The following is a 68,993-nucleotide window of genomic DNA, read 5'->3' as shown; positions in this document are numbered from 1 at the left end:
CGTATAAGTCATCAGAACCTCCCGGGCCATGCCGGTGGCGGATGCTTTCAGACATCAGCCTCGGCACCAAAATGGATCCTTTGGGGCCAGAAAATCTCTCCTCTCAGAAACCCTAATAACATGTTAGAAACTCTCCAGTCGCCCTCTTGCCTCAGTTTCTCCGGCATTCCCTCCAGCTTATCCTCATTTATCATATTTGCGTACTTCTTGTCTCCCCCAGGAGTAAGCTCCTTGAGGGCAGACAGTGTGCCGCTCCACACTGCAGGGCACCACTAACGGAAATGCGGGGGGCTCTCGTCTCCTCGCCCGAGGTCCTGCAAACCCCACGCCTCTCTCCCGCCGAATGAAGGAAGGAGTGGACACAAGCATGAATCAGCCGCGTGCTCACGTGTACCGGGCGCCGTGCCGAGGCGCTGAGGTGCTGCAGGAGGCCGGGCCCGTCTTCTCGGAGCTCGTGGACCACGGTGGGGGCGCCAGGCAGACAAGTGGTACAAACAAATAAACTGAAAATAAGCGCGGGGGGAGGGGCATCCACATTCCTGGGGACCCGGAGACTTTCTGACTTGGAGACTGCTTTCTCGGTGAGATCTATATTGATCCAGGGACGTTGGGGCATTTCTCTACCTGCACTATCGTCTGCTATAACTTTTTCTTCTGTAAAACGGGAGTGGTGGCGGCTCCCTTTGCTGGGTTGTTGTAAGACTCAGTTGAACTTAGAAGTGGAAAGGCTTCTCCAAACTGTGTTGTTGTCATTTCTGTCTCCACCTGGGAGCCCCTGAGGGAAGAGCAGAGCCTTGGGGCTGATGGTTCCAGGGGCTGCTGCTTCTCAGGGAGTGTGGCCCTCTTAGTAGTTAGGAATTCTGAGTGCGGGGCGGGATTCCAGGAAAGTCCGCGCTCTTTTTACCACTTGTGGGATGAGCACAGAATACAGTAGAGGCAAGGAATCCTCACTCCTTTTTGGTTCCCTGAAGCAAAACCTCAGTCACGTCATACATACACACTGACTCACACACATACACACACTCACACACACACATATACACACTCATACACATACACACTCAAACACACTGACTCACACACATACACACACATACACACACTCACACACACTCATACACATACACACATATACACACTCACACACATATACACACTCAAACACACTGACTCACACACATACACACTGACTCACACACACATATACACACTCACACATACACACACTGACTCACACATATACACACTCACACACATATACACACTCAAACACACTGAATCACACACATATACACACTGACTCACACACATATACACACTCACACATACACACACTGACACACATATACACACTCACACTCATACACATACACACACATATACACACTCACACATATACACACTCAAACACACTGACACACACATACACACTGACACACACACACATATACACACTCACACACACTCATACACATACACACACACTGATTCACACACATAAACACACTGACTCACACACACATATACACACACACACACTCATACACATACACACATATACACACTCACACACATATACACACTCATACACCCTGACACACATATACACACTCACACACACATATATACACTCACACACTCATACATATACACACACATATACACACTCACACACATATACACACTCATACACCCTGACACACATATACACACTCACACACACATATATACACTCACACACTCATACACATACACACACTCACATATACATACACACACTGACTCACACACATACACACTGACTCACACACACATATACACACTCACACACACTCATACACATACACACACACTGATTCACACACATAAACACACTGACTCACACACACATATACACACACACACTCATACACATACACACATATACACACTCACACACATATACACACTCATACACCCTGACACACATATACACACTCACACACACATATATACACTCACACACTCATACATATACACACACATATACACACTCACACACATATACACACTCAAACACACTGACACACACATATACACACTGACTCACACACACATATACACACACACACTCATACACATACACACACATACACACACATATACACACTCACACATATACACACTCATACACACTGATTCACACATACAGACACTCACACACATATATACACTCACACACTCATACACATACACACATATACACACTCAAACACACTGACTCACACACATATACACACACACTCATACACATACACACACATACACACACATATACACACTCACACACATATACACACTCATACACACTGACACACATATACACACTCACACACACATATATACACTCACACACTCATACACATACACACACATATACACACTCACACACATATACACACTCACACACACATATACACACTCACACTCATACACATACACACACATATACACACTCACACACATATACACACTCAAACACACTGACACACATACACACTGACTCACACACACATATACACACACACTCATACACATACACACATATACACACTCACACATATACACACTCATACACACTGATTCACACATATACACACTCACACACACTGACACATATACACACTCACACACACACATATATACACTCACACACTCATACACATACACACACATATACACACTCACACACATATACACACTCACATACACATATACACACTCACACACTCATACACATACACACACATATACACACTCAAACACACTGACACACATACACACTGACTCACACACACATATACACACACACTCATACACATACACACATATACACACTCACACATATACACACTCATACACACTGATTCACACATATACACACTCACACACACATATATACACTCACACACTCATACACATACACACACATATACACACTCACACACACTGACACACACATATACACACTGACTCACACACACATATACACACACACTCATACATACACACATATACACACTCACACATATACACACTCATACACACTGATTCACACATATACACACTCACACACACATATATACACTCACACACTCATACACATACACACACATATACACACTCACACACATATACACACTCAAACACACTGACTCACACACACTCATACACATACACACACATATACACACTCACACACACTGACACACACATATACACACTGACTCACACACACATATACACACACACTCATACATACACACTCATACACACTGATTCACACATATACACACACACATATATACACTCACACACTCACACATACACACACATATACACACTCACACACATATACACACTCAAACACACTGACTCACACACACTCATACACATACACACACATATACACACTCACACACATATACACACTCATACACACTGACTCACACATATACACACTCATACACATACACACACATATACACACTCACACACATATACACACTCACACACATATACACACTCACACACTCATACACATACACACATATACACACACACATATACACACTCAAACACACTGACTCACACACATATACACACTGACTCACACACACATATACACACACACAGTCATACACATACACACACTCACACATATACACACATACACACTGACTCACACATATACACACTCACACATATACACACATACACACTGACTCACACATATACACACTCACACACACATATATACACTCACACACTCATACACATACACACACATATACACACTCACACACATATACACACTCAAACACACTGACACACACATATACACACTGACTCACACACACATATACACACACACTCATACACATACACACACATACACACACATATACACACTCACACATATACACACTCACACACACATATACACACTCACACACTCATACACATACACACATATACACACACATATACACACTCACACACATATACATACTCATACACACTGACTCACATATATACACACTCACACACACATATATACACTCACACACTCATACACATACACACACATACACACTCACACACATATACACACTCACACACATATACACACTCACACACATATACACACTCAAACACACTGACTCACACACACATACACTCACACACTCATACACATACACACACACATATACACACTCACACACATATACACACTCAAACACACTGACTCACACACACATATACACACACACACTCATACACATACACACACATACACACTCACACACATATACACACTCATACACACTGACTCACACATATACACACTCACACACACACATATATACACACACACTCATACACATACACAAACATACACACTCACACACATATACACACACACATATACACACTCAAACACATTGACTCACACACACATACACACACACACTCATACACATACACACACATATACACACTCACACACATATACACACTCATACACACTGACACACATATACCCACTCACACACACATATATACACTCACACACTCATACACATACACACACATATACACACTCACACACATATACACACTCACACACACATATACACACTCACACTCATACACATACACACACATATACACACTCACACACATATACACACTCAAACACACTGACACACATACACACTGACTCACACACACATATACACACACACTCATACACATACACACATATACACACTCACACATATACACACTCACACACATATACACACTCACACACATATACACACTCAAACACACTGACTCACACACATACACACTGACTCACACACATATACACACACACACTCATACACATACACACACATATACACACTCACACACACATATATACACTCACACACTCATACACATACACACACACATATACACACTCACACATATACACACTCACACATATACACACTCAAACACACTGACTCACACACACATATACACACACACACTCAGACACATACACACACATATACACACTCACACACATATACACACTCACACACACTGACTCACACACATACACACTGACTCACACACACATATACACACTCATACACATATACACACTCAAACACACTGACTCACACACATATACACACTGACACACACATATACACACTCACACACACACTCATACACATACACACACATATACACACTCACACACATATACACACTCACACACATATACACACTCAAACACACTGACACACACATACACACTGACACACACACATATACACACTCATACACATACACACACATATACATACTCACACACACTGACTCACACACATACACACTGACTCACACACACATATACACACTCACACACACTCATACACATACACACACACTGATTCACACACATACACACACTGACTCACACACACACATATACACACTCACACACTCATACACATACACACACATATACACACTCACACACATATACACACTCATACACCCTGACACACATATACACACTCACACACACATATATACACTCACACGCTCATTACACATACACACATATATACACACTCACACACATATACACACTCAAACACACTGACACACACATATACACACTGACTCACACACACATATACACACACACACTCATACACATACACACACATATACACACTCACACATATACACACTCATACACACTGATTCACACATACACACACTCACACACACATATATACACTCACACACTCATACACATACACACATATACACACTCACACACATATACACACTCAAACACATATACACACTCAAACACACTGACTCACACACATATACACACACACTCATACACATACACACACACATATACACACTCATACACACTGATTCACACATATACACACACACACACATATATACACTCACACACTCATACACATACACACACATATACACACTCACACACATATACACACTCACACACACATATACACACTCACACACTCATACACATACACACACATATACACACTCACACACATATACACACTCACACACATATACACACATATACACACTCTCACACACACATATACACACACTCATACACATACACACATACACACACATATACACACTCACACATATACACACATACACACTGACTCACACATATACACACTCACACACTCACACACTCATACACATACACACACATATACACACTCACACACATATACACACTCAAACACACTGACACATACACACTGACTCACACACATATACACACACACACTCATACACATACACACATACACACACATATACACACTCACACATATACACACTCACACACACATATATACACTCACACACTCATACACATACACACACATACACACACACACATATACACACTCACACACATATACACACTCATACACACTGACTCACACATATACACACTCACACACACATATATACACTCACACATACACATACACACACATATACACACTCACACACATATACACACTCACACACATATACACACTCACACACATATACACACTCACACATATACACACTCATACACACTCACACATATACACACTCACACACATATATACACTCACACACTCATACACATACACACACACATATACACACACACTCACACATATACACACATATACACATATACACACTCACACACATACACACTCACACACATATACACACTCATACACACTGACTCACACATATACACACTCACACACACATATATACACTCACACACTCATACACATACACACACACATATACACACTCACACACATATACACACTCAAACACACTGACACACACACATATACACACTCAAACACACTGAGTCACACACATACACACTGACTCACACACATACACACACATATACACACTCATACACACATATACACACTCATACAAACTGACACACACACATACACACTCACACACACATATACATACTCACACACACTGACTCACACACATACAAACTGACTCACACACACATATACACACTCACACACACTCATACACATACACACACACTCACACACACATACACACACATATACACACTCACACACACATATACACACTCATACACACTGACTCACACACATATACACACTGACTCACACACACATATACACACACACTCATACACATACACACACATACACACTGACTCACACATATACACACTCACACACACATATATACACTCACACACTCATACACATACACACACATATACACACTCACACACATATACACACTCAAACACACTGACACACACATATACACACTGACTCACACACACATATACACACTCACACACACATATACACACTCACACACACATACACACTGACTCACACACACATACACACACTCATACACACATACACACACTCATACACATACACACACTCACACACTGACTCACACACACATATACACACTCATACACACTGACTCACACACATATACACACTCATACACACACACATATACACACTCACACACACTGACACAGACTCACACACATATACACACTCACACACTCATACACATACACACACTCACACATATACACACTCACACACACATATACACACTGACTCACACACACATACACACACTCATACACACATACACACACTCATACACATACACACATTCACACACTGACTCACACACACATATACACACTCATACACACTGACTCACACACATACACACACATATACACACTCATACACACACTCACACACACATATACACACTCACACACTGACTCACACATATACACACTCACACACATATACACACTCATACACACTGACTCACATAAACACACTCACACACACATATACACACTCACACACTGACACAGACTCACACACATATACACACTCACACACACATATACACACTCATGCACACTGACACACTGACACACATACACACACTCACACTCATACACACTCACACACATACACACATATACACACATACACACACTGACTCACACTCACACATATATACACACTCACACTCATACACACTGACTCACACACATATACACATTCACATACATACACACACTCATAAACACTCACATACATACACACACATACACACTGACACACACATACACACACTCACACACTGACACAGACTCACACACATATACACACTCACACACACATATACACACTCATACACACTGACACACTGACACACACATACACACACTCACACTCATACACACTCACACACATATACACACATACACACACTGACTCACACTCACACATATATACACACTCACACTCATACACACTGACTCACACACATATACACATTCACATACATACACACACTCATAAACACTCACATACATACACACACATACACACTGACACACACATACACACACTCACACACTCACATACATATACACACACACTCAGACACACATATACACACACTCATACACACACACATACACACTCACACACACATGCACTGTGTGTGTGTCTGTGTGTGTATGTGAGTGTGTGTATGAGTGTGTGTGAGTGTGTATATGTGTGTGTATGTGTGTGTGAATGTGTATGAGTGTGTGAATGTGTGTCTGAGTGTGTGTATGAGTGTGAGTGTGTATATGTGTGTATGTGTGTGTCAGTGTGTGTATGTGTGTGAGTCAGTGTGTGTGTATGTGTGTACATGTGTATATGAGTGTGTGTGTGTGAGTGTGTATGTGTGTGTGAGTGTGTATGAGTGTGTGTGTATAGATAAGAGAGAAGAATAAATCACATTACTGGGCGTCCTGCAACCCAAGAGGACAATCTCTTAAGACTGGGCCATCCCCAATGTAAGAACCTTTCCAAGCACATAGTTGCCCAACCTGAGACATTTTCTGCTTAACCTTATTTCTCCAAACTAATCCACAGTGGAAACGCCTGGCCAGTGCCTAAATGTCCTTTCCAGAAAAGCTCAAGCTACAGAAGAGATTAAGAATATTTGCAGAAAGAGTCAGTGAGAGGATAGGTTGAAGGAAGGGGAATGGAGAGGTAATGTGGGGAGAGAAACAAAGATGAGAAGCAATACAAAGACATTTTTTTAAATTACAGTTTTTATTTACAAGATACACGCGTAGGTAACCTCCGGCATTGACAATTGCAAAACCTTTTGTTTCAACTTTCCCCCTCCTTCCCCCCACCCCCTCCCCCAGATGGCAGGTTGACCAATACATATTAAATATGTTAAAGTATAAGTTAAATACAATATATGTACACATGTCCAAACAGTTATTTTGCTGAACAAAAAAAAATCGGACTTTGAATTAGTGCACAATTAGCCTGTGAAGGAAATCAGAAATTCAAGCGGACAAAATTAGAGGGATTGGGAATTCTATGTAGTGGTTCATAGTCATTTCCCAGAGTTCTTTCCCTGGGTGTAACTGGTTCAGTTCATTACTGCTCTATTGGAATTGATTAATACAAAGACATTTTAACAGTAAATTAATGGCATGCAAATGCTTCTCTTATGGCTTATTACAATTGTTTCCTAGTTAATTTCCCTATTTTAAGTTATTAAAATTATAAAAAGTTATTTAAGCTATTTTAAGATGTAATCCATCTTCCACTTAAATATTCAAAATACTCAAATGATCAGTGTGATTCCAGTGAAAGGGATGCTTCCTCTGTGATACAGCCTTGTAGACCATCCACGTCTGCCCGTTCTGTGAGATTCTTATACACGTCTTCTTACAGCCACGGAGGCTGCTGCCAACATTCAGGAACTTTATTCACTTTCTCCTAATGTTTAGAGGACATCAATTTTAGCTTGTTCCCCTCTCATCCTTAACATGTGACTAACCCAACTTCTTTTGTTTCCCTAATAACATCTTGTATATTCTTTACTCCTTTGATATATTTGATTCAATGCTCCAAATTTTCTTCCTTTCTGTGTGAAAATAATTGTTATATTTCAGAGACTGTCTTATATGCATACAACAACAAATAAAATATTAGTATTCAAAAGGTGATCCTTTACCTCTAAAAAAAAAACTTTGGGGTCATAAAGATCTTTATACTCTCCTAAAGACAATACATTTTACTCTTTTCTTTTTGCTTAATTCTGGGCCCAATTTATCAACTATTTGTACTATCTATCCTAGATATACTGATGGGCAAGTTCTACAGATTGTTCAGTCTCCATAGTCTTCTCTTTGGATGGAGTTACCTTGAATTGTTGAGAAGAGCCAAGTCCATCATAGTTGATCATCACAGACTCTTATAAGAAGCTCTTCAGTGATCTGGATTCCGAGGCAGATGGTATAATGTCATCTATAAATAATGATTATTATAATCATAATTATGATAGGTAACATTTAGATAGCATTGTACACTAAGCACTTCACAATTTTCTCATTTAATATTCACAATTCTGGGAAGCAGGTGCTATTATTATCCCTATTTTACAGAAGGGGAAACTGAGACACATAGGAGAATATAGAGCACTTTACCATCCATCAAGAATATTTACTCTTCAAAGAAGCTAGATAGCAATGGATGGAGCATCTGACTAAAGTCAAGAGGACCTGAGTTCAAATTCAGCCTCAGATACTTAACTCTTACTAGCTGTGTGACCCTGGGCAAGTCACTTAAACCCAATTGCTTCGTAAAAAGAAAAAAAGTCTGCACTGTATCTCCTCTTCACTGCACACACATCTTCCTCCTTTGTACCATTCCTCTTGTTTCTGATTAGTAGATCATTAAACAATGTGATCTTTGTTGTTATACCTTTCAAGAAATCTTGAATTGCATTGGCATTTGGATAGAAGTCATCTTGTTGAACCTTTAGGCAGTGTTTGGGACAGTGTTTTACTCTACTGGGGTTCAGATTAAATAGATATTTTCATAATTACCAAATAGTAAGCATAGTGGGATCTTGTAATTTTTACATTTTTTTGTCAACTGTTTGATGGTAAACATGGAACACCCTCATTGAGTATGTCATTAAAACCTGCGTAGATGATTCTTATAAACTAACAAAATAGTCTTCCTAAGTCATAAGTCTGGCCAAATTATTCCTCTGCTCGGGAAATTTTGTTGCTGGAACTATTCAGTTGTATCCCAACTCTTTGTGACCTCATTTAGGCTAATTTTTCATTTCTTTCTCCAACTCATTTTACAGATGAGAAAACTGTGGCAAACAGGGTTGTAAGGATCAAATGAGATAGTAAAGCACTTAGGATAGTACCTAGAATGTAATAAGTGCTATATGAATGCTAGCTATTATTATTATTCAATGAATCTTCCTGGCAACTTCCAGAGAGACATATCTGGCTTGATGCTAAAGTTCTTAATATATTGGGATGATATAGTAAGCCTTAGGTGATAACCCCAACTTCCCCCAGCCCTATCCCTCCATCCATATTCCCATGTTCTAGTTTTATATTTCTTTCTTGGATATAAGTGATAGAATATCCATCCTGAGATGGACATTTCCAGCACTGGAGGCAGTTTTTTTAGTTCAAGAAATGAGCCATTCTGGATTCCTCACTTACAGCTGGCTGAACCGTGTGTGAGGTACACTGCAATAAGAAATGTGCAATAAAAAATGAGGAGCAGAATGCTTTCAGAAAAACGTAGGAAGACTTACATTAATTGATACAAAATTAAGTGAGCAAAACCAGAACAGTAACAGCAATATTGAATAAGCATTAGCTGTGAATGATGGATATTCTCAGCAATAAAATGATCCAAGACAATCCTGAAGGACTTATAATGATAAATATTATCCACCTCCAGAAAAGTACTGATAGTCTGAATATAGATTGAAGCATTTAAAAAATCTTTTCATTATATTTGTTTTATTTGTTTGGATCTGTTTTCTTTTGAACATCAATAATCAATAACATGACAGCACATGAATAATCTATATAAAATTCCTTGCCTTCTCAAGTGGAGGGAAATAATTTAGAATTCAAAAAAATTTAAAGCTAATTTTTTTACATGTAACAGAAAAAAAATCAATGCATGTTAAATTGAATTAAATTGTGCAAATAAGAAATTCTTTGAGGATCAATCCTTAAAGTAGTCTGTCACTGGAAGGTTTGGATCCATCCTCGCTTTCTCAATTCTCTAAGTACTTTGTGATAAAAGAGAATTTCACCTCTAACCTTTGCTCCCAGGGCAGGCAGCTAAAATTGAGTGCCTTCCAAAATTGGTGGATGGAACTTTAGTTCTTCCCAAACAAACCAAAACTCCACCCCCACCCCCAATCCCTTCTTTGTACTTTAACTACTTATCAGTTGGAAACGTCGGACAGGTCCTAGGGTTGGTTTCCTTCTCAAACCTGATGTATGGCCACCATCTCCCCTGCAGCAAAGAATCATGCCAGCTGAACACACGCCCTTTCATGTGGACCTTAGCATTTAAAACTCAAGTCTCCCAGTGGCTGAAGCCCCGAGCCCTAGATTTAAGGTGTTCCTCCCGGAAGACCCCAGAAGACAATGGCCTCCACTCTGATCCTGGGTCTCCTGCTCCTGATTCCAACTGCAGCAAGCACAGAATGGGGTGATAATCAATGTCCAGCACATGGAGTGCGTGGTTCAGATTTTGAGGGGCAACGGGAACTGCTGCTCAACCTGGCAAAGCAAAGTATCCTGGATAAATTGCACTTAACTCAGCGCCCAACATTGATCCACCCTGTGTCCAGAGCCACCCTGAGGACTGCACTCCGGCGCCTTCACAATCACCAAGGAAGGATTCTGTCTGGTACCAGTTTAGGGGGTTCTGAGATTGGAGTTGAGGAACAGGAGTATGAGATCATCAGTTTTGCTGAGACAGGTAAGTATGGGAACTGAGATATATAGCCTTTTATAAAAAGTAGTCCCTCTAACAATTCATCTCTCTCACCTCTTTCCCCAATCTTTTCCCTTTTCCTGCTAGGAACTTCTTATAATGTAACCTACCTGCCACTCCCAAATTTGTCCCCCCCCCAAAAAAATTTTGAGGTCCATACCTAAAATTCTCTTTACTTCATCTGGTCCCTCCTCACTCTGCCCACTCCATGTCCTAGAGAGTCCTTAATCTATTACCTAGGACAATTTGAATCCAAAGAGAACAGAGAACTCAATGAGATCCTCTCAACTACCTGCTGTTGAAGGAGGGTACTGTGATCCCAGACTGATCTTTAGGCTTGAGAATTGAGATCACAGTGAAATAAAAATAACTAGTTTTGGAGTTAAAAGACCTGGGTGGAAATCACAGCTCTGATACGTAGTATCTATTTAGCCTTGGAAAAAGTCACTTAGTTTTTCTGGATCTTAAATTCTAAATTTTTAAAATTAAGGAGTTTGGCTCCATGTTCTTTAAAGTTTTTTACAGTCCTAAATCCTATGAATTCCTGTGGACTAGGTCTGGTAACTAATTCATGGATGGGTTAGCCTACTCTGCAGCTTAATGAGCCACCACCATGCCTCATTATTAAATGGGTAGGTTTTAGAAGACTTTGGAATATTCGAGTGTGGAGAGAGGACAATTAATCCTAAAGAAAAAGGTAGTAGGAGCCAGGGGAAAGAGTTTTGGTTTGGAAAGTCACAAGGATTATTAGCTGAGTCAAAGGACAGTCAATTGTCATATCCTTTCTAGCAGCATTGGTGACTCTGATGTGATTATCATTCCTAGAAAATGAATATAACCACCACCAGGCTGCAAGGCAGGTTGAGCTGTTGATCACCACTGAGCCAAAGGAATTGTCTGGTCTGTCTGGAAAACTCCTCCCCCATCCCTCTGTATGTAAGGCTTACCAGAAAACCTCCCTTTCTGGGGCATGACTTTCCTTTCAAACCCATTGTAGGGGAAGAAAAATTGCTACTCATCTGTTTCTCCCTCATCTTATCTCTGGGACTACAGAATTTACCAGCAGTATCCTCCTAGTGATAGCCTCCTTCCTTTTATTCGAGGCACCCATTAAAACAGTCTAAAAAACAAAATAAATACATCTCTTTTAAATGTGTAGCTCTAAACTCTTAGCCAGTTTGTATTAGCAAATTCCAAATTGAGTTTACAAAAATTTCAATAATTACCATCACTGTTTTAGTACATTTAATGAGAAGCACATTAAAAAAAAATCTAAATTGAAAGTAATAGATAAGGAACAAACTAGTTTAGACAAGTAACTTAGATAACTTAGAGAGTAACTAGAAAAGGGATAAGCAGATTTCTCTAGGAGTAAAAGGGATGACATCCATGCCCAGGATCAATCCTCTCCCCACTATCTATGATCTGGACAGCTTTTCCTTTTAGCCATGGCTTCCCTTCATGCTGATCCGATTCTCCAGCAGTCCTTATGACTTATCTTTTAGTAGCTGCTTCCCATGACTGTTTACTCAAGGGTAGTATGTGAGCACCTTGATCCAACAGGTCAGTTCCTTTCTCTTTGGTTAAGGTTCTATTATCAAGAACAAGAGTTGGAGATGGAGCAAGGAGGAGATGGCAAGATACTTGCACTTTGTAGGCCCAGATCTCCTAGCAGATAATTGTGAGTTTTGGGATCAGTTGAATAGTTTCCACTCACTCAGCATTCAGAATAGATCAGATAGATCAAAATTGAGTAAGATTCCCCTAGGGTGGGAGTAGCATAATGAGGAATCTTGGTGATGGCATTCATCATAAGAATGATATCTGTCCAATAAGGTGTTGGATAAAAGATCAGGTTGTTACAAGGTAATTTCTGTGTTACTTGGTTAAACTAGATAAAATCAAAGATTTTTGGTTTGTTTTGGGGGTCTTATTTTTCTTCAGAAAAGAACTAGGCACTAAATGAGTTCTCTGTCCTCACAGAGAAAAGAATAAGAGACTGAGCCTGTAGCACAAAGACTTGAGTTAGATCTCAGAAGGAAATATCTCATGAGTTTGGATACCCGAGGACAAAAAGGATTTGTAGCATAAATGGAAGGGGAGACTGTGGGAAAAAAGACTGGGAAGAAATGGGCTATTCTGAAATAGTTGACATTTATATAAAGCTTTAGAGTTTATAAAGCTCTTTACTATTATCTTATTTTGTCTTTACCTGGAATAAGTGAAGGAGGAAAGCACACACATACACACACATACACACTCAAATATGGTCAGAAAGGAAGAATCGACTCTTTAATGAGTCAATTGGACAACCCTGATGACTGTTGCTCCTTATGTCTGCAGGCTACTCTATTGCCAACAAGACGGTGTTGGATTTCCGCCTCTCCCCAGATCAAATCAGAACTAGCTTGGAGGTCCTCCAAATCAGGCTGGGTTTCTTCTTGCAGATTCCTCCCAATGGCACATGGAGTATGTATGTAAAGGTCCTGGTACCTGGACTACAGGACACCAACCTCAATGTGACCAACCAGCAACAGCTAGAGGTGGATTCCAGTGGCTGGTACCAGTTCCTCCTGGGGCCTGACGCTCAGGCTGCTTATAGTCAGGGACACTTAACCCTAGAATTGGAGCCCAAAGGCTGGGGAGCCCAGAGCCCAGTTGTCTTAGACAAAGATGCCCACCAGCCCTTTATCATAGCTCGGGTGAGAACTGGAGAAAAGCACCGAATTCATCGTCGAGGGATTGAGTGCCAAAGTGGGTCTCAGATGTGTTGCCGACAAGAGTTCTTTGTAGATTTCCGGGAGATTGGCTGGCATGATTGGATCATTCAGCCTGAAGGTTATGCCATGAACTTCTGTACAGGGCAGTGCCCACTGCATGTGGCAGGGATGCCAGGAATTACTGCCTCTTTCCACACTGCTGTGCTCAACTTGCTCAAGGCTAATAGGGCCCCAGGAACAGCAGGAAGAGGCTCCTGCTGTGTGCCTACTGCCCGCCGCCCTTTGTCCCTTCTCTACTATGACCGTGACAGCAACATTGTCAAGAATGACATCCCAGACATGGTGGTGGAGGCCTGTGGCTGCAGTTAATGTGTATAAGGGAGGAGGACAAAGAGAAGAGATACTCATGTGTATTCCCTTCCCATCTCAGGCAGGTTATTCACAAATTCCTGACACATCCCAAGATGGGGATTCATCTTTCCCAACACAATTCTGGAAATTCACCCGGGTATTTTTATCGAGGCAGTTGGTGGTACAGTGCATAGAGCGCTGAGCCTGAAATCAGGAAGACTGAGTTCAAATCTGGCTTTAGAAATTTGCTATTTGTATGACTGAGCAAATTGCTTCATCTCTGTGATTTCCCCAACTATAATACGGGAATAATAATAGCATCTACCTTGAAGGATTGTTGTGAGGATCAAATGACATAATATTTGTAAAAAGTGTTTAGCATAATACCTGGAACATAGGGGCTTTAAAAATGCTTATTCTGTTCCCTTTCCTGTTCTCCCACATTCTTAGCCCTTGAGAGTCAACCCGTCATCTTCTTCAGAAGACAGCTTAGGGCACCCAGGGTGACCCAAGGAAGTATTGTCTGAGGTTGGATTTGAACTCAGGTCCTCCCGACTTCAGGGCCAGTGCTCTACCTATTGGGCCATCTAGTTGCCCCAACCTGTCTTCAACTCACAGATATTATCTATACCCAGAACTCTCATTTAAAGGACCTTCTTTCCTCATATACCCAACCAAAAAGATCCTTTATATCCATCCGGTGGTTAGGCATATGTATTGGTCTCCCTTACTAGAGAGTTATTCTACTCTTCAGTCTATCCTGAAGCAGGAAACTCTTGCATCCCCACCTCAGAGACTCCCTTTATTCCCCGTTCCAGACAGAGATCATTATCCTTCATAATTCACTGATTGCATAAGTATCTCAATAGATCACCCCCTCCCCCTAAATGAGCTGACCCAGACCCTTCCCTCCTTTTTGAGGGTAGAAAGATAGGTACAGATGGGCCTGGGATCTTGAAAAAAAAGCTTCCTTGGAAATACATACATACAGCTCTATCTACCTATTAGCAATATCTATCTATGCCTACTTTTGATATCTAGATATATCCTATTTCCTAAAAATTCCTCCTAGTTGAGGTTCATCCCTTTTTTCCTTGCCAATCATATCCATAGCTTCCTTCCTTTCCCTTTCTTCTTCTCTACCTCCCTACCAAGTCCTTGACCTGCTTGCTTTCCAACCTCTCTGTGTCTCTTCTGCACCGTATAAATCTTTTCTCTAAGGCAACACTATTTATGCTTTCTGCCATACACTGTACTTGAACAGTCTTCTTGGGTTCTCCCTAATCCATTCAAACATCACTGATCTTGTTGCTGATAAAAACGAAACAATTACCGTTTTGAAGCCCTATACTTGATGTTTCACTTTGTCTTCTGAATTCATGTCCCTACAATGAATTATCTTTCCATTATCTGGAATACCATTGATCTGTGAGGAGTAAAGGTAAGAGGGAGATGAGACCTCCTATCGGAAAGGCCCTAAAATAGAAATATCTAATAGATAGGTACCTGCTGGCTCCCCTTTCCTTTGTGATTTGCCCTAACATATTGAAGTTTGCAGGCCAATCAATTGCTTAGTCAATGGGTGGATGATAACCTATTGTGCATTCACATTCTGTTAGACATGGTGGTTGCCAAGATGTGGGCTGTAGACCCCTGGGGAATCATCCAACTATTGCAAGAGAATCATCTCATTAAATGACTCAGTGTAATAGATAAGCAAAAATACCTTGTGAAAATAGAATAATTTGTCTCTACACATATATATGACTACTTTTCAAATGTATGTAGCTGTTATTATGATTAATAAAATAGAAGTTCATATAAATGTGTTCCTAAATCATAATAGCTTTTGTTAGATATTTTTTCATCAGTAGATATTAATAAATAGTAGCAAAATTCCTACCAGATTGGAGTGGAGGATCTGAGAAATGCTTTTGTATTAAAAAGGGGTCCTCATGATCAGAGACGTTGGGAATCACTGGCCTGCAGCATAAGCTTGGTTAGAAGCAAAGGATCTGAGTTTTATGCTCCCCTCCCTTAGCTACAGAACTGGAGGCCTGCTAAGAGGCCAGGTGAACAGACTCCAGTGGGAAGAGGGAAGGAAAAGGAGGTCTCAAATGAAGCACAAGTTACCGGCCTCTTGGAAACCAAGGACAAACAAGGTGGATCCTTTTATCTGGTGACTCCTCTCTGGACCCTTGCCCTTCTTTCCCCCCTGCCTCCTCCCCCTGGCTGGATAGCTCTGAACTAAGAGGTCGATATAGTCTGGTGCCCAAGGTCGAGTTTGCGCAAAGCTGGATGTGGCCATTTGGGGAATGAATTGTCTGTGTTTGCTTAGCCAACAATCACTTCCTGGGCAACCGGGGGTGGAGGGGAGGAATTGGAGGGAACCCCAGAAGAAATAGAAAGGGGCCTTCAAAGGTGTGGTATGTTTGGGGAAATGAGAACTCCTGCTGGAATATCCAGAAAGTCCAGAGTCTGGCTATCTGAAAGTCCCCCTTGAGTTTTATTTTCTTCTCCCTGCTTTAGAATCTGTGCCTTCCCTTTTTGGCTGGGCTCTTCACTGGGATGTGAACCATGGATTCTCCTTCTCTGCTCTTTACCTTCCTAACCCCAGGCTCCATACCTGCCTCCCCACCATCCAATAGCCTCAATTTCCCTAGTGGCTGGATTATAGTTCTCCTTTCCCCCTTCTCCCCAGCCTAACCCATCCCTGAGTTGATGAAGGGGCAGGCAGCAAGGCAGATGGCTGGGGTATTTATAAACCGGGAGCACTTCTTGGGAAAAGTGACTAAGATGCTGGGAAAGTATTTTTAACTGAGCTCTGACGTAAGTGTCGATGGGGAGGTAGGACCAGACCAGGCACAGGAGAGATGGGGCGGGCAGAGCTGGCAACTGGGGGCACTCACTGGGGGTGGGGAGGGGATATGGGTCAGAGGCTACTTCCAGCTGCTTCTCATTACTCCGTCTGGCCCCTCTCCCAGCTCTGGGAACCAATATGTGCCCCCGGGCACCAACAAAGACAGATGTCGCAGCCTTGTAGCAACATTGTGGCAAAGCTAGGTCCCTGATTCTTTTATCTCTACAAGAGAGCATTATGGGGGAGGAGTTAGGGAGAAAGATTAGTCTCACCCTTTTCTGTGCTCAGGAGGCTGAGCATTTGGATAACTAAGGAGGACCAAAAAAGTCTTCCACAAAACACTTCCTCTTCTGTCTCTTTCCTCAGAGAAACCACTTCCTCAGGGGAAACTGGTCATCTCTGGACCAGCTGTTGTCCAGTGGCCTTGTACTGCCACATGGTGGTGGCCGGGGGTATTGTGCTTAACCACCGTGCACGAGGAGGGTGGAGTAGGATTCTAACCCTCCTGGTTGGTGATAGTAGAATGGTATCCCAGGGAGGGCCTAGGAGAGAGTTAGGCGGGTTTTACGGGGCTTCCAGGTAAAAAACAATCTTTTGCACCAAAAGCCAACCCGAGTAACTGCTCTTCCTATCCTCGCCACCGCCATACCAGGCATGGAGAGCCGGACTCATCAGGATCTCGCTTCTAGCCTTTACTGTAACTCTGGGCAAATCGCTTAACCTTCCTTAGCTTAGGGAGGAGCAGCAGCCCCTCCTTTACATGGCTTGTTCTGAGGTTCGAATCAGATAATATACGGTGTACTTTGCAAGCCTTAAAGCACTGACTAGACAATAGCCATAATAGTTGGGGTATTTTGGTTCATAGAAGCCTCTATTCTGGAAGCCCAAGTGGTTGGGGAGCTAGAGTAGAATGAGGGGAGACGGGGCCAAATTCTTACTTCTCTCTTATTAAGCTGCTCTAATCAAAACTAGCAGGAAAGTAATCGGAGGAACTGGGCTTGGAACCCAGAGTCCCAGTCTCTCTTCCTCATACCACGCCCTAAAAACAGAGAACTCTCAGCAAAATATCAGTACGCTAATAAATCCAGGCCCTTCTATTCACCTCAAAAGAGATTAGATCCAATGGCAGTGCCCACTGGGCACCAGGCTGTCCTCAGTGCCATGCTCTCCTGCCAGTTGTGATGGACTCTGCCCGAGCTCCACAGTTGCATCACCCTCCCCACCCCTACCTTTGGGTTTCCCCATTCATCCCAGTAACACACCTCTCCACATCACCACCAGTTCTCTCCCTCCCCCACAATGTGTTCCTGTCCAATTGGACTCTGGGCAACCAGCACACGTAGGGGACAAGGGGTGACTTTTAGGTACCCCGTGGCACCTGCCACCTAGGCATGGCCTTGGGAGCTCTGTGGCTGCTGTAGCTCTAGCTGCCCTGTTCACTGTTTGGGGGATGGAATCCTGGATTCCCTTTCTGGACTGTCCCCTCAAAGTGGTAGGCACTAAAATCCCAACAGTCTACTCTGTTAAGTCAAACTGCTGTGGAGGAAACTAGAAAAGCTGAAAGTGAGAGATATTGGGGAGAATTGTTTGTAGGGGGACTACATTCCTTTACCTGACTCACGTAGTATTCCCTCCTCCTCCCTTGGACCCTGGGATCGGAGTCTATGAAATCATCCTCTTTCTTGCATCATTCCTGTCCACGTCTCCCCCCCACCCCACCCCCACATACCCCTTCCCCAAGCGTGTCATCACAGCCAAATGGGTGAAACATGAGCTCTGGGAGGGGTGGGGGATCCTTCACTTCCCCCCAACCAGAGGCGTGATTGACAGTAAAACTGGCCAATCCTGGTGTTCAGGAGGTGGGTCTGCCTACTGACCACTAGGTGGGGAGCCCCAAGCTGCTAGCTCAAAAGAGGCCCTGGGTCAGTAAGCTGAGTAGATCGACCAAGCAGACAACTCCGAATACCCCACTTTTCATCGGTCAGTTTTTTGTTTTCATTGTTAGGGATTTGTATTGTTGTTTTCAGAGTATAAGAATAGGAAACACCTGACTCTCCCTTCTGCAGGGGTAGGTGTAATAGCTGTGCTTAGTAGACTCCGTTTTCCCCCTGGCTTGGACCTAAGATAGCCACAGGGAGAATGAGATACCCAGATGTCTGGCTCCTACTAGTACTGCCTTGGGCGCTAGCAGGAGCTCAGAGAGCAGGACCTCGGTGCCCATCATGCGGGCTATCCACACTAGGACCCCAGGAGGAGAGAGCCTTAGTCCTGGAGCTGGCCAAGCAACAGATCCTGGAAGGTCTACAACTGACCAGCCCTCCAAACGTATCTCATCCTCCCCACCCTGCAGTCCTGGCCAGAGCCCTAAGGAGACTGAAGTCTAAGAAGGTGGCGAAGATGAATCAAGTGGAGACCATCAGCTTTGCAGCAGAAACAGGTAGGTGACTGCGAGGATAAGCAGAGCAGGGAAAGACCCAGAGAGAGAGACAGAGACAGGAATATAGTCAAAAAAGGAGTGTGGTGGCAGAGGGATGATGTGGGAGAGTGGGGTTGGGAGTGCTTCTGAAGCCCTTGTCTTTTAAGTTAAGATAGAAAAAAAGGAGACCAGCAGGACTTAAAAATGGGATGGGAGAAGAGTAAAACTTTTCCAACCAAAAGATCCAGGCCTCTTACATTATTCATGAGCTACCATTTTTCCACAGAATCGTCCTCCACTGAAGCCTGTGGATCTGTCCTGAGCTTCCACCTCTCCACTCCCTCGTACCTACCTCCATACCACATCCGTCTTTGGCTACACCTGCATCCCTCCTTAGCTGGTCCCCCCTCCATTCAAATCTTCCAGTGGGGTTTGGAAAGAGAAGCCCGGGGAAATCAAACCCTGCTGGCGGAGCATCGAATGACCACTCCAGGATGGAATGCTCTGACCCTGCCTTCTCATGCACTGGAGGGCACTGACTCTGGCGTTCTGAAATTCAAGCTGGTCTGCCAGCCTCATGTCGGCAACACCACAGCTGCCAGACACTTACTTCTGGATACAGCTGGCCACCACCAGCCCTTCCTAGTGATTAGGACCCAAGCCAGAGCACCTGGGGGGGATCGAGCCAAGAGAAGGACCCCTACATGTGAGCCCGGGAGTCTTCTGTGCTGCAAGCGGGACCACTATGTAGACTTCCAGGAACTGGGCTGGCAAGGCTGGATCCTGCAGCCTGAGGGGTACCAGCTAAATTATTGTAGTGGACAATGCCCGCCCCACCTGGCCGGCAGCCCAGGGATTACTGCCTCATTTCATTCTGCTGTCTTCAACCTTCTCAAAGCGAATAGTCCCTGGCCATCTGGCCCCTCTTGCTGTGTTCCCACAGCCCGTCGGCCACTCTCCCTCCTCTATCTTGACCAAAATGGCAACGTAGTCAAGACCGATGTGCCTGATATGGTGGTGGAAGCCTGTGGCTGCAGCTAGCAAGGGGGTCCAGGGGAGTCAGAGCTAGAGAGAATGTGAATAGTGTTGGTCCACAGAAGAAAGGGGTCAACAGGTCAATGGTTGGGATGTCTAACTCCTGCTATCCCCTCCTCAGGTGACCTGGCAGTCTGGCCTCCTGGGTCGGCCCGTTTGAGTCCCCTGGGACTCTAGTGTCCAGTCAGTTTCAGCCTGGTTGGAGAAGGGGGAGATGGGTAGGGAATGGTTCTTACTAGAAGAGGATTCCTACCCTGATGGCTCCATAGAAGAAGAGATGGTTAAGGGGTGGGGAGGGAGGGGTCAGAAAAGTTGCCCAGTACCTCTAAGAGAGAATTTCCTGGGAAATAGAGGAGAGGGCGGTAACCAGGGCACAGGAGAGGGTGGTATGGGGAAGCTATATAGGAAAAGGAGCTGGTGAAGTGCTTTGTAGGAACAAGAGGGACCTGGGACCAGGAAGGACTGGGAGGGACTCAGAAATAGGAGCTTGAAGAAGTGGATGAGCCCCTTAAAGGATCACCCTCCAGTTTTTTCAGGGGGTGGGGCCCTGCTGGGGAGTCAGAAATATTTATATTTTCCTAATAAAAATGAGAAGAAAAAAGTCACTGGTGTCTTGATAAAGTTTTTGAGGGGAGGGGGAGACTCAAGGACTGGGGTGGGGAGAGGGAGCGTGTCCTGGAGGCAAAATGCTCTGCAGGACAAGGTCATGTGGATGGGTCTGGAAAAGAACCACGTGTGGGGCTCCTTTGTCCCAGGTGACTATCAGCCCGACCAGGTTGATCTATGTCCCTGACCCTCTGGAAGTGGCTGGACATTTGGTCAATGCCAAGTGGGGGAGGGTGTGGAGGATCTTAACCCCGACTCTCTCCGCTAGTTCGCTAGTTATTTAACATCTATAGACAGCCCCAACTTCGCACTGTAGACTGCCTTTGTTCTTCCCAAATAAGTGGTTGATCCAGTGACCTTTTCCTCCCACTCCCCAAGAAATTCCTTGTACCCCAAGGTACAAGGAAGAAAGGGAAATCTGGGGCTTGAAGAAGAGGTGAAAGAAAGAAAATAATCAGAAGGGGCATTCTTCAGGTTCCTGATGGTGACCTGGTTTCCACACCCCACACCCCCTCACTCCATTCTTCTCCCCTCCCCGTTACATATCCGAGCCTGAAATAGCTGACCCTTCCCCTGCATCCTGTCACCATGGCAACAAGAGAGCCAACAGGACACCGAGGGACAAGTCTTCCTTCTAACCCGCAGAGCCTTTACCTGTTTCTGACTGCTTTCCCCAGTCTGTGTACTCATTCATGTCTCCATCTCCCACTCCATCTCCCACTCTCCTGGCTCTCACAACACCGGCGATTGGGAGTACATAGAACTTTCATTGCCCCTCCCTCTCAAGACACCCCCCCCCCCCCTTATAGTCCCATCAATGGCTTCCGACAGGTTCGGGCTTTGAGAAGGCCATGTTCGCCAGGGGCCAGCAGAGGGAGCAGCGCAGAAGGGAGAGCGGAAAGTCTGCAAAGCCCAGGAGTAGGAGAAGCTGGGCGGGAGGGTGGAAGAGGATCACGGTTGCCATCCAGAGTTAAATATACCCAAATGGGCCTTCCGAGCCCACCCAAGCTGCCCCCAAGCTGCCAGCTTCTGTCCCTCTCTCGCTTCCTGCTGTCTCAGCCTCCCCTCCCCACAGTCCCACGGCCTGCCCTCCCCACAATCCCACGGCCTGCCCTCCCCACAATCCCATGGCCTCCCCTCCCCACAGTCCCACGGCCTCTCCTCCCCACAGTCCCATGGCCTCCCCTCCCCACAATCCCACGGCCTCCCCTCCCCATGGCCTCTCCTCCCGACAATCCCACAGCCCCTCCTCCCCACAGTCCCACGGCCTCCCCTCCCCACAATCCCACGGCCTCCCCTCCCCATGGCCTCTCCTCCCCACAGTCCCACAGCCCCTCCTCCCCACAGTCCCACGGCCTCTCCTCCCCACAGTCCCACGGCCTCCCCTCCCCACAATCCCACGGCCTCCCCTCCCCATGGCCTCTCCTCCCCACAGTCCCACAGCCTCCCCTCCCCACAGTTCCCTGCTGTCTCAGCATCCCCTCCCCACAGTCCCACGGCTTGCCCTCCCCACAGTCCCACGGCCTCCACACAGTCCCACAGCCGCCCCTCCACACAGTCCCACGACCTCCCCTCCCACAGTCCCAAGGCCTCCCCTCCACACAGTCCCACGGCCGCCCCTCCACATAGTCCCACGGCCTCCCCTCCCCACAGTCCCACGGCCTCCCCTCCCCATGGCCGCCCCTCCCCACAGTCCCACGGCTTGCCCTCCCCACAGTCCCACGGCTTGCCCTCCCCACAGTCCCACGGCCTCCCCTCCCCACAGCCGCCCCTCCACACAGTCCCACGGCCTCCCCTCCCACAGTCCCAAGGCCTCCCCTCCACACAGTCCCACGGCCTCCCCTCCCACAGTCCCAAGGCCTCCCCTCCACACAGTCCCACGGCCGCCCCTCCACATAGTCCCACGGCCTCCCCTCCCCACAGTCCCACGGCCTCCCCTCCCCATGGCCGCCCCTCCCCACAGTCCCACGGCTTGCCCTCCCCACAGTCCCACGGCCTCCACAGAGTCCCACAGCCGCCCCTCCACACAGTCCCACGGCCTCCCCTCCCACAGTCCCAAGGCCTCCCCTCCACACAGTCCCACGGCCGCCCCTCCACATAGTCCCACGGCCTCCCCTCCCCACAGTCCCACGGCCTCCCCTCCCCATGGCCGCCCCTCCCCACAGTCCCACGGCTTGCCCTCCCCACAGTCCCACGGCTTGCCCTCCCCACAGTCCCACGGCCTCCACACAGTCCCACAGCCGCCCCTCCACACAGTCCCACGGCCTCCCCTCCCACAGTCCCAAGGCCTCCCCTCCACACAGTCCCACGGCCTCCCCTCCCACAGTCCCAAGGCCTCCCCTCCACACAGTCCCACGGCCGCCCCTCCACATAGTCCCACGGCCTCCCCTCCCCACAGTCCCACGGCCTCCCCTCCCCATGGCCGCCCCTCCCCACAGTCCCACGGCTTGCCCTCCCCACAGTCCCACGGCCTCCACAGAGTCCCACAGCCGCCCCTCCACACAGTCCCACGGCCTCCCTCCCACAGTCCCAAGGCCTCCCCTCCACACAGTCCCACGGCCGCCCCTCCACATAGTCCCACGGCCTCCCCTCCCCACAGTCCCACGGCCTCCCCTCCCCATGGCCGCCCCTCCCCACAGTCCCACAGCCTCTTTTTCCACAGCTTTTACACCCCTAAGTCCTCGCCTTGCTTTTTTCCTGTCCCCGGGGTCCTTTATCCCACCCCAGCCTCGGCATGGCCAGGTGAGGCGGGATCCACACGAAAGGGCAGAGAACGCGTCTGGTTCTGCTTACGGCCCCCTCCGCTCTCCCACCCCTCAAATTTCTCCAGTTCCGACTTTCTTGTGGGTCTGGGGCTAACCCTCGGCTCCCTCGCTGACAGCCGATTCCGGACGTCCAGGCCGGGATTTTCCGCTCGCCGAGGGCAGCGTGCTAGGTTGGAGAGCTGGAGTTGAGGTTGAGGAGATAGGGTCCCTCCTAAAAGGGGGAGGACTCCGGGAGTCCAGGGGTGCAACAAGTCTGACAGCCCCCTCTTTCCTTCCTGCAGCCCCCAAGCCTAGTTCACGGGACAGCCCGAGGGAGGGCAATGGGAGGGAAGGGGAGGCGGGAGGGGAACAGCGCGCCAGCAGCGCTAGAAGGAGAAAAAGTTTTTGCAAAAAGGAAAAAAAAAGTTTGCGCGTCTTGCGGGTGGTCCAGGCTCCCGGCCCGGCAGGCGGGGCGGGGGGGCCGGGTTGGGGGGGCGGGGGCGGCACTGAGGCTGCGCCGCTGTGGCCCTGCCCGTCCTCCCTCCTCCCCCCCAGCTCCCCACTGCACACCCCCCAGCCCCGACTCCAGCCCTGGACTGCGCATCCCGCGTCCCGAGTCCCGATGGAGGTGAGAAGGGGGCCAGGTCAGGGACCACCTGGGAGCCGTGGGGGAGGGGGTTGAGGAGGGGGCCGCCGGTTTAGAGGGATTCCCCGACACTCTCACCTCAAACCACCCACGCCGTGATAGAAATCTCGGGAACGGGGCAAAATATGGGGGGGCTGTCCGTGTGGGGAGATGAGAAAGTTTGTAGTTCTTGTAGCTTTCTATCCCTTTCTGTTTCAGTCATCCCTGCTCTTTGTCTCCGGGTCCGCATACATTAGAAAGATTTCACTACTCATTTGATGGGGATGGAAGATCTTAGGTGAAGGTTTAGACGTTGGGAAAGGAGGCTCAGGTGCTCGATACCCGGAATCTGAGGGCAGCGTCTTGGGTAACCCCAGAACCGCCGAGGTTGGAGGATGTGTGGAAAGAGGGGCAGTGTTGTCTGACTTTGTACCCCCATCTCTGTGGGAGGCGCCAGTTCCTCTGCTTGCTTTGGGTTGGGGGTGATGTCTCCTGTATTGGACAGGTAAGAGCGTGGGGTTGTCCCTTTAGCTCCAAATGTCTGGTTTAGGCCCCAGACCTCCGGAGACCTTGTCCCCTCGTTATTCCCAAAGGAACTCCTGGGCTCTAAAGTGCGTGGGGTGGGGAGGGGCCGGAGGAGGGAGGGAGAATCTCCGGGGAGACTTTCCCTCTACCCTCTGACCTCAGGACCACCAGGGCGCTGAAGATAAACCGGGGAGACCCCTGTGGGGCTGGGCTTGGACTTATTTCTCATCCCTTCCGTCCAGTTCCCCGCCCAAAGAGGGCCTGGGGACTAGAAAGCCCCCTCCTTCTGCCCAGACCACCCTGCCTGCCCTGCAGCCTCTTTCAGGTCCCATGACCCCGAAACAATCTTTCAGCACGCAGCTGGCTCTTTGGTCCAGATTAGGGGAGGGGGAAACAGAGGGCCTCGTAGGGGGCTGGAAGGAAGAGAAACCAGGGTTTGGGGGGCAGGAGGACTGGGGGCTCTACCATGGGATGTAGAACATAGTCTCGGGATCAGCACACTAGCTGAAGACGGGGCCGGGGCGATTTTCCCGTGTGGTGGGGAGAGGCGGTGGGTGGCTTTCTATAAAAGGTGGGAATCGGAGCCCCCCACCAACTCTACCTTACTGTCCGGCATCCCCGCCAGGATGCCAAGCCCCGCCCCTTACGTCACTTGGGGGTTCCCGGGGGGGAGGGTTTAACTCTTCGGACACCAAACGGGGATACCGGGGAGTTTGGGATTCCCTGCTCCCCCACATTTGATCCCACTCCTCCAGTTTTTTCCCATCTTGCTTTTCCTAAAACTCTAGAAGTTCCCTGTTCCCTCTTTTTGAGTGTTCCCCGATATCACCCTTTGCAGCTGACGAGATTTCTCACTTGCCACAGGACCCCCGACTTCTATATTTAGACACCCCCGCTGCAAGCAGGGGCTCTGCCGCCTGGTTTCTGGCGGAGGAGAGTTAGGAGGGAGGAATGCGTCCCGCCCCTCAACGCCCTCCCTTTCCTCCTCCCCAACCCCCTCCCAGCCGGCTTGGCTGGGATCTCTGGGAGGGGGAGGCAGGAGGGAGCGGAGCCGTCTGCAGCCAGAGTCGGGCGGCCGCGACTTGGGTGGGCCGAGGAGGGACTGAAGCCCTGGGAAGGCGGGTCCGGGAGAGGGGGCGGTGCTTACTCCCAGGGGTTGAGGGAATGGGAAATTAGGGACATCAAGGGAGTGAGGATCTGAAGTTCAGGAACCAATAAGTGCCCCGACCCTTCTTCGTCCAGGAAAACTTTGCAGAAGTTTAAAAAGTTGGCGAGTTTTCCCCTCCACCCATGTGAAGAGGGAGCAGGGATAGCCACGGGCGAAGGGAAAGCTACCCTCCATCCCCACATGGCTCCCAGGTCCCAGGCAGAGGGCACCGAGAGAGGAGTGACAACAGAATGGATGGGACGCAGTTTTGGCAGGGAGGGCTGCTGTCTACAGTCTGGAGGGATGGGGTGCCGGGGGAGGGAGGAGCTGTGAGACTGCTTCCTTCAGCCGGGTGAGTCACGGAGGGAGGAGCCGGAGAAGAGCCCCCTTCCCCACCCCATCCAGCTGCCAGCCAGCTGTGCCCACCACCCACCTCGCCTGAATGCCAGTGTCAAGTGGGGGGAGGCTTGAGAGCAGAATTGGGGCGGCAAGGGAGGGGTCGTGATCTGTGATGAATGGGGGTGAGGGTTGAGTTGTGGGGCTCCCCGCCTCATCTTCCCCCTCCCTCAGCTAAATCCAACCTCGTAGGATCACCCACCACGACGCCTCTAGCTCCCCTTCCCACCCTACCACACCCCACCCTCACTCCCCGGGAATCTGAGAAACGCGGAACGGACTCCACTGAGCGAATTTGGGGGTGGAGTAGGCGAGGGAATTGGTTCCCAGGACCTCGCTGTTCGTCTCTTCCCCCCTTCTTCCTTCTTCGCCTGGGCGTCTCTCCCTTCTCCCTTTCTCCCGCGGCTGCTCTACCCCCAGTCTCTGTCTATGGCTCCTTTTCCTTCCCCTTCTCTTTTATCTCCCTTATCCCTTCTTCCCCTCTCTTCTTTCCTATCCCGAGACCAAAAGGGTCTTCTCCCATTTCTCCTAGACAGGCAGCACACTACCTAAGTCCCGCGGCCCCGCCCTCCTTTCGCCCCTGCCTCGCGGCGGGGTCTGACTCCCTTGAGATTGTCCCCTCTGCCCCCTCCCCCGCCGCCCCGGAGCCTGGCCGTAGGGAGGGAAAAGGGGGAGCAGCTTCGCCTCCCACTGTGGACCAACAAACAGCCTGTTCTCCTGGACTGTTGAGAACGGCTCCCCCTGCTGAACACCAGCGTTACTGCGGTCTGTCCAGCTGGGGAACCGAGGAAGGGTAGAAGGGGAGAGGACCTAGGGGAGAGGGAGGCGGGGAAACCTCTAGGCTTCATGAAATAGGGGGAAATCACTCTGGTACCCTCCTGTTTACTCCGTCGCTGCTGCTGTCCGGGAGCGCAGTTAAGTGTGTGAGCAAGGATTTCGGGGACTTAGCGGTGCTAAGAACAATTATTTATGTGTACACATGCATCAAACAATAGCATTTCCATAGCCCCATAAACTTCGTTTCGTCTCTTTGGAGCTTCTCCACAGCCCAGTGAGGTAGGTGCTATTGTCATTTACATTTTCAAATGAGGAGACTGAGGCTACGATTTGAAGTAAGTCTGAGAGAATATGACACAGGATTTGCATTAGTCTTCAAAGCTGCAGGCCTCTATCCACGACTGCAGCCAGATGCCCCAGCTGATCACCTCAGGAAAGGAGAGGGGCGCGGTAACCGGCACACGCTCTCATGCGCACCACTCCTGGTTCTAGGGAGTGCGGCGGTGGCCAGAGTGCTGAAGTGGCCAGATGCTAATCTTGTCTCTAACTCCAATAAGTCTTTAGTGTCAGAGGAAGTAAATTAGCAAAGTGTCATAAATACCAGTTATATATTTTTTTTTTGGGAGGCTGGGGTTAAGTGACTTGCCCAGGATCACACAGCTGAGATCAGATTCGAACTCTGGTCCTCCTGACTTCAGGGCTGATGCTCTGTCCACTGCACCAACTAGCTGCCCCATACCAGTTATATCTTTCACATACATCCTTGGTTTTTACTTTATCCTGATTTGTACAGGCAAAGATTCTTTTTTTTTTTTTGCGCAACGGTCACACTGTATAATTTGCCCAGAGCCTTGCACTTAGAGGGACATCTGGCTCCCCTTTCTTTCTTTCAGGTGTTCCTCCTCTCAGCTTTCCTTCACCTGCTCTTCACCTGAGGCACCATGTTCAACTCCATTACCCCTTCTGCCATCAGTAGCTACGGAGAACCTTACTGTCTACCATCCCTCCCCAGTCAGGGTGCTCAGGGCCTGGGCACTGAAGGTCAGTACAAGTCGGGAAACTCATCCAGTCCAGACCCGGAGATTGGGTCGAAGCTGCTCAGGCCTCTCTTTTCCTCTCTGTCAGGGTGCTCAGTAGGTTGGTCTTGACCTTGAGCTTAACTTTTGATTGTAGGGATCCTAGCTCTGTACCATGGGCGACCCTCTGCTTCTCTCAACTTCAGTCTCTTCATCTATCAAATAGGAATGATGTTTATCCTAACTGGCTCACAAGGTTGTTTGGGTGATTAAATAAGGCTTTGTGAAAGCTTGTTGGAAATATATCAATGAATGAATGAAGCACTTATTAAGGACTTAATACATGTAAGCTATTATATGGCATTAAGGGAGGTTTCTGCCTTGGAGGGATGAAGATTTTTGGGTGGGGAGAAGTTCGGGCCTTTTCACCACCTCCATCCTTTCACCTGGCACTCTTCTACAGGACTGACCGGCCTTTCCTTCTGCCATCAAACCAATTTCATGTCCAGTCCCCACAGCTATGGGCCAGCTCGAGAGACCACCAGCCACAGTACTGAGGGTGAGGCTCTAGCATTGTTCTTCCCTCAAGCACAAACGTGTCCACCCCAGTCCTAGGAGAGAATAAGATGGCTAGAGTCCGGATCTGATGAGGGTGGGTCAGGGGGGCCAGAGATGGGTTCAAGAAATCCCAAATGGGATGGAATCAGGAGATCAAAAGTGGGGTGGGGTGGGGATCAGAGCAGGGTCAGTGGATGCTTTTCCTAGATAGTTGGGACCCTTGGGTTGGGGACAGGGGAAGATATCCCAAACCCTACCTCACCCCACTCTGCTATACCCATCCCCCCTCAATGTCCCCTGCCCCAGCCCCGATCTTTCCCCCAACCCGGAATGCAGTCAAGATGACCAAGAAGAGGGCACTGTCCATCTCACCACTGTCAGACGCCAGCCTGGACCTGCAGACCGTCATTCGAACTTCACCCAGCTCCCTTGTTGCCTTCATCAACTCAAGCTGTGCCCCCCCAGGGGGGTCCTATGGGCACCTCTCCATCGGCACCATCAGGTGCAGGCAGCTCTGGGGCAAGGGGCCCCTCTAAATATTCACTAAGATTCCCACCAAAAATTGCCAACCCTCCCTTCCAAGATCCTGATTCTAACCCCTCCAAAGGCATTCTGCAATTCCCTCAACACTTCCATATAGAGTCTTCCAACTTTCCTATTCTTCCCAAAGACTCCCAGAAACCCCTCCAAATAGCCCCTCTGAACTCTCTAGAGATGTCCTGAGATCTTAACCCTAACCCCCTCCCCCTTCCACAGCCCATCTCTGGGATTCCCACCCCCGATGAATCACCAAAAAAGGGCTACTCCATCCTTCATGGCCCCACCCTGTGGCCCTCATGACCCCACCCAGGGCAGGCTGAGGCCACCTCTCCATCCCCGGGGATCCCTCCAGAACTACCAGGTAAGGACCTTCATCTTATTCCTTTTGTCTCCCCAACTCCCCCTCCCTCACCCTAGACTCCTCCTTCAGGAGGGCAAAATAAGAAGGCAAAAACAGAAAGAGAATGCAAAATCCAAAAGGAGAGAAGTATGGAGTCTTGAAGTCAGTGTTTTTGGGAACTGAACGAGCCACACTTACTTGTGTCTGTGAACCTTTATTCCATCCCACTGTCTGCTCCAACAGCCACCACACCCATCGATACTGGGAAGAAGTACCTGTGAAGGTTTCCCACTTCGGTGTGTTTTGCCAAACCATTTTACTATACCTCATATGCCCTTTTTCCCCATCTTAACCTATTAAAATCCTACCAATTCTGTAAGCCACAGCACAAAGCCACCTCCTCCAAGAAGCCATTCTTGATTTATCTACTTGGTAATGTTCTTTTTTTTTTTTTTTTTAGACCTGATGTAGTATTTTTATTATCTTCAATGCTTTTTTATCATATACATTTTTGTATTATACTTCCACAATTTAATTAACTCAAGAATTCATTCAAGAAAAATTCATTGATATAAAAGACATTTGGCTACTTTCTAAGAATATTTAAATCTAACAAAAATTTCTCATAAAAAAACAAGTACATGTGAGAAAGAGGGTGACCTCAAATTGGTTATTGAGCATATGGAGGGAGGGATCAATAGGCTTTGGGAAACAGAAAGGAAGCTCTCCCCACGAACTAGTCTCATTCTTGCTATTCTTTCCTCAACTGGGAAGCTGAAATCTGAACTGAATATGCTGGTAAACAAACACACCGAGGAGCCATCTGAAGGCAATGTGTCCAGTCCCAACTCCACTGGCACACAGGTAAAGGGGAAGGAGGAGTGGTAACGTTATTGGAATGAATATACATTTCCTTCACCTCCCCCCATAACCTTTGCCCTGCCTCTGGGGCAGTGAGATTGATGATGTGATAGAAAGAGTCCTGACTTGGAGTCAAAAGTCCCAGCTTTGTCCCTGACTGTATGGTCTTGGACAAATACCATCTTTCTGGGCTTCCATTTCTTCATTTATCAAATGAAGGCTTTGGACTAGATAACTCTGAAGGTGACTTCCATGTCAAAACCCATGTCTGTGATTATATGATCCTCCTACATCCTATTGTCCCTCAGTTTAAGGAGAAAAGAATGGAGGGAAGGGCTGGGGACTCAAGCAAGAGGATTTATGAGTGGTGCAGCCTTTGCTTTCCTTGCTTCAGGATGCTCTTTTGGGATTATTGGATGGGAGGGAAGAGCTGGAGAAGGAGGAAAAGCCAGAACCTGAATGTGTCTATGAGACTGATTGTCGTTGGAATGGTTGCAACCTTGAATTTGATTCACAAGAGCAGCTGGTGCACGTGAGTAGTGATTTGGGGAGACAGGAATGTTCAGGTGGTTTGGGAGAAAGCTTCTCCTATGAGCCTATGGAGGCTTATAGGAGAGGGAATAAGGTAAATGGTATCATGTTAGGATGCTATTACTTTTGTTTCAGGACAAGGGTTTAAAGGTGGGGTAAGGGATAAGGAAGGACAGACAAGAGAAGCAACACTTAAATATTGATGAGAATATTAAGGGAGGGAAAATCTGAGAAATAAACCATGATTTCCCTACAGCTCTACTTCTCTCAGAATGTGGTACCTCTGAGAGAAGGAGGGAGGAAAAGTTTTGGGAGAGGGAGTTTTCAGAGAAGTAAGTTCTTACCTTGGTACTCGGGGAGGGGGGGGGAAGATTCCTATTTCCCGTATTTCTTTCTTAAAACTCATTCTGCCTCCATCCCCAGCACATCAATAGTGAGCACATACACGGTGAGAGAAAGGAATTTGTCTGTCACTGGGGAGGATGCTCCCGAGAACAGAGACCATTTAAGGCACAATATATGCTGGTGGTTCACATGCGAAGACATACAGGAGAAAAACCCCATAAGTGCACGGTGAGATGCCACACTCCTGCCCATACCCATGGAGCATACCACAATTCCGTGTTATAGCCTTTATCCAAAGCTTTCCAGCCCCGCACATGGAGATAAAATGAAAAATGTATGAATGAAATTCCTGAACGATGAAAAGCCTGACCCCTTCAATAATTCTACCCACAAAATCACCTTCAAAATTAGGAATCCCCCAGACCTGCCACTCTGAAAGACTTGAGTGAGAGATACTCTCTTCTTGATGGCCATGTCTATTCAAACTGGGAGATCATCCCCTAAACCCCACATTTCCTTCCTAACTTGCCTTCACACAATTTTGGGGGATTTCCTCAATTCCCTCATGATCGTCTCTCGCTTTAAGAAATGTGTTGTGATCCATGTTTCCCTTGGAGGGGTTCCCCTATATGTGTCCCTAGTTTAAAAGCCTTTCTATCCTTCCTGTTTGAGAGTAACCTCTGACCTATTATATCCCCTCAGTTTGAGGGGTGCCGGAAGTCCTATTCAAGGCTTGAGAACTTGAAGACTCACCTTCGATCACATACTGGTGAGAAGCCATACATGTGTGAGCATGAAGGCTGCAGTAAGGCCTTCAGCAATGCCAGTGACCGGGCCAAACACCAGAACCGGACCCATTCTAGTGAGGTGAGACCCTGCTAATTCCTAATCCAGGAAAATCTCTTCCAACACAGAAATACTTAATTTAGGGAATTTTCTTATTTAGGTGACTCACTGGGGCTATGGTATCCCCATCCCAATCTTAGGGCATCTCTTCACCCCTAATTCAGAGAACCCCTTCCCCATAACACACACACACACACACACACACACACACACACACGTACAGTCACACCCAATCCAGAGAGACCCCACCACTCCTCCCCCTCATCCAAGCAAACATACTTGGCAAAAGCACTTTATGTGCCAGCTATTCTCCCCATGAAGGAATACGGCTCACAATGACAATTACTACCACCTTTCCCTTGCAGGCCACAAAGACAAATAGCTAAGCACACAAACAAGAGCCTCCCCAGAGGCACCCCTATAGTGGGGGAAACTCTCATGTTCCTCCTTAGTTTCCTCAGCTCCTCCAGATATTGTACTTTCACATTGATCAAGGATGTCCCTGTGTCATAGCGGATAGGTAACTTGGAGCGATGGTCAAAATGGGACAGGTTCAAAAATCAAGCTCTATCATTTTCCTTATTCTGTCACCCTCCATCTCCTACATGCCTTTCCTATGTTTTGTGTCCCCTTCTCTCAATCCCTTTGGTTTTGTCTATGAATTTTATTGGCTCTGACCTATGCCATTCTATGATTCTATATGGCTCAGTAGATAGAATGCCAGTTTTAGAGCCAGAAAGATTCATCTTCCAGAGTTCAAATGTATCGTTGGATATTTCCTAGCTAAGTGATCTTGGGCAAGTCACACAAAGTTTGCCTTAGTTTACTCATCTGTTTCCAGTTTCCTCATCTGTAAAAATGAACTGGAGAAAGAAATGGCAAACCACTCCAATATCTTTGCCAAGAAAGCCACAAATAGGGTCAACAAGTTAATAAAAAATGATTTTTCTGCCTTCCCAAGCCTTGTCTTTCCTTTATCTCTCCTAAAACCTCTCCTTTCTCACCTCCTCTTTTACTCCTATGAACTCATTATGTTTTCTTCATGACTATGCATTCTGCCATGTCTCCCATGCTCTCTCTTACAGATCTATGTGTTTCTTCTGTGTTCCCTAACTTGATTCTTGATGTGATTCTCATTCTTCCAGGTTTTCGGTTCCCCACTGTGTATTTTTCACCTCTTCCTCTACCAATCTTCCTCTTATGCTACACTATATTTTTACTTCACTCTTATCACGAGTTTTGTTCTTTGTTCTTTAACCTACCAGAAGCCATATGTTTGTAAACTACCTGGCTGCACCAAGCGTTACACAGATCCCAGCTCCCTCCGAAAACATGTCAAGACAGTGCATGGCCCAGATGCACATGTGACCAAGAGGCACCGAGGAGATGGTCCCCCGCCCCGGGTGCTGGCCCTTCCAAATTTGGATCTCAAAAGGGAGCGAGAAGGGGGCCCCAGCCGGGATGAGGGCAAATTGACAGTGCCTGATGCTGCCCTGGTGAGCCATGTTAGTTGTTCCTAGGTTTCTGTAGCCAGGATCCACTGGGATAGAAATCATTACTGGCAAACCTTTCCTGCCATACTCTCCCACCCAACTACATGCATATATGAGCGTTAGCCAATTCATTTCTCCATATTCTTGCTATATATAGTCCCAATCCTCCAATATCAAGAAGTGAGAGTCCAAGTGAGAGATGAGAATACTTCTCCAACTTTAGAGAGTCATCATTTTTCATTTATATCGTGTTATTTGAGGCAGTGAATAAAGTGCCAGGTCTAGAGTCAGGAGGATCTCAGTTCAAATATGGCCTCAGACACTAGTAAATCGCTTAATTCTGTTTGCCTCAGTTTCCTCATCTGTAAAATGAGCTGAAGAAGGAAATGGCAGATCACACCTTTGCCAAGAAAACCCCAAATGGACTCACAAAGAGTAGAAATAACAGTTACTAAGAAGATTTCTAGTTGTTTTCCTTTTTGCATCCTCTCTAGAGATAGGAATGCATTTTGGAGTTTAGAGATTTTTTATTCAGACCTTCGCTTTCAGATTCACCTGTACAACCTACCCTAGCAGCTAGGAGCCCTGATTAGAAGAACTTTTTCCTCTCCAACACTTTCCCCAGTTCTTCCAGCCATCCTAGTATCCTTTGCATCCCCTAGGTCTTTCCCCATCCCATCCTCAAGATTCCTAGATGCTGAGGTGGACGGGGGGCTTCCTGTGTTTCTTTTAGATGAAGGGCCCAGTTTGTATAGCTAAGGGGAGGGAGAGGGAATGGACAATGATCTTCTGCTTCTTGTGTTCCCTTCAGAAGCCACAGCCAAGCCCAGGAGCACAGTCATCTTGTAGCAGTGATCGTTCCCCATTAGGTAGTGTGACCAACACAGACAGTGGTGTGGACATGGCTGGCACTCTGGGGGGCAGCACTGAGGACCTGTATAGCCTAGATGAAGGCCCAGGGGCCAGTGGGACAGCCGTAGCTGGGGGTTCGGAACCCGGACCTCCCAGCCTATCGACCCTTCGACGGCTAGAGAATCTAAGGTTGGATCAACTCCGGTCAGCATCTCGTGGCCTTAAACTGCCCAGCCTGACAGGCGCTGGTGAGACTCCTTCTGTGAGGGAGGAAATATGGAGGGGGAGAAAAGTCCCTTCTGGTTCTTGGGAAGGAGATTGGTTGGGGTGGACCAGGGGCTTTTCCGCCAGGATTAAGGACAAGATTTCTGGTTAGGATTAGCAAGGGCAGCCTTTGGGACTGATGGGCAAAAAAGAGACGTGGAAGACCCGTTTATTGATTGGCCCTATCTTTTTTCTCTTCTGCCTTAGGGCCTACCATGGTTGGTCGCCTGGGGCCCCCTTGCTCTACTGACTACAGAGGCAGTAACTCCAGCAGCATCAGTACTGCCTACACCGCCAACCGCCGCACCTCCCCTTTTCCTCCTGCATCTCCCCCTGAGCATCCTGTGCCCCGCCAAGGCCTTCCTCCTGCCCAGCACTACTTGCTTCATGCCCGATATGGCACATCCAGAGGGTCCAGTGCACCGGTCTCCTCTATGCCCAATTTGGAGAGGGTAGGGGGCTCCCCAAGTGTCTCATGGAGGACTGGTGCTGAATATCCTGGTTATGGCCCTGGAGCAGGGATTACTCGGAGAGCCAGTGACCCTGCTCGATCTGCCGGGCCACCCCCTCCAGCTAGAGTACAGAGGTTCAAGAGCTTGGGCTGTGTTCATACCCTAGCCTCTGGGACTGGAGTAGGACGTAACTTTGAACCCCACCAATCCTCCTCAGTTTACTCCCCCAGACCTCCTAGCATCACTGAGAATGTTGTCATGGAAACTCTGGGAATGAATGAGGAGCCAGAGAATGGGGATCCTCTGATGAGCAGCGGCTTGGATCCCTATGTAGACTTCTCCCCAGCTGACCCTTTAGGTTATAGGATGCTTGAAGGGATGACATCTGAGTCTTATGGACCCAGGGGTTTGGGTGCCCCTGATCATTACGGATCTAACTCTTACCCTCAGCCTGTGCCCTACTCCAACCCTCCCCCAGCAACATGGGAGGAGTTCAATTCCCCGACAAGGCTCTACCCAGCCTCCAAGGCCACAGTAGGTAGTGGAGAGGAACACAATCAGTGCCCTCAGCTCGGACCTTTTGGACAAGTTCATGTCAAGCCGGAGCAGGAGTGCCTGATGGACACTGTCCCTCCAGGGCTGTCGCCTTGTCTCAACGTTCACCCCGCTCGCAGCCCCTCACTCCCGCAGTCCTCATTCCCCCAGCTTCCGCTCTCAAACTACGCCCAGTCATCCTCCTATGCACAAGCACCCCCTAATAATTCTTCAGAGTTCCAGGCTGGCCCTGATTTTGTGACCTCCCCCGGCTCCACAGGGCAACTCAAGACTCAACTGGTCTGTAGCTATGTGCAATCTCAGCAGGCACTTCTGTGGGAGGGTGGAAGGAGAGAAGACGCTTGTGGCCAAGACCTTCCTTACTGGAGCCCCAAATTCCTCGGGAGGCCCCAAGTTGGTTCCGACCATGCCAAGAACTCGGTGCCCATGTACCCTTCTGGTTTGACTCCCACCTTGCCCTCTCACAAGTCAGGAGCTTATCCTGCTCTCCCACCGTGCCAGGGGAATTTTGGAGTGCCAGGGGAGAGAAGTCCCCAGAAGGCAGTACCACCTCGATTTCTGCCTCCTCTGCCCACTTGCTATGGGGCCCTCAAGGCAGGGAGCAGCAACCCCAGCTGTGGTCACCCAGAGGTAGGAGGATTAGATGGGGGTCCTACCCTATGTCCCCCCCCAGAGGGACAACCGTGCAATCCTCTGGACTCCCTTGACTTGGATAACACACAACTGGAATTTGTGGCCATTCTGGATGAGACTGAGGGTATGAACCATTTGTCTCCACAACCTGAGAATAATACCCCCCAACCCCCACATTCCTCTGTGCTCCCCAACATGACTGTGGGTAACATGGGTGTCTTGTTGGGGTCCTTGCCTGGAGAGACCCAGTTCCTCAATTCCACTGCCTAAGAGGCCTCAATTTGTAAAAAGATCTCGGTTACAGGGCTACATTCCCTTTCTATTAGATCTCAGCACAGGGAGCTGGGCGGGAAAACTGAATGAAATCTGTATATATTTTAGGGAGGATTCTCCTTGAATTTAATAATGATACAATTTCCTGATAATAAAGAAATTGCTTAAGTAGAATCCTTGTCCTTCAGTGTTGTTGTAAGGAAAAGGAGGAGCAGGGTGAAATGGAGAATTCAAGTTAAATTAATAAGCATTTATTATGCACCCTTTGGGGCAGCTAGGTGGCGCAGTGGAGAGAGCACCAGCCTTGAATTCAGGAGGACCCGAGTTCAAATCTGGTCTCAGACACTTAACACTTCCTAGCTGTGTGACCCTGGGCAAGTCACTTAATCCCAGCCTCGGGGTTAAGTGCCCTTTATGTGCCAGGTGGTGCTAGAGATTACAAAGAAAAAAGAGGAAGAAATCCTTCCTCTGAAAGAGCTTCCATTCTAGAGGGGAGAAGTAATATGAACAAGTTTATGCGAGTTAAATAAAAATAACATCAGTTCTAGGTAGGTAGAGCATGATTAAATAATAAATTGAGGGAGAAAGATATGTAAAAACTTCCTGTAAAAGAAGGCATTTGAACTTGGACGGAAACCAGAGATTATCTGAGGCAATGAAGAAGACATGGGGGACAGCTTGTGCAAAGATGCAGACATAGAAGTGGAATTCTGAGTATGAGGAGTGTTAAAAAAGGGGGGGCAGTTTGGCTGGAATGGGGAAGGAATTAGAGGGAGAAGCATGAATTAGTTTAGGAAGATTGGAACAAGATTGCATAGGACGTTAAATGCCAACTAGAAGTTTTATCTTAGAGGCAATAGGGAACCATTGAGGCTTCTTGAATAGGGGAGTGACAGTTTTATATATATGACAAGGCATGGGGGAGGGAGGAGGGGCACCTCCCTGATCTTAGCCTTTCTTTTTTTCCCTTTAGAAAAAACTGGTTATTTATTTATTTTTTTAACATTTTTTTGAAATTTTGAGTTCCAAATTCTTTCTCTCTCTCCTGCCCTTCCCTTATTTCTGAGAGGGCAAGCAATATGATATCAGTTATACATGTGGAATCATGCAAAACATTCATAATAGGTATATCACAAAAAGCAAGAAAAATAAAGTGAGAAAATTATATTTCAATTTGTACTTAAAGTTTATCAGTTCTCTTTTTGGAAGCATTTTTTACTTCTCATTTCATTTTTGGAAAGTATTTTCCATCTTGAGTTCTTTAGAATTATCTTGTCTCATTATATTGATCAGTGATCTTTCCCAATTAATCATCACTACAATATTGCTGATGTGTACAATGACCTCTTGGTTCTGTTCACTTTACTTTTATCAGTTCAAAAAGGTCTTGCCATATTTTACCAACCTCCTCATGATTTTTTGTGCCATTACAAACATATAGCACAATTTGTTCAGCCATTCCCTTCCCTTGAAGGGTAACCCTTAAATTTCCAATTCTTTGTCATAACAAAAAGAGCTGTGAAAAATATTTCTGTACTCATTGGTTTTTTTTCCTTTTACTTTGATCTCTTTGGGATTCAGATCTAGTAGTGGTATTGTTGGGTCAAAGGGTATGCACAATTTTATAGCACTGTGACCACAATTTCAAATTGTTCTCCAGCATGGTTGGGCCGGTTCTCAGCTTCGCCAAATAGTTCATTAGTTCATTAGTGTTCCTGATGAGTGTGAAATGGTGCCTAACAGTTGTTTTATTGTCTTTCTCTAATCCATAATGATTTAGAACATTTTTTATATGATCATAGATAGCTTTGATTTTTTTTTTTTTCTGGGAAATACATGTTCACATCCTTTGACAATTTGTTAATTGAGAAATGGCTCTTTTTTTTTTTAATTTGATTCAGTTCCTTATATGAAAAATGAGGTTTCTATAAGAGAAATTAGCTATAATTTTTAATATATTATTCACTATGATTATCTCTTTTAAAATTAGGTCTGTTTTTATTTTTGCTTTATTTCAGATCATGATAATTACTCCTTCCTTTTTTTTTTAACTTCAACTGAAATATAATAGATTCTGCTCCAGCCCCTTATTTTAACTCTGCATCTTTCTGCTTCTTGTGTCTCTTGTAAACAACATATTGAGGGATCTAATCCAAAAAGTTTCTAATCCATTCTGCTATCTACTTCCATTTCATAAGTGAGTTCATTCCATTCACATTCCAAGTCACCATTATAATTACTGTACATTTCCCTCTATCCTATTTTCTTCTGTTTATCTTTTTTTCTCTTTCTAACCCATTTCTCTTCAAAAGTCTGTTTTGCTTCTGACCAAGTAATCCGGTCTCTCTTCTTTCTCTTATCCCCTTCCCCTATTTCCTTATTAAGATAGATTTCTACTACACTTAAAGCATACATATATATTCTTTAAGCATTGCCTGATACCTCTAAAAGCTTTCCTTATATACTTCTTTTTTTGTGAAATAATTTCCCCCCATTCTACCTCTCCCTTCACCCTTCACCCAGTGAATTCCTTTTTTCACCCCTTCATTTTTTTAGATCCTCTCAACATAATTGACCCACATCTGTGCCCTCTATTTAGACTTCTTGCTACAGGGATGATCTTCCTATTTAAAAACATAAACATAACTCTATTGAGACTCTTATTATTACTTTTTTACACTTGCCTTTTTTTTTTCCCCCTGAGGCTGGGGTTAAGTGACTTGCCCAGGATCTCACAGTCAGGAAGTGTTAAGTGTCTGAGACCAGATTTGAATCCAAGAACTCCTGATTTCAGGGTTGATGTTCTATCCATTGTGTCACCTAGCTGCACCAGACCAATAATTCTTAAATGATCTCTCCTTGATTTATTTTCCAGGTCAGTCATTTTTCCATTGAGGTAGTTCACATTTTTCCTTTTTTTTCATTCTTTTTATTTTGCTTTATTATTTTTTACCTGATTTTTTGAGGGGCAAGACAATTGGGGTTAAGAGACTTACTTAGGGTTACACAGCTAGTAAAGGTTAAGTATCTAAAGCTGGATTTGAACTCAGGTCCTTTTTTCTTTAGGGCTAGTGTTCTACCCACTGCTCCATCTAGAAGCCCTCTTGTTTTAGTATTTTTTTTTGATATCTCATGGAGTCATTAGCTTCTGCTTGCCCAATTCTAATTTTTAAAGGTAAAGAAAGTAAGAAAAAATAAACAAAACTCAGTGAAGAAACTAATTAAATAATAAAGGAATTATTTTTGTCGCTGAGCTTTTATACTTTTTTTTTTTTTTACCATTAGGTCAATTGGGTTTTCAAGGTATTATTCTCTTTTACCAAGCTGTTATTTCTCCTTAATTTTTTTTGAATTACTTTTATCCCCTCCCCCAATTTTTTCTGCTACCATTCATCTCTTTCTTTAATTCTTCCAGACATTCCTTTTGGTCTTTTGCCTAATTAGCATTTTTCTTTGAAGCCTTGGTTGTAGCTTTTTTTTTTTTTAAATTGTTGTCTTTTGAGTTTGTGTCTTGGTCATATCAGCTGTCATAGTCAACTTTTTATGGTCAACTTCTTTTTTTTTGTTGTTTCTCATTTTTCCAACCTATATTTTGACTTTGGACTTTAATGTTGGCCTCTGCTCACCATGGTCTAGGTAACATTATCCCAAGCTTTAGGCTTTTTTGTTTTGCTGTTTTCAGAGCTAGTTCTGGAAATCTACACATTTTTGGTGGTTCCGAGGTGGTGTGATCTTGGAAGGTGGTAGGATTTGTTCTCGTCTGAGCTCTGGTCTTTCTAACGAAAGGGCCCTCGCTCTGCTGCAACCACAAGGACTAACACTCCTTTTGGTACTGAAACTATGTCCTCTGCCACAAACACAAGCCTTGGAACTCTAACCAGAGCCCCCTTTTCCCTTGTGACTAACCACAAGTGCTCTTCTCTACCCTGGAACTGTGAGCCAGAACATTGCCAGAGCAATAAAGGTGCTGGTCACAGCCAGCTGGACCCAATGCCTGCAGAAAATTTTCTATAGTCTCTTTCTGACTAGTTGTCTGACCCTCTTATCATCTTAGGGCCTGAGAGTTTCCAAAGCTGCTGCTACTGCAGGCTCTAAGATCCACTGCTGTTGAGACTGCTACTGAGTGTGCTCCAGGTTGACTCCCACCCCAGTGTAACAGACCTTTCTTGCTGAACTCCTAGGCTGGAAAAATGTCTTTTCCCCTATCTTTCCTACGCACAGATTTGCTACCCACAACCACAGATCCTGAGATGGATCCTTTCCAACCTTGGTGTCTACTTGACAATTTTGAAAGTTCCTAAGTTTTTGAATCAATGATGGCTGCCCAATTCAAGGTGCTTCCATCAACTATCCTGCTTCTCCAGGAGAAAAGATGATCACAGGATTCATCTTGAAACTAGGAATAAAGAGCTATTCCTGGTTGGGCCAAAAGATCTGAATCTTTTCAGTTGCTTGGACAGTTATCAATCTGAGTTGAATGTGAAACATTTGTTTAGCAGTAGCAATCCCATAAAATGCCTTTATCTCTTGAGAATTGTATAATAGCTGCAATATATTATTATTTTATTTTCAAGTATTTGTTAATACATGGATAATTCTTTCGAATTTAAAATGTAACAGCAGCCTTAGTAACTATTTAGGGAAGGAAACAGCTATATTTCGGTATCTTATATCTATTTTGTAGATTAAGTACCTTTTGTGGAAGAGATTCTCCTACCCACCTTTGGGGGAGATTGTAAATAGGAGCCATATCTAAGCTTTGTTTAAAAGATTTGCAGAGTTCTAGTCCTTGATTGGAAAGACAATGAACCCAGAGTTAAGAGGGAAATCTTATCCCTTTTCTTTGGGTTCAGATTACCTCCAGGGTGTTATGTGGGGACTATGTGAGTCCTTCCTTATTGAAAATGACCCTGATGATCCTTCCCAATACATGAAGATAAAATTAGATGGTACAGAATCTAAAGGGGGTTAATGTCTCAGATTCCCTCAACAAAGAACCTTCTCTCCCATTAAAAAAAAAAAAAATACAGGTTCCCCTCATAGGGAAATCTTTAGAATGGAAATCACCCACTGAAACAGATATTCTCTTTAAAGTGTGTCTAACAAAAGAAGGTTTTACGAAAATGACAGATGGAAGTCCTCCTCAAATGTTATGTTTAACAAACAGAAGTCCTATCCCTCCTGCCCCTCATTTTCAGAATTGAGATCAGCTCAACAACCTTGGATAGGGTAGAGTCCAGGATTCATGGATTAGGGAAGAGACTGGTGAAGTCATTCAGCAGCAGCTGAACCAGCTGTCCAGGATAGAAGACGTGGGCAGCTGGGTCAGAGGTCTCTTGCTCTGGTCGTAGCAGTGTTGGTCCAAACACAATACCCAAGTTGTGTGGAGTCATTCGGTTCTTGTCTGCATGTGCTATCACCCTGGCGATCAAAGACAGGATGATATGTATCACTATACACATTACATGAACACAAGTCACTTTAGGATGGGAGAATAAAAGGAAAGAAGGAAGGAAGGAAGGAAAAGGAAGGAAGGAATCAAGGAGGAAGAAAGAAAAAGGGAAGCTATTAATTTTCCTTATGTCTCTAGCCCTGACTTTCCTGCCTTGCCCCATTTTCCTCTTGTCCTCGACTTCTAATACTCTTCCTAATGAAATAAATGAGATAAATTATTAAACACTTAGCACACAGTAGGGAATAAATACTTATTCCCTTCTCTTTCCTACTAATCATTGCTTAAATGTAGCTCTACTTGCCATTTTCCCCTTTTCCACTATCACAAAAGCCCCCTCAGCTCCACTTGTGCAGATTTTTACCTTAGCTCAGTTTCTACCTAGACCTTCCCATTTGGAAGGAATTTTCCCCCAGCCCCACCCCTCCTTCACAGGTGTTCCTCCATCATTACCTGCATAGATGTTCCAGGAGGCACCGAAGTGTGTCTTGATTGGGCTTTGGCATTGAGCCTATGAGCTCCTGTACCCGGGACAAACGCTGCGATGACTCAGGAAGTGCTAAAGAGAGGGGGTTAGGAGAAGTAGGTATGGGGAAGATGCTAGAGCCTATGTAGGGTAGGAGCAGACTTAGGGAATGACTTCATTAAGCTGTCTGCTGTTGGCATTTCTTCCCCTCACTAAAGGACAGATCTCCTTCTTCTCCCCAGGAGCTGAGATTTCCTATTTCTTACCTCCCATTTACCCTCATATCAAAAGTCTTTCTAAATTCCCACCCCCTACCAAGGGCTTCTCGAAGGTGTGGCAGCAGTGATGGAGGGACCAGGGGTTGAGGAAGCTCCCGGAGAAAAAGCTTCAAGGCTCCAGTCACGACATGGATGTCATCCCATTCTGCACTATCCAGATCCAGGCGGCCCTCTGTGGGGGGAAGGATGTGGAGGGCAAAAAAGGGCACAGGGTGGGTTAGGAAAACACAAAAAGGATGAGGAGCTTATTAGCTTATTTATTTTACCATTATTTATATTATGGGGAGGACACAAGCAGAGATTGTTATCCTGGAACGTAGTAAAGGGAATTGAGAGGCTGGGGACAATCCTTTGAGGTTTAGATGGCTTTCTAAGAGAAGGTTGAAATTCAGAAGACTTGGAACACTCAAAAGATATGGAAAAACTGGGGGAGTGGAAGCTCTGTTTAAGTACCTTGTCCTGGCTGTTCTGGGAACAGGTATCTTCCATCAGATGTGACTGCTCGTTCTGCCAGATACAGGGGTAAGAGAGGGATCAGTGCCAGGGTTCTGGTCTTAAACAATCCTTCTAGTCACAGTTGGGATATTTCTCCATCCCTCAAACTTTCCAACTGGATTCTGCTACCCCTGCCCACGTGCCAGTACTGCTACCTAACTTCTGTTCCTCTTACCTCTGTCCACCAGGAACCGAAGTTTCTGTATTATAGCCAAATTACCACTGACTCTGTAAATTCCATCAACATCCAGACCTAAAGATGAAATATGACAAGGCAAAGGAATGAATCTAGGAACAAATCTACCCTTTCTCCGACCCAATCTTTAAGTAGCTATCTACTATTCTAATCATAGGATTCCAATTCTCAAAAACCTTCCCAATGCCTACTCCCTGAAGGTACAAATTTCTGGTCCTAGTGTCTAAATTCTTCTAAAGTCTGTCTCCTGCCTCCTTTTCCAACTCTTTATTACCTCCTTCACTATTCCAAGTTCCAGTCAAATTAAAATACTGGCCACTCTATTTTGTTCTGCCTTCTGTCTTAGGTCTTAAATCATAATTTGAATAGATGCCTCCATTTCATCACCCTTAATTGAACTTGCTTTCTTCCTTTAAAGCTTGACCCAAAGGCCACTTTCCATGAGAAAGTGTTACTTGATTTTCCCTTTTCATCACCTAAGTGAAAGTGATCTGTCCCTCTTCAGAGTTCTCTTTCTTGGCCCTAACAAAAGTATTTATCTCATAGGTGTTTATGATCCTTCAATAAGATTGTATGCATATTTTGAGCAGGATGTGTGAATTCAACACTAGCCCAATCTCCTTAATTTAGCAGAAGCTTAATATGTATTTGCTGAATGAACTGAAGATCTGAGAGAATTAGGAAAGTGTAAAAAGGAATCCAGAAAATGTTTCTAGAAGACTTACAGAGGACCTGGAATGGGTGGGGAGGAAGGCTAGAAAGTTTAGACAATCCAAAACAAAGGCCACAGAAAGGATTTTGGAAAGGAGTTAAAGGAAGTTTGTGTGTGTGGTGGATGGAGGAGGGAGTGAGAAACTAGTACTATGGGAAAGTCACCTCTCTTGTCCACAGTATCTATGCAGAGCCTGAAAAAATTTGGCACAGTACTCCCTTCTCTCTTGCACAGAGATTCCAAGTGGCAGCCAAATACCTGGTCTGGGAGGAACAGTAGAAAAAGAAGAGATTTTTATTAAGATTAATAATTATTTATTATCCTCTTTATTAAGATTCTTATTAAACCTGGGCAGTTTATCTTAAACATAAATCCCCTCTCCTCCTTACACCCCTCCCTCAGTTTGTAGTGGGCATCCCTTTCCAAACCACCTAGATCTTGGAGAAGACTTGACCCAATGAAACTCAGCTCTACTATCCCTTTCTTCCCACCTCGGAGCAGTCCACGCTCCTGTAAGCTCTGCAAGGGAGGTCTCTTTGCTATCAGTCTTTTCAGCTTGTTCCTCACACGATTTGGCTCTTCAGGGCCCCGATCTGAGAAAGTAAATGTAGGTTTGGGAGAGGAAGCTGGGAAGGGTTGCTGAGAAAGGCCTCAGACCTTTTTTTTTTTTTTTTTTTTTTTTTTTTAATGGCAACTTTCTTTCTTTCTTTCTTTCTTTCTTTCTTTCTTTCTTTCTTTCTTTCTTTCTTTCTTTCTTTCTTTTTTCTTTCTTTTTTTTGATAATTTTTTAAAATTAATTTTTATAATTATAACATTTTCTTTGACAGTAGATATGCATAAGTATTTTTTTTTTTTTTTACAACATTATCCCTTGTATTCTCTTCTGTTCCGAGTTTTTCCCCTCCTTCCCACCACCCCCTCCCCTAGATGGCAGGCATTCCCATACATATTAAATATCTTATAGTATATCCTAGGTACAGTATATGTGTGCAGAACCGAATTTTGTTGTTGTTGTTGTTGCAAAGGAAGAATTGGATTCGGAAGGTAAAAATAATCTGGGAAGAAAAACAAAACAAAACAAAACAAAAAAAACAATGCTCACAGTTTACACTCATTAAGGCCTCAGACCTTAGTGAGCATCCTGGTACTCCTCCTCTAGTTATGTCTTGGGCCAGTGATTCTGGCCCAACTTATTCCCTGATTTCTGGTCTTGCTCTGCCTCCTGGCTTAGGCTGTCCCACTAAATTCAGTTTCTTACAAGAGATCCTGTGACTTCCTCCTCGATATCCTAGCAGAGGCTTTGGCTCTGGTTCCTCATCTTCTTCACCCTGGCTCAACTCATCAAGCTCAGCTGGCCCAGACCCAGATAGTCGCAGTTCCAGAGGGTTCTCACGCTCCTGGAATCAGAGCAGAGCTTGGTGTTGGGGTGAAGAGGGGCTCCAGGAATTATTAGGGAGAGGAAGTGGTGAGCTAGGGAGAGACTGTTTTCCTTAATATGCAACCCTGGGGCAGAGATTCCTGGCCTTTGGAATCTGCATATTCACATTTAACCCTTGGCTCCAATGTTAGTCTCACACCTTCCTCCAAAGGCCCATTCATCAAGTCTAGTTTGACCGAACTCCTCTGCCCAACTTTATCCCTGGATTTCCCTCCCTGACTACACCCTGGGCTCTTGGCCCCTGACCAGGCGGTTGATGACATCCCGAAGTGCCCGGTGCCAGGCTCGGAACTCTGTTTCATCATCAGACTGCAGCAGGAACTCATGTCCAGGGACAGTACGCACCTGAGGGTCAGGTCCAGGGGAAAGGTTTAGTGGTGGGAAAATGTGACTGGGGACAAGACAAATATTTAGGAAATATATGGGGCCTAGATTCTGGAAATGGAAAGACACTGGGAAGAGAGATAACAGGCAGAAGAACAGGAAGGGAATGGGATGGAGTATCACTCACATGCAGGACATTGGGGCGGCTGGACAGATGTTTACCATGGGCCAGAGCTGCCCCTCTTAAGTCCACACTACTCTCTGGCCGACTGCCAGCTGGACCCTGTGAGAAGGTGGGATCAGAAGAGAAAATTGAGGCCATTACTACTCCCTTTTAGGGCGCCTAACTCATTGGGGTATCAATTCCCCACCACCTAAGAGCATGAGAAAGGTGTCATGATTGTAAGCTCCTCCCAACTCACTTTATATTTATTCATCGATCTCCTTCCTATTTTCACCACTGTTGCCTCTCAGTTCTCCAATTCAGTGGGCAAATAGGGAAGAAAAATGTATATCCCACTTGCCCCATCCCTCTCCTCCCTTCCTCACCCTCACTCCAACAACCTTTCCCCAGCACACAGGACTCTCACCCATCCAGTAGGAATGGAAGCCGGAGGAACTTTGTAGAACACCAAGCTATTTCCTGCCAATACTACCCAAGACGAACCCCAGTTCTTCCTGTAGGGAGCATTTGAAAGATCATCACACCCTAAGGAAATAACTCTCCCAATCAACACCTACCTCCTAGATCAGGGTATTTTTGTGGATAGATTTTAGAAGTCCATGAACTTGGATGGGAAAAATATTCTATCTGTATTTTCACTAACCTTCGGTTTCTTTCATAATCCTATGTATTTTATTTTAAGTGTTTAAAATCATGATTGTGAGAAGGATACAGAGGCTTCCCCAGATTGCCAAGGGTCCCAAAGAAGGTCTCATGGCTGCTCTCCCCTTTCAACTCCCATCCCCCATGACCAGTTCCTCTATGCTCACCTGAGCTTCCGCCCCCCCTCAGCAATCTTTGTCTTGTTGAGCATGCCGGACTTCTCCACCTCCTGTGTGAGGGAAGATAGAAAAGTTATCACTAGACCCCACAGAGACGAGTTCCAGGGGCTCAGGAATTACCCCAGAGGAGATTCAGTTTATTTGTTCACACATTCCTGAAGCCCAGGAACCGTCTCCGAAAGTTGGAGGGATAGTTTAGAAGGGGACGGTTGCTCTGAATTTAAGCAACCAGTATTTATTACGCTTGGAAGAAGTGGGGGAAGGGGTGTAAGGGACGCGAGGTTGGGGGGGGGGATATGGGGACCAGCAAGCACAGTCCGGGCTTCCTTTCTACTCAGGGAGAGAGCTGCAGAGAACAAGTAAAGTGAGAAGTATTGCCCGGAGTTGGGAGGGAGGCTAAACAAAGTGCCCAATGAATATTCGAATATTCAAGGAAGGACAGACGCCGAAAGTGTTTTGCTGAAAGCTGTGGAAGTGGAGATGAAGAGGGACTTTTAGAGAAATAATTGGGTAGGATCCTGGAGACCCCGAGGACTCACGTGAGGATCATCCAGGAGCTGCGGCTGGGGTCTCGGGGCCAGGGTGCCTCTGGAGTTGTCCGAAATGGAGATCTGGAGGGAGGAGAGGGTGAAACCGGGTAAGGACCGGGAGAAGAGATGGGAAACGTGGGCTGTGGAGAAGTCAAGTCTTCCCATCTCAACCCCGGAGTCCGGCGGAAGAGGGAAGGAGAGAGTGCCTCAGAGAAGCAGGGGTGGGCGGGGAACAAAGGAAACCGCGAAGGAGAGATCAACCTAGGTCAACCGAGAAGCTGTATTTGTTTTGGGGGAGTGGGGAGTTTGATGGGTGGGGCGGGCTCCCAGAGCAGAGGGAGGACTAAGTGTCTTCTCTGGCGCAGATGAGGGATCTCTCACTTGCGTGGTGAGCGCCTCCTGTGACACCTGGTCACGGGCTCCAGCACTCTTCTCCTCAGCCTGCTGGGCCTGGGCATCTCTCCCCAGGTGCGGGGTCCCTTCCATGGAGTCGGGAGTCTGAAGGGAAGGGGAACAAGCGAAACTAAATGACTTTGCAAAACAACCTTCCTAACTTCTTCACTTTAAAGAGGGGTCCTTAACTTGGCTATGCCCCAGGAACTTGTGTTGTTATTTTTTTTTTCTAATTTTGATATCTTTTTTGTTGTATGGTTTATAATATAATTCGCTTCCCTTTTATGCATTCGAAAACATGATTCTGAGAAAGAGGCTCACAGGTTTCCCCAGACGGTTAAAGGGGACAATGACATAATAACTCTTAAGAATCCCTTTATTTGAAAGGTCCCCCACAGACCCTCTGGTGCTCCATCCCGCAATTTGGAAGGATGAGGAAATCCCTCCGAGGGAAAATTTCCCCTCTGGAAGGGGGAGGGGCGGGGGTGAGTGAGGTGTCCGGAGCGAGAGAAAGGGTAGTTGTTCACAGCTCCAAAGAGGAAGGCCTTTCATTTTCTCAGATGAAAGGTCTCACCTTTTCACGAGCCCTTCGGGGAGGCTTCCAGGACGCCTGTCCAGTCACTGAGTGAACGTAGAAACAGCGACCAGAGTCGAGGTCCAGATGCTGTTCCCAGCAATCCAGCCGTTGTAGTGGGGGCCGAGTGGGGCCTGGGGGTGGTGTCTGGGAGCAGCGGCGCAGGTCCACCAGGTTACAGTACAGAGGGGGCTCGGACATGGGGGACCAGGGTCCCGACTTCTGGGAAAGGGGGAGGGGGGAAGCAGGGGGAGAGGCGGTCATAGGATGCTAATCCAAACTCCTTAACTTTGCTTCCTCTTCTCCCCAACCCGGTAGCCCTTTCCTCCTTGCCCCGGGCTACGGAGATCATTTTCCACTTCCAATCCCCAGATCCCTCCATTCTTACCACCAGCTTCTGCTTGGGGTGCCCCAGGTGCTGGGAGAGTTCCCTCAGCCGTTCTAATCCTTTTGCTCCCCTCCCCTTAACTTTACTCCTACGGGCTTCCTGTTGCCAACTTCCCCCCCAACACACAACCCTAACCCCAAGGCTAAAGGAAAGGGGAACATGCCGCCGGCTAGGGGGGTGGGGTGGGGCGGGGAGGAGTTTAGGGCTCCACCTCCACACGCCTCCTCCTTCTCTCTTTGTAGAAAAGACTTCAACAGAGGCCCCTAACTTCGGGATCTAAAGAGGGTACTTTCTCCATTCCCAAAGGAGACTGAGTGAAAGCCGACTGCCCGAGACTTAATAGGAGGTGAGAGGTTTAGCCCTCATTGATAAGAGGGTATTCCAATGACCTGAGGCTTTGGGGTGAGTGGATTGGAGCAAGGGAATCAGACCATTTGTGCTTTTCAGGACTGCACCGAAAAGGCAGGGAGCTTTCTGGGCCAAGGATTTTGGGGGGAAGGGGAAATTTCTCACTGTGTTAGCAGCCTTCCTAGATCTCAGGTCTTCTTGAGAGCCGGACTGCCCAGTCAGGCTGCCCGAGGGGGATTGCAGTGGGCCAGGACTCAGTCCAGTTGCACTGAGACTTCTTTGTATTCTTGCTGGAAGAGGAGGCTGCCAGGACCGGCTTGGGGGCTTACACTGGAATGACTGAGGCATGGACAGTTCTCCCAAGGACGAGTGAAAACGATTTGGTTCTGGTGAGAGAATGGGAGAGGGGAAATAGATGTGTAATCTCCCAAATCTCAGGTGGCCTCATTTTTCTGGGAGTCTTAATTAATGTGAAGTGGGTAACGGGAAGGTGGAAGATAGAGAGGAAACATGGTGGGGAAGTGAAATGAGGACAGGTAGTCTTGAAATAGGAAATGCCCCAGATGCCTGGGAAAATTTGGAGCTGTTAGAGATTATGATTACAGATTATTAGACATATGGGGATCATTTGCTAAAAACTCATGAAAAGCCAGTTGAAGTAATTAATAATTAGGGATATGGTAAAAAAAAACAAACAAACAAAAAAAAAAAAAACAAGAGAGCTGACAAGATGGGGGATTATTGAAGAGTGGTAGGGCTGGGGGAGAAGAGAAAGGTTTCACTTACTAAGGGTACAGGGGAATTGGCTAGTAGTAGAGTCAGAGGCCCTCCGAATGAGTGTAGTCTCCTCAGCCACATATGCAGCAGGGACAAAAAGGGGTCTGGTGTTTCGAGGTGCTCCCAGAGGCCTCACCAACCACCAGTCTGAGTTGGTCTTCCGAAGCAGGAGAAACCGGTCGCCTTCAGCCAGAGACACTTGCCGGCCGTCTGCTCCCATGTAGGAGAAGTCATATAAGATGTAGAGATGGGCTCCCCGAGATGGGCCCTGGGTCCCCACCCCCAGGGTGTCCTTGGTCCCTGGCCACCATTTGCCAGAGAACATGGCAATTAGAAGCCCCTGGTCACCTGTGGAGGGGAGGAGGCAGATGTTATGTTCTCTAATGCTGGAATCAAAGTACAATACATTAGTTCTTAGAGTACAAAAGGATTGATGGGATTTAGTGAGAGGTTCATGATAGAGAACTTCTGAGCCCAAGTCCAGGTGGGTAGCCTGTATGTCAGAGAAACATATGCTCGAGGTGAGAGAGAGGATGTGGTCAGAGGGTTGGGTCCAGGACTGAGTAACTAACAGGGACAGGAAATCATAGGAGCAACCTTAGCTGTTATTTCTTCCCTTATGCATCTTTCAGAGCCAATTATATCCAGCGTTGAAGAGTCATTGATCCTGGTTCCCACAGCCAGACTGGGCAGAGAGAGAGAGAAAAGATCTGGATAAGGTCAGAGGTCAAACACAGGGAAGATAAAAGCAGATACCAGGAGACAAAGAGAAAATGACTGAGCTAAAGACACCCAGATATTGAAGTTTTTCAGCATCTTTTTAGACATAAAATGCTTGTTTCCTGTGTAACCTTTGAATTTTAGAAACAGAAAAATAGAAATGTATATATATATACACACACACACAGAGAAATACAAAGAGAGGAGAGAGATACAGAGAGAGACAGAGACAGAGAGAGACAGAGACAGACAGAGAAAGAGAGAGAGAGACAGAGACAGAGAGAGAGAGAGACAGAGAGAGAGAAGAGAGAGAGAGAGAAAGAGAGAGACAGAGACAGAGACAGAAAAAGAGAGAGACAGAGACAGAGAGACAGAGAGAGACACAGAGAGAAAGAGACAGAGACAGAGAGAGACAGAGAGAGGGAAAGAGAGACAGAGACAGAGAGACAGAGAGAGAAAGAGAGACAGAGACAGACAGAGAAAGAGAGACAGAGATAGAGACAGAGAGAGAGACAGAGAGAGAGACTGACTGAGCTAGGACATATGGAAACAGGGGTTCCAGATTCTCTCAGAATATGATTTCTTGAGCTGAGAAATCTTAATACAACTTTTATTCTCTAGTAGATTATAAGGGAGCCATTATAAGGGACTTATGAAAAGTTAAAATATTTCTCAAAATCTCACAAAGAGGATAGCTTTCCCTCTGGCATGATCGGCACTTCTGATATACTGTAACCCCAAATCTAGAGTCTATTTTTTCTTCCCCCTTCTTACCTGGCCTACTCCTCTTTCCCCTTTTTTTTTGTCTCTGCTTCCTCTACACCGCCTTAGGTTCACAGCTTAGTCGTAAGAGAAGGTGACCAAGTTTCCCACCGGTTGTGACATCAGATAATCCACTCCCTCCCCCCCAACATGTGACAAGAGGGCTGGGCTAGTTCCCCAGGGTTCAACATCAGCTGGCTGAATCATTAGTGACCATTAATTATTTTCATTTGTAAAATGGGGCAACATTTTTCCCCCAATCCTCCCTACCTCCTTTGGGAATCTGCTTGGGATCTACAGGAGAAGAGGTTATTTGCATAACATGTTGACTTGCTATTCATTTAATTCCCATTTCCTTTCCTTCTCAATGTTCCTCATTTCTGAGTCTCATTTTTCTCCACCTTCCCTCCCTACCTAGTGTTTGGTTAAACTGTTCCAATCCAGAGAAATAGCTTGTTACTAAATGCCATAAGATCTCTTCCTCAAGGGCAGCTAGGTGGCGCAGTGGATAGAGCACCAGCCTTGAATTCAGGAGGATCCGAGTTCAAATTTGATCTGAGACACTTAACACTTCCTAGCTGTGTGACCCTGGGCAAGTTACTTAACCTCAGCCTCGGGGGGGGGGGGGGGGGGGGGGGAAGAGATTAAGATCTCTTCCTCCCTCCATCGCCCAATCCTAAAATAAGATTAATGTTCTATTAACTACTTAAAATGGTTTGTTAATTAATTTAAACTAATTGCTTTAGTTGCCTTTTCTAAGGTACTACTTCTGACTATACTTAATTGCTTTAGTTGCCTTTTCTAAGGTACTACTTCTGACTATATTTAATTATTTTTTAAAATAGTATCTTATTTTTCCAAATACATATAAAGATAGTTTTCAACTTTCACCTTTGCAAAACCTTGTGTTCCAAATTTTTCTCCCTTTCTTCCTCTCCTTTCTCCTCAAGATAGCAAGCAATATGATAAAACATGTGCAATTCTTTTAAACATATTTCCACATTTGTAATGCTGCACAAGAAAATTCAGATCATATGGGAAAAAACATGAGAAAGAAAACAAAACAAACAAACAACAATAACAACAACAACGATGAAAATATTATCCTTTGATTCATGTTCAGTCTCCATAGTTTTTTCTCTGGATGCAGATGGCACTTTCCATCACAAGTCTATTGGAATTGCCTTGAATCACCCCATTGTTGAAAAGAGCCAAGTTCATCATAGTTGATCATCACACAATCTTGCTGTTACCGTGTATAATGTTCTGCTCAATTCACTCAGTATCAGTTCATGTAAGTCTTTCCAGGCTTTTCTGAAATCATCCTATTCATAATTTCTTATGGAACAATAATATTTCATCACATTCATATACCATAACTTGTTTAGCCATTATCCAATTGATGAGCATCCACTCAATTTCCAATTTTTTACCACCATAAAAAGGACTGCTACAAACATTTTTGCACATGTGGTCCTTTTCCCTCTTTTATGATCTCTTTGGGATACAGACCCAATAGAAACACTGCTGAATCAAAGGTTTACCTAATTTCCAACTGCATTTTTGCAGTGATAGAGAAAGCACACTAGATTTGGATTTTGGTTGGAAAACTGGCCATGCTTCTAACAAACTGTGACTTAAGGTCACTTTTTTTAGAGTGCTTTGCACATAGTAGTTATTTATAACAATTTTTTATTATTATAGCTTTTTATTGACAGAACATATAAATGGGTAATTTTTCAATATTGTCCCTTGCACTCACTTCTGTTCCAAGTTTTCCCTTCCCTCCCTCCACTCCTCCCCTAGGTGGCAGGCAGTCTCATACATGTTAAACATGTTAAAGTATATCTTAAATACAATATATGTGTACACATCCGTGTAGTTCTCTTGTTGTACAAGAAAAATCGGATTCAGAAAGGTAAAAATAATCTGGGAAGAAAAACAAAAATGCAACTAGTCCATATTCATTTCCCAGTGTTACTTCTCTGGGTGTAGCTGATTCTGTCCATCATTGATCAATTGGATCTGACTTAGATCTTCTCTTTATCAAAGATATCCATTTCCATCAGAATTTATCCAAATACAGTACTGTTGTGGAAGTGTATAATGATCTCCTGGTTCTGCTCATTTCACTCAGCATCAGTTCATGTAAGTCTCTCCAACCTTCTCTGTATTCATCCTGATCATTTCTTACAGAACAAATAATGTTAAGGTCACTTTTTTTTAAATTAATTTTTATAATTAAAACATTTTCTTTGGCAGTACATATGCATAGGTAATTTTTTTTTTTTTACAACATTATCCATTGTACTCCCTTCTGTTCCAAATTTTTCCCCTCCTTCCCTCCACCCCCTCCCCTAGATGGCAGGCATTCCCATACATATTAAATATCTTATAGTATATCTTAAGTACAATATATATGTGCAGAACCGAATTTTGTTGTTGTTGTTGCAAAGGAAGGATTGTATTCACAAGGTAAAAATAATCTGGGAAGAGAAACAAAACAAAGCAAAACAAAAAAAAACAATGCTCACAGTTTCACAGTTTACACTCATTTCCCAGTGTTCCTTTTCTGGATGTAGCTGATTCTGTCCACCATTGATCAATTGGAATTGGATTAGCTCTTCTCTATGTTGAAGATATCCACTTCCATCAGAATACATGCTCATATAGTATCATTGTTGAAGTGTATAATGATCCCCTAGTTCTGCTCGTTTCACTCAGCAACAGTTGATGTAAGTCTCTCTAAGCCTCTCTGTATTCCTCCTGTTGGTCATTTCTTACAGAACAATAATATTCCATAACATTCATATACCATAATTTACCCAACCATTCTCCAATTGATAGACATCCATTCATTTTCCAGCTTCTAGCCACTATGAAAAGAGCTGCCACAAACATTTTGGCACATACAGGTCCCTTTCCCTTCTTTAGTATTTCCTTGGGATATAAGCCCAGTAGTAGCACTGCTGGATCAAAGGGCATGCACATTTTGATAACTTTTTGGGCGTAATTCCAGATTACTCTCCAGAATGGTTGGATTCTTTCACAACTCCACCAACAATGCATCAGTGTCTCAGTTTTCCCACAGCCCCTCCAACATTCATCGATATTTGTTCCTGTCATCTTAGCCAATCTGACAGGTGTATAATGATACTCAGAGTTGTCTTAATTTGCATTTCTCTGATCAATAGTGATTTGGAACACTCTTTCATATGAGTGGAAATAGTTTTAATTTCATCATCTGAAAATTGTCTGTTCATATCCTTTGACCATTTATCAATTGGAGAATGGCTTGATTTCTTATAAATTAAAGTCAGTTCTCTGTATATTTTGGAGATGAGGCCTTTATCAGAACCTTTAACTGTAAAAATGCTTTCCCAATTTGTTACTTCTCTTCTAATCTTGTTTGCATTCGTTTTGTTTGTGCAGAAACTTTTTAACTTGGTGTAATCAAAATTTTCTATTTTGTGATCAATAATGGTCTCTAGTTCTCCCTTGGACACAAACTCTGTTAAGGTCACTTTTAAGGGATTATAGGATACAGAATTGAAAAGGCCCTTAGAGATCACCCTATTTTTTATCTGCTACAATGATATGAGACTCTATCACTCCCCATCATCTCAAAGTTATAGACAAACTGGTGTACTAATGGTTCAAATATTTACTATTATCTGTTCTTTATGCCTTTATACAGACTCTTTACTATTTCAGGAATCTTTCCCTATTCTGCCTCTTAGAATTTCTAGTTTCTTTTAAGGCCAATCTCAGGGGCCAACAAATTGCAGGAGGTTTTTCATGATCCTCCTCCAAATTTAGAGTGGTCACTTATGTGTCTGGGATTCAGCATCACATATTAAGATTGATGTAGGCACCAAATGTTGGGATTTGGTCATATGAAGAATTCACAATGGCCATTCTCTTTGACAAAAAGTAGGCTTATTTAGAAGAGGCTACAGACAAAATTAAAAGGTACAATAGATACCAGGAGTGATAAATATGAAATAGAGTTGGGAGAGTATATAACAATTAACAATGTAAAAGACAACTTCCCTTGTGAAACTCACAATTAACCAGAAGAAAAAAGAACACCCCTTGAGGTGGGAGTATGCCATTAACCAGAAGGCTAAATCCATAGAGGGGTTTAGCATGATGGGGAGGATAAGAGGAAAGATACCATGAGACAGAATGATGTAATGGGCTCAACTCAAAAGGGACTCAGCAAAGATAGAGTGAGTCATGGATAGATTTATAGGGGAAATTTAACCTTGGGGGGTGTGATATAATTTGTATTTCTGACTGGATACATCAAGGTGGGGCCACCTGTAAGGTTGATCTGATCCCCATCAGTGCCCTTTACTGTTAGCCTCAGAGACTAATCTTATCAGTACTCCATTTTTTCTCTGTCAACCCTACCTAGTTACTCAGGACCTCATCAGTCACCTATCTCTCTTATTACTTCACTCATTCATCCTTATCCAGAATTATAGGACAATACTGGGTATATTTGGGTATTTTCTTATTAATGACTAAAATAGTAACATTTCATTAATTAATAGACATTATGGCATTAATTAGCTAGCTCTAAGTTATCTCCATTTTATTAAACATAATTTATGTAATTATAACTAATAAGCATAAATGGAAGAAATATTTCCCTTCATATTTCTCTGCATATCAAAGCCCTTATTCTCTTAGACTTAAATAAATATTAAAGTTACTAATCATACAATCTATTAACCATATAAACAATAATAACACAGACAAATATATTTGTGCTGTGATCTCTCTTACAGCCAAAATATTGCAAGTTATTATTTATGAAAGAAAATTTCCAACTTCTAAAGTAACATATAATAAGCTGATAGATGAGGATTTCAAGCTGGCTATTTAGTTAGTGACCAAGAAATTGAAATCTTAATTTATTAGAAAATATAGTACTTAAAACTATATCATATTGCTCGCTTTCTCGAAAAGTTCTCAAGGAAGTAAGGGAGAAAAAAAATTAGAACTCAAAATCTTACAAAAGTGAATGCTTTAAAGACCCCAGCTTTTGGGATAAGAACTCAATGTTTGACAAAAATTGCTGGGAAAATTGGAAATTAGTATGGCAGAAACTAGGCATTGACCCACACTTAACACCGTACACCAAGATAAGGTCAAAATGAGTTCATGATCTAGGTATAAAGAATGAGATTATAAATAAATTAGAGGAACATAGGATAGTTTAACTCTCAGACCTGTGGAAGAGGAAGGAATTTATGACCAAAGAAGAACTAGAGATCATTATTGATCACAAAATAGAAAATTTTTATTATATCAAATTGAAAAGTTTTCATACAAACAAAACTAATGCAGATAATATTAGAAGGGAAGTAATAAACTGGGAAAACATTTTTACAGTCAAAGATTCTGATAAAGGTATCATTTCCAAAATATATAGAGAATTGACTCTAATTCATAAGAAATCAAGCCATTCTCCAGTTGATAAATGGTCAAAGGAGATGAACAGACAATTCTGAGACAAAGAAATTGAAACTATTTCTAGCCATATGAAAAGATTCTCCAAGTCATTATTAATCAGAGAAATGCAAATTAAGACAACTCTGAGATACCACTACACACCTGCCAGATTGGCTAGAATAACAAGGGAAAGATAATGCAGAATGTTGGAGGGGATGTGGGAAAATAGGGACATAGATACATTGTTGGTGGAATTGTGAATACATCCAACCATTCTGGAGAATAATTTGGAACTATGCTCAAAAAGTTATCAAACTGGGCATACTCTTTGATCCAGCAGTATTACACTGGGCTTATATCCCAAAGAGATCTTAAAGAAGGGAAAGAGACTTGTATGTGCAAGAATGTTTGTGGCAGTCCTCTTTGTAGTGGCCAGAAACTGGAAACTATGTGGAGAATGGCTGAATAAATTGTGGTATATGAATATTATGGGATATTATTGTTCTGTAAGAAATGACCAACAGGATGATTTCAGAAAGGTCTGAAGAGACTTACATGATCTGATGCTGAGTGAAATGAGCAGGACCAGGAGGTCATTATATACTTCAACAACAATACTATATGATGATCAATTCTGATGGATGTGGTCCTCTTCAACAATGAAATGAACCAAATCAGCTCCAATAGAACAGTAATGAACTGAACCAGCTACACCCAGCGAAAGAACTCTGGGGAGATGACTATGAACCACTACATAGAATTCCCAATCTCTCTATTTTTGTCCACCTGAATTTTTGATTTCCTTCACAGGCTAATTTCAAAGTCCAATTCCTCTTGTACAGCAAAACAACTGTTTGGACATGTATACATATATTGTATTTAATTTATACTTTAACATATGTAACATATATTGGTCAACCTGCCATCTGGGGGAGGGGGGAGAAGGAGGGGAAAAATTGGAACAAAAGGCTTGGCAATTGTCAGTGCTGTAAAATTACCCATGCATATATCTTGTAAATAAAAAGCTATAATAAAAATAAATTTTTTTAAAAAAAGTGAATGGTTGAAAACTATCTTTACATGTAATTAGAAAAACAATACTATTAAATTAAAAAAGAGAAATTATAATACTTAAATTAATTTCAGGTTATTGATTGGACTGACAAGTACTAAAACTGAAGCTTAAATACTTTGGCTAAGTGAGAAGACAGGACTCATTGAAAAAGATTGAAGGCTTGTTGATGAAACCTTTTGATATTGAGATGTTGAGGAAGATTGAAGGTAAAAGGAAAAGGATATGGTAGAAGATAAGAGGGATAGACAGTGCCATGGAAATAAGAACACGAACTTGGACTGACTGGGAGAGATAGCAGAAAATAAAAGGTCTTAGCATGCTATGATCCATGAGATCACAGTAGTACACAAATGAACAACAAACTATATATAGTCCTGGATTATACTAGACTCAATGAGAATGATGGTTGTGGAGAATATGGTAACAAATCAAATTGCAGGATAATTTACAAAGTGAGATGAGCATACACAAAAACCCTGTTATATTTTTGTGGTGGCAAAAAATTGGGCACTAAAAAAATATCCATCAATTGGAGAATGGTTGAACAAATTAATGGGTTAGGAATATAAAGGAACGCTATTGTGCTGTAAGAAATGATGAAGGAAACAGTTTCAGAGAAATCTGGAAAGAGTTGGATGATTTGATGCAGAGTGAAATGAATAAAACCAAGAGAACAATTTACACAGTATTGTTGTTTGTCCTTCACGCTTGAAGAGGACCAAAATGACATCATGATTTTGGGGTCAACTTACATTATGTCTAACTGTGGCTGATCAGACTGATTTCAGCTCAAAGGGTTCTACTACAGGTTGGGTAAATAGTCTAAATGACCATTTGGAGTGGAAATTTCTTTAAATTTTTATTTAGAGCTACTGAAATTCCATTTTGTTTATAGAGCACATTGCCTTCTTTGATATGGGCATGCTGTATTGATCTATCCTGTGTTATTGTTTCTCGAGCAATCTCGATTGATTCCAGGGTTCTTGAGAATGACCTAGAGAGTATCTTTGCAATCACTTTTTCTGACTACTATGTAAGCACCTGCCTTATGTGAATTCTTATGAAATTGTCTTTTAGGCAAAAGTAGGTATGACATTCTAAAAACTTGACCAGACCATCAGAATTGAACTCTTTTAAAATATATTTTTATTTTCATCCAGTTACATTTAAAACAATTTTTTACATTTGTTTTTAGGTAGCAAGGTGAATTCCTAGCTGTGTGACCTTGGGCAAGTCACTTAACCCCAGTTGCCTCAGCAAAAAAAAAAAAAAAAAAAAAAAAGGAAAGTAAAACTGTTGAATTTCAGATTCTTACCCTTATCCTTACCCCAAACCCCAATAGAACTTAATTTTTTGTAGTAGAGTTTGAATGCTTAACAATTCAGCTTGAGAAAGGACTGATCTTGTCAAGTGATCTTCAGAATCTTCCTAAGACAATTCAAATGGAAGCAGTTCAATTTACTGGCAGGGCACTAGCAGGCTATCCAGATTTCATAGGCATATAACAAGATTAATATAATAACTATGTAGATCTTCAGTTTGGTAAGAGCCTAATACTTCTTACAACACACTCCCTTGGAGCCTTCCAAACAATGAGCTAGCTCTGCCAATGCCCGTGTCAATCTCTTCATCTATGTGTACATCCCTGGAAACTATATTGCTAAGATAGTTGAACTTATCTATAGCATTCAATATTTCTCCATTTACTGTAACTAATGGTTCATGTATGGATGGTATGGTCCTGATTGGTGGAGAATCTCTGTTTTTTTGGTGTTAATCGTTAGGCTAAAATTAACAAAATCAATTCATATTTTGTTGCATCTCAGCCTGATAGGCTCCATTGAGTGCACAATCTTCTGTGAACACAAAGTCAGTTGACACAATAACAATAATGTTAAACAACTTTTAAATGTCTTAAGAACACTGATTCATGCAATGACTAACCATGATTCCATTGTATCCATGAGGAAACCTACTACCTACCCTCCTGACAGATGGTAATAGATTCAGGGTGCAGTTTGAAACATATTTTTTGAAAAGGGTCACTTAACGGAAATTTTTTTTTGTTTGGCTATGCATATTTATTACAAGGCATTTGCTTTTCTTTCATTTTCAGGGTATATGGGAAAGTAATAGAGAGAGATGATGAATTTCTGTTAATTGGATACATTAAATTAAAAAATACCAAAAAAAATAAATGTGGCAAGATATGACTGAAGATTTTTGAATTTTTTTCTTTTTTTCTGTAGGTATTTTGTCATAGAATCATAAATATGAATTTGATCAGTATTCCTCATGATGAATAACATTAGCCTACATACTTTACTGTTTCATTTGATATATATAAATTTTATATGATTCATTTGATTTATAGGATTTATATGATTTTATATGATGGTTTCATTGTTTATTATTACATAGACTACATGTCTCAAGATTAGTATTACAAAACTGATTTTCTAAATATACATTTCATATGATCACTATTTTAAAAATTGAAAGGTTATGTTTTATATGCATGGTGAAATTTTTGGACTAAAAATTAATTTGTTGTGTTTTGTGACCCCATGGGGGATTTTCTTGGCAAAGATACTGGAGTGGTTTGTCATTTTATAGATGAGGAAACTGAGGCAAACAGGGTTTAATGACTTGTGCAAGGTTACACAGCTAATATCTGAGGCTGGCTTTGAACTCAGGCCTGTTGCTCTATCTGCTCTATCTAGCTACCATGGAAATTCATAGAAGTCTCTTAATTTTTGGAGTGTACCCAGAAATTATAAGGATATTGGGGGAGAGGAAACAGGGGAGAGGAGGAAGAGAATAATCTACAATCAAAAGATTAGGAAATAGGTAATTTTTAGTAAAGTTGGTCTACTTGCTTTTTTTTTTTTTTTGGAAAATAAAATTTTATTAAAAGAAAAAGAAACTCAAATCTTTCTAAAATACTTCCTACTTTCTTTCATTCATTCTTTTTTTTTTTTTAATAGTTTTTATTTACCAGATATTTACAGCATTGACAATTGCCAAATCTTTTGTTCTAATTTTCCCCCTCTTTCCCTCCCCCGCCAAGATGGCAGGTTGACCAATACATGTTAAATATGTTAAAGTATAAATTAAATACAATATATGTATACATGTCCAAACAGTTGTTTTGCTGTAAAAAAAGAATCAGATTTGGAAATAGTGTACAATTAGCCTGTGAAGGAAATCAAAAATGCAGGCAGACAAAAATAGAGGGATTGAATTCTATGTAGTGGTTCTTAGTCATCTCCCAGAGTTCTTTTACTAGGTGTGGCTGGTTCAGTTCATTACTGCCATATTGATTTGATTCATCTCATTGTTGAAGATGGCCACGTCCATCAGAATTGATCATCATATAGTATTGTTGTTGAAGTATATAATGATCTCCTGGTCCTGCTCATTTCATTCAGCATCAGTTCATGTAAGTCTCTCCAGGCCTTTCTGAAATCATCCTGCTGGTCCTTTCTTACAGAACGATAATATTCCATAATATTCATATACCACAATTTATTCAGCCATTCTCCAATTGATGGGCATCCACTCAGTTTCCTTTCTAGCCACTACAAAGAGGGCTGCCACAAAGATTCTTGCACATAAAGGTCCCTTTCCTTTCTTTAAGATCTCTTTGGGATATAAGCCCAGTAATAACACTGCTGGGTCAAAGGGTATGCACAGTTTGATAACTTTTTGAATATCGTTCCAAATTGCTCTACAGAATGGCTGGATGTATTCACAATTCCAAGTTGGTCTATTTCTTTAGCTGTCTGTGCCCTTCCCAATCTGTTGCATCATTCAATATAGCAGATACACTGACATAGGGGATAATAACCTGGAGCGGATTTATATACTACCTTTGGAGGTAGGGAAGAGTTTATTAAGAAAATAGAGACCTCAGTGAGAAAAGAAGGCCCACTGGTAAAGGGCACTTACAAAAATATGTGAGTGAGAAATGAACAGCTCAGTTGAAAAATAACAGAAAGGAGCAAAAAGAGGTCATTTACCTGGGGATGAGGCAAGGGCTACATCATCAGAGTAGAACACAAAAGTACTATTTGGGGAAGAAACTAAACATAAGTTTATCCCTGAAAAGAAGGATTATCAAGGAAGACACATCTAGAACTGGAGCCCTTAATCTTTTTTATCTCTTAGTTGCCTCTGTCAGCCTGGTAAAATCTATAAACCCTTTTCCAGACCAGTGTTTTAAATGCATAAAATAAAATACATAGGATTGCAGGTGAAATCAATCATATTGAAATAAAGATGTATTTTTTCTGATCCAAATTCATGGACCAATATTTCAGAGCGTCCATGGAGCTTAGATTAAAAACCGCTACTCTAGAGCATCATCTCCTATATGTAAACCAGTCAGTCAAAAAAGCATTTCTTAAATGCTTATTATGTGCCAGGCACTGTGCTAAGTACCAGAGATACAAAGAAAGGGGGAAAACATGCTCCCTTTCCTTAAAATTCTAATTTTCTAATGAGGGAAACAACATGAAAATAGCCACATACCTATAAAATAGCAATAATGTAAATGGAAGTTAATTTCAGAGGAAAGGCACTAACTGGGAGGAGAAGATTCAGGATGAAGAAAGAGAAATCGAGGAAAGGTCTGCTACAGAAAATGGTTTTTAAATTGAGTCTTGAAGAAAGCCAAGGAAGCCAGGAGGTGAACAAAGAGAACATTCCAGTCAGTCCAAAGAAACACACAAAGGTAGGAGATGTCAATAACAAATAGGTCAGGGTGGTTAGATTGTAGAGTGTGTGGAGAGTGGAATAGCAAGAGTCACACTGATGATATAGTTTGCAAGATAAAAGTATACAAAATCTATGGAAAGATGGGAAGATAATGTTTTTCTATTTGTGAAAATGAAAAACCAAGAGAACAAAGATTATAAAAGTTTGGGGCAAGTCCCAGGATGGCACAAGTGAAGAATTATTTCTTTCTTTTTTTAAATAAATTTTTATTCATGTTTTTTGTTTTTTATATCATTATAATGTCCTATATATATATTTTTCCCTTTCCTCTCCTAGAATCCAGCCCCTATGATAAATGGTGATTTTCTATAAGACTTGGAAAAAAGTTAGCACAACTGATGGATATATTGAAAAACTCTGAAAACATCTGCAATTCTCATTTCTACATAAAGAGTTGGGTTGGAAATGTCTTCTCATTTTTTTTTCATCTGAGACCTGTTTGAGTTTTATCATTTTGTTATATTTACTTTTGATATTTTGGTGTGTTGTTCTTTCCATTTATGTTGTCATAGTTACTATGTATCTTGTTATTCTTATTTCACTCTACATCAGTTACTACAAATCTTTCTATGTTTCTCTGTATGTGTCATGTATATAATTTCTTATAACAGTACTTTGTTTTGCCATTCCCCAATTGATGGAAATCACTTTGTTTACAATTCTTTATTGTCGTTCAGGTGTGTCCAACTCTTTATGACCCCATGTGGGGGTTTCTTGACAAAGATATCAGAATGATTTGACATTCTGGGAATTTCCAGATTATTTTACAAATGAGGAAACTGAGGGAAAGTTAAACAATTTGTTCAGAATCACAAAGCTAGTAAGTGTCTGAAGGCAAATTTGAACTCAGGAAGATAATGCTTCTTGATTACAGCCTTTGTACTCTATCCACTGAACTGTCTAGTTGCCCTTCTAAATCTTAGCCGTCCCAAATCATTTCTTTGCAATACTTTTTTATGATAGCTCCAATTCTTGGTTATCACAAAAAAGTATGCTATAAATATTTTATAGTATACGTGGACTTTTTCTTGTCAATGGCTTCTTTGGGGTATAAGCCTAGGAAAGGAAAGTTCTGGTTCAAATAATTTAGATATTTTAGTCACTTTATTTGCATAATTCTTGATTGCTTCCCAAAATGTGACATTTCACAACTTTACCTATAATATATTAGTATGCCTATCTTTCTACAGTCCCTCCAACATTGTTGCCATTTCCCCCTCCCCGCCCCCTCCTTCATTTTTATAGAGAGGTAAAATCCCAGGGTTGTTTTGATTTGTGCTTCTCTTATTATTTGGAACATTTTTGGTGATTTTCAGAATTATTGTTGAATTATCACAACTATAACATGGATGAACATATACAAGATGGACTCACTCCAAAGAGGAATACCAAGTTGGTGTGTAAGAAATCAAATTCCAAAGAATCATCTTTAGAAAACAATGATGGAGTCAGATATGTTAGTTTTCTTGCATCTCCAAAACATTAAGAATGATCTTATTATCAGTGGATTCCACCCATTTGATTCAAGAATTCAAGAAATCAAGAATTTGATTAAAGAATACCACCACAATACAACAAAAAAAAGGAAATTCTTTTCTGTTATAATTAATTTTTTGGCCATAAATATGTCTAGCACACTTAAGAGAATTTTTGTTTTATTCAGAGAAAACTGATGTTCAAGGAACCAGTATTAAGAAAGAAATGATGGGTTGAAGAATGGCTGAATAAGTTATGGTATATGGATGTTATGGAATATTATTCTATAATTATTCTAATTATTCTATAATAAATGATCAATAGGAGGATTTCAGAGAGGCCTGGAGAGACTTACATGAACTGATGCTAAGTGAAATGAGCAGAACCAGGAGATCATTTTACACGGCAACATCAAGATTATATGATGATCAATTCTGAGGAACATGGCACTTTTCAACAATGAGATGATTCAATTACAATGATCTTGTGATGAAAAGAGCCATCTACACCCAGAGAGAAGACTGTGGAAACAGAGTGTGGCATTTTCACTCTTTTTGTTGTTGTTTACTAGCATTTTATTTTCTTTCTAATTTTTTTCCTTTTTAATCTGATTTTTCTTGTGAAGCAAGATGGGTATATTCTTTAGACATAAAAGGTAATACCACAAGTACTTTAGGAGAGCAAGGAATAATTTACCTATCAGATCTATGGAAAAGGGAAGAATTTATGATAAAAAAATAGATAAAAAACATTATGAAATGCAAAATAGATACATTTTTGCACAGTTGTAACTAATACAATGAGTATTAGAAAGAAAGCAAAAAATTGAAAAACAATTTTTATAGTTAATGTTTCTCAATATAGAGAGAATTGACTCAAATTTCTAAGAATATGAGTCATTCTCCACTTGTTAGATGTTCAAAAGATTTGAACTGGCAATTTTCAGATGAAGAAATTAAAACTATAGGCATATGAAAAAATATTCTAAATCATAATTGATTAGAGAAATGCAAATTAAGACAACTCTAAGGTCCATCTCATACTGTGAGATTGTCTAATATGATGAAATAGGAAAATAATAAATGTTGGAGATGAGGGAAAATTGGGACACTAATACATTGTTGATAAAGTTTGAATTGATCCAACCATTTAGCAGTGCAATTTGGAACTATCCTCACAGGGCTATAAAACTGCATACCCTTTGATCCAGCAATACCACTACTAGGTCTGTATCCCAAAGAAATCATAAAAAAGGGAAAAGGACTTATTTATACAAAACATTTATAGCAGTTTTTTGTGGTGGAAAAGAATTAGTTATTGATTGGGGAATAGCTAAGCAAGTTATGGTATATGAATGTAATGGAATATTATCATATTATAAGAAATGATTAGCAGGTGGATTTCAGAAAAACCTGGAAAGACTTACATGAACTGATGCTGAGTGAAATAAGCAGAAGCAGAACATTTTATACAGTAACAACAACATAGTGTGGATGACCAGCTTTTATAGACTTAGTTCATCTCAACCATACCAAACCATCCAAAGCAATTTTAAAAGCCCCGTGATAGAAATTGTTATCCACATCTAGAGAAAGAACTATTGAGTCTGACTGCAAATCAAAGCATGCTATTTTCACTTTGTTTTTTTTTAAATAGCTCCCCCCCCTAAAATACATGCAAAGATAGTTTAAAAAAAAAAAAAGAAAGAAAGAAAATGAATGTTGGAAAAAACAGTAAAGGGCATTGAAAACTCACTTTGCATGTAATTGGGAAAAAATAAATTTATTATTACTCCTGAAAAATCCTGTGTTGCATATTTTTCTCCTTTCCTCCTTCCTCCTCTTCTAGATAGCAAACAATCCATTATAGGTTAAACATGTGCAGTTCTTCAAAATGTATGTCCACATTCAGTCCCAACAGTCCTTTTTTTGGATGCAGATGGCTTTCTCCTTCACAAATTGGAATTGGCCTGAATCTTCTCATTGTTGAAAAGAGACACATCCTTCAGAACTGATTATCACATAATCTTGTAATTGCTATTTACAATGTTTTCTTGGTTCTACTCATTTCACTTAGCATTAATTCATATAAGTCTCTTTGGGCCTTTCTGAAATCATCCTGCTGATTCTTTTTTTATTGAACAATAATATTCTATAAATTCATATACCATAATTTATTCAGCCATTCCCCAATCGATGGGCATCCATTTAATTTTTTGTTGCTTGCCACTAACTACAAAAAGGACTACAACAAACATTTTTATTTCGGGTCCTTCCCCCTTTTTAAATGATCCCTTTGGGATACAGACCAGTAGAGACACTGCTGGATCAAAAGGTATGCACATTAAAATTTTAAAAATCATAACTTTTTGTATTCTGATGGAAGTGGATATCTTCAACATAGAGAAGAGCTAATCCAATTCCAATTGATCAATCATGGACAGAATCAGTTACACCCAGAAAAGGAACACTGGGAAATGAGTGTAAACTGTGAGCATTTTTTTTTTTTTTGTATTTCTTCCCAGATTATTTTTACCTTCCAAAT

The 68,993-nt window shown here is 43.5% G+C and overlaps 4 protein-coding genes across 10 annotated transcripts; 3 read left to right on the top strand and 1 right to left on the bottom strand.

Moving 5' to 3' along the window:
- The first annotated feature begins 10,363 nt into the window (after positions 1–10,363).
- INHBC (inhibin subunit beta C) lies at positions 10,364–17,933 on the top strand. 2 transcript variants are annotated; one of them, XM_074269892.1, is made up of 3 exons: positions 10,364–10,502; positions 12,558–13,022; positions 15,381–17,933. In XM_074269892.1, exons 2-3 carry the CDS (start codon positions 12,686–12,688, stop codon positions 16,124–16,126), a joined length of 1,083 nt encoding a protein of 360 aa, XP_074125993.1. In that variant the 5' UTR covers positions 10,364–10,502; positions 12,558–12,685; the 3' UTR covers positions 16,127–17,933. The 2 variants fall into 2 exon arrangements, with proteins under 2 accessions (XP_074125993.1, XP_074125992.1); XM_074269891.1 differs by lacking the exon at positions 10,364–10,502 and having other exon boundaries at positions 12,487–13,022.
- A 2,954-nt stretch (positions 17,934–20,887) lies between these two features.
- INHBE (inhibin subunit beta E) lies at positions 20,888–23,027 on the top strand. Its single transcript, XM_074269890.1, has 2 exons — positions 20,888–21,405; positions 21,671–23,027. Exons 1-2 carry the CDS (start codon positions 21,108–21,110, stop codon positions 22,423–22,425), a joined length of 1,053 nt encoding a protein of 350 aa, XP_074125991.1. The 5' UTR covers positions 20,888–21,107; the 3' UTR covers positions 22,426–23,027.
- Positions 23,028–26,299: 3,272 nt separating this feature from the next.
- Positions 26,300–38,972, top strand: GLI1 (GLI family zinc finger 1). 3 transcript variants are annotated; one of them, XM_074269888.1, is made up of 12 exons: positions 26,300–26,397; positions 30,133–30,280; positions 30,719–30,814; positions 31,120–31,315; positions 31,570–31,714; positions 32,468–32,557; positions 32,949–33,086; positions 33,509–33,658; positions 34,133–34,297; positions 35,542–35,772; positions 36,581–36,869; positions 37,093–38,972. In XM_074269888.1, exons 2-12 carry the CDS (start codon positions 30,181–30,183, stop codon positions 38,793–38,795), a joined length of 3,303 nt encoding a protein of 1,100 aa, XP_074125989.1. In that variant the 5' UTR covers positions 26,300–26,397; positions 30,133–30,180; the 3' UTR covers positions 38,796–38,972. The 3 variants fall into 3 exon arrangements, with proteins under 3 accessions (XP_074125989.1, XP_074125988.1, XP_074125990.1); XM_074269887.1 differs by having other exon boundaries at positions 35,542–35,781; XM_074269889.1 differs by lacking the exons at positions 26,300–26,397; positions 30,133–30,280; positions 31,120–31,315 and having other exon boundaries at positions 30,717–30,814; positions 35,542–35,781.
- A 4,908-nt stretch (positions 38,973–43,880) lies between these two features.
- ARHGAP9 (Rho GTPase activating protein 9) lies at positions 43,881–53,764 on the bottom strand. 4 transcript variants are annotated; one of them, XM_074269879.1, is made up of 19 exons: positions 53,669–53,764; positions 52,772–52,859; positions 52,184–52,522; positions 51,563–51,783; positions 50,662–50,883; positions 50,076–50,192; positions 49,704–49,775; positions 49,153–49,214; positions 48,750–48,837; positions 48,347–48,442; positions 48,082–48,180; positions 47,656–47,794; positions 46,889–46,990; positions 46,562–46,660; positions 45,665–45,742; positions 45,448–45,501; positions 45,032–45,166; positions 44,704–44,809; positions 43,881–44,219 (listed from the first exon to the last, which is right to left on the bottom strand). In XM_074269879.1, the coding sequence occupies exons 3-19, from the start codon at positions 52,497–52,499 to the stop codon at positions 44,042–44,044; spliced, it is 2,184 nt and encodes a 727-aa protein (XP_074125980.1). In that variant the 5' UTR covers positions 52,500–52,522; positions 52,772–52,859; positions 53,669–53,764; the 3' UTR covers positions 43,881–44,041. The 4 variants fall into 4 exon arrangements, with proteins under 4 accessions (XP_074125980.1, XP_074125981.1, XP_074125982.1 ...); XM_074269880.1 differs by having other exon boundaries at positions 50,662–50,880; XM_074269881.1 differs by lacking the exon at positions 48,082–48,180.
- Between the last annotated feature and the right edge of the window lie 15,229 nt (positions 53,765–68,993).

Source organism: Sminthopsis crassicaudata, chromosome 5 (genome assembly GCF_048593235.1).
Source record: "Sminthopsis crassicaudata isolate SCR6 chromosome 5, ASM4859323v1, whole genome shotgun sequence".
Classification (NCBI taxonomy): Eukaryota; Metazoa; Chordata; class Mammalia; order Dasyuromorphia; family Dasyuridae; genus Sminthopsis; species Sminthopsis crassicaudata.
Note: the sequence above shows the minus strand (reverse complement) of the source record. Positions and strands in the feature narration are given on the sequence as shown.

What these genes read in the sequence shown, in the direction of transcription:
- INHBC (XM_074269892.1), top strand. Translation starts at nt 12,686, where the DNA reads ATGGCCTCCACTCTGATCCTGGGTCTCCTGCTCCTGATTCCAACTGCA. An exon ending in CATCAGTTTTGCTGAGACAG is followed by an intron (nt 13,023 to 15,380) that starts GTAAGTATGGGA and finishes TTATGTCTGCAG; the next exon opens with GCTACTCTATTGCCAACAAG.
- INHBE (XM_074269890.1), top strand. Translation starts at nt 21,108, where the DNA reads ATGAGATACCCAGATGTCTGGCTCCTACTAGTACTGCCTTGGGCGCTA. An exon ending in CAGCTTTGCAGCAGAAACAG is followed by an intron (nt 21,406 to 21,670) that starts GTAGGTGACTGC and finishes ATTTTTCCACAG; the next exon opens with AATCGTCCTCCACTGAAGCC.
- GLI1 (XM_074269887.1), top strand. Translation starts at nt 30,181, where the DNA reads ATGTTCAACTCCATTACCCCTTCTGCCATCAGTAGCTACGGAGAACCT. An exon ending in AAAAACCCCATAAGTGCACG is followed by an intron (nt 33,659 to 34,132) that starts GTGAGATGCCAC and finishes ATATCCCCTCAG; the next exon opens with TTTGAGGGGTGCCGGAAGTC. An exon ending in GCCCAGCCTGACAGGCGCTG is followed by an intron (nt 36,870 to 37,092) that starts GTGAGACTCCTT and finishes CTTCTGCCTTAG; the next exon opens with GGCCTACCATGGTTGGTCGC.
- ARHGAP9 (XM_074269879.1), bottom strand. Translation starts at nt 52,499, where the DNA reads ATGTTCTCTGGCAAATGGTGGCCAGGGACCAAGGACACCCTGGGGGTG. An exon ending in AGCTCCTGGATGATCCTCAC is followed by an intron (nt 49,215 to 49,703) that starts GTGAGTCCTCGG and finishes TCCCTCACACAG; the next exon opens with GAGGTGGAGAAGTCCGGCAT. An exon ending in GCCGCCCCAATGTCCTGCAT is followed by an intron (nt 48,181 to 48,346) that starts GTGAGTGATACT and finishes CCTGACCCTCAG; the next exon opens with GTGCGTACTGTCCCTGGACA.